This window comes from Rhipicephalus sanguineus, chromosome 2 (assembly GCF_013339695.2).
Source record: "Rhipicephalus sanguineus isolate Rsan-2018 chromosome 2, BIME_Rsan_1.4, whole genome shotgun sequence".
Taxonomy (NCBI): domain Eukaryota; kingdom Metazoa; phylum Arthropoda; class Arachnida; order Ixodida; family Ixodidae; genus Rhipicephalus; species Rhipicephalus sanguineus.
The window spans coordinates 136429810-136501898 of NC_051177.1; the positions used below are offsets into that span (position 1 = coordinate 136429810).

At 44.6% G+C, this 72089-nt stretch overlaps 1 protein-coding gene across 1 annotated transcript; it reads left to right on the forward strand.

The window, feature by feature from the left end:
• Positions 1-9265: 9265 nt before the first annotated feature.
• On the forward strand, positions 9266-43447 carry LOC119383690 (CRISP/Allergen/PR-1). The gene is made up of 8 exons (XM_049412622.1): positions 9266-9334; positions 20179-20289; positions 22855-23178; positions 27798-27885; positions 29665-29840; positions 31840-31955; positions 32347-32440; positions 42443-43447. The coding sequence occupies exons 3-8, from the start codon at positions 22891-22893 to the stop codon at positions 42623-42625; spliced, it is 945 nt and encodes a 314-aa protein (XP_049268579.1). The 5' UTR covers positions 9266-9334; positions 20179-20289; positions 22855-22890; the 3' UTR covers positions 42626-43447.
• The last annotated feature ends 28642 nt before the right edge of the window (positions 43448-72089 follow it).

A 72089-nucleotide genomic window follows, 5' to 3' on the forward strand; every position in this document is an offset into this window, starting at 1 on the left:
TGTCTAGAACTTGATGTAGTGCATGACTGAATGATATTAGCTGAGTTTCACGTAAGGAATATTTTTAAAACAGTGTTGTGCTGAATAAGTAAGAGTTAGAGGCTTGTGTGGTGGCACTAATTTATCGCGGAAGCGCGCATCAGCGTCTGTGGTATGCCTACACCCGTTTATATACGTAAATAAATTATTGCTTTCGTCAATATGAAACACCAACAAGCTAATGTTGATCAACCTTTGTTTCTCACGCACATGCAACTTCGGCCGTCTCTTTTAAAATGCATATATCGTAATATATTGTTCTTGCAAGTCAAGCTTATGTTGCAGGCGAGCAACTAAATTCCACGAAGAAATAACAACTGAAGTTCAAGAGCGCTTTTGCACGAGCTGGTCACTTCCGAACAAGAGCACAGTGCCGATCATGTTGACGATACAAGTTCGCACCGGCACATTTTTTTATTCGTTCAGGTGACTGATAAATTCGATTAAATATAGTTTTTGCATGTTCTCGGCATTCTGAGGACTCCCTCGTTTCCTGGACAGCACATGAAGCACTGCGATGCCATCGCAGAACGGCGATAAAAAATCAGTAACTAGCACCTGAAAGGCAGCAGTATGCGACTGGTTTCGTTTTCGCACCCAAGAAAAACATGGCGGATTGAGCTTATGAGATTGTCGACAGAAGGCGCTATACATTTTGAATGTACCCTATTAATACCAAATGGAAAAAGGAAATGGTCGCTAAGTCCCGGAAGGTACGTTATGAGCGATATTATATTGGGGCTCTTTGTTATGATTAAGTGCAATGTGATTGCAGCGTGAGCTGCTGTTGTGGTTGCATCTGTAAACATTTTTTGTAAAGAAAATACCACGCAAACATTTAGGAATTCACTAGCTTGGTATGAGAGTGGGAATATTCAAGGGAATTGGAAGTTCAAAGTTATGTCGCGAATTTTGAAATCGCCAAGTAAAACCACCGCAGACGTAGGAAAACGTGCCGTAACCACGTTAAAAGCATAGTTAAGGTCGCTACTGACTGTAGGTGCGGATGAGGGTGCGAGGTAGCATACTCGATTTACGACTTTGGTAATTAAGCGTTATCACAGCGCATACCATTTCTAGATTAGTCTGAACGTGTACAGATGATCATGTCATATAGTTGGATATGGCTTGAAGCACACCACCGCATCTCTGATGCCACGGTCACAGCACGTTTCGCTTAAATATGGTAGTCAGAAGGCACAATGGTAGGTTAAAACTTCCTAGAAGAACGGTTTAGCTATAATTGGTTTTCGCAGTGTATGTACCATGTCGGATGGATACAAGATCCCCCTTTGAGACGTTTGTACGTGTTGGCTGGAGTGCATTAAACTTGTGAATAAAGTGTGACTCTGTATAATATTTTCTCCGGGGGACCGGACGTTTGACTGAAGGATATGAAGTTTGAGATCGTCGAAGTTGTGACCTGCAACATTAGAATGCTGTGCCACTGCTTTCGGTAATTTCTTCGCTCCGTCTCCGCGATGCCCGTTTAATCTCACGTTAACAGTCTGTCTTGTTTTGCAAATGTACCGTTTGTGACAATATGAACATTCGATCATATAGATAACGTTTTCAACTAGTCCTGGTTAAACTAAATTTTATACGATGGACTTCCGCACGGCCATATCGACTTTTGGACCACGATGTACTTCCGGTGCTTTTAACTATAACGTCATCTTAAAGGTCCTTACCAGTCTTACATCTTGCTGGAGAACAAGGTGTTATGTGAGCAGTAGAATGAGGGTTTACTTTTGCATGCAATAAGATGCCTTTAATTTTTCCTTTACGGCAATAAAAAACCTCTGGTACTTCAGGAAACGCTTTTATAAGGCGCTCGTTGCTTGCTAATATTGGATAATACTTGCGGATGATAGTATTTATATTTGGTAGTGCATCTGAATGTTTGGTTGTAAATGCTAGCGGCTAGTTGCACTGCGCTAAAGGGGCTCCTTTAGCCTGTGTTAATTTCCTATTAACCTCGTTTAGAGCGTCGTGCGGGTAATGTTTTTCAACTAATGTTTGCTTTAGGTTGCTTAAGTGGTGAACGTAGTAACCGTCGTCGCTACAGATTCTTCTTATACGCCTCGCTTGTCCGACAAATATCCCTTGCTTGCAGTCTCGCGGGTGATGACTACTGTATTGTAGGTATTGATGGCTGTCTTGTGGTTGTCTGTAAAGCGTCATCTTTTATTTTCCTGCTTCAATAGATAACGTCCTGTCTAGGAAGTTAATTTCACTGAGAGAATGGTGCGTGGTAAATTTAATACTTGGGTGAAACTTGTTGCAACGCTCAATGAATGCGTTTAGTGCGTTTATGCAATGCTCCCATATAATAAATTTGTCGTCTATGTAGCGGAGTTAGGTGGAAGGCTAAGATGATTTCAACAGCTCTGATTCTAACTGTGCCATAAAAATGTTGGCTCAAAAGGGGTTTCCATAGTAGTGCGAAAAATAAATTTGTAGGTAGTAGGACCAATCAAATTCAAAATATTAGGCGTCAGGACTAACTTCAGTAATGAGAGTTTAAACTTGAGCGTTATGCGTTGGATTGCTTTGTGTGAGTGACTTTGAGGCCGCTTCAATCCATTCAGTGATGGGTATATTCGTATACAAGGGGCAGACATCTAATGTTACCAGAATGGCCTGATCCGAGAGTTTTTGTGAATCGTCAATGGAATCTATTATTCGAAGGAAATGAAGTGTATCTTTTACAAAGGACGGTAGGGTGGATGGTATAATAGGTAAATGATGATTAAAAAATTCTGATAGCGACTAACTATGCGTGCTGTTGTTGGATACTGTACATCTGCCTGGGATTTGAGCGATAAGTTTGTATGTGTCACATGTATTGCGTGCTTTGTTTTATAGGCTAAAGCTATAATTATGATGGCGCGACATTTAGCCTAGCTCAAGGCACCCAAACGATGCGCACGTGCAATGGCTTCGAAAGGAAGGGGAGCAGAATGGTGGCAGTTATGAGAGGAAATTACTTTTTCTTCACTAGTTTTGCAGGCTCCTTTAGAATCTGGAGTGCCGTAGAAAATTAAGTTGTTGCGTCGTAGGCTGTCACCGTGATTCTGTCCAGATTTAGTGTCACCGTGATTCTGTCCAGATTTAGTGGTTTTACCACCAGCTGCTATTCACTCAGCACCTTCGAACTTGCGAGTGAGCGGGTATGAACATCTTTGAGCATTTGGAAATGACCTTTATCTGTTCAGCGGCATCTGAGGGCAAAAACGATATAGCATATCCGAACGCTTGGAAAGAGGCCGGCGTTACTCTTTATGCGTGTTTGTATTGAGCAGACCTGCTCGGAAAGGTCATCTGTCCGAGTATGCATACTGATAACTTCCTGGTTGGCATGTACCTTTCTATCATTTTCCTCCAGTACCTTAAAGGCCAACTCCGGCGATTTTTCGGCTATGTCAAAGTAATGGTGCTTTTATGTTCCTGAGACGCTCCTGTTACGTGCCCGATAGCAGAAATACTCGGCAAATTGGAGAATAATTTTAAATAAGCAAAAAAGCGCAACACCGAAACCGAAACTCAACCGAGTCTACTGTCTACGTATGACGTAGACGTTGTTACGAACGAACCGGAAGTCGTGCAAGGCATTCCGGTCACGCCGGCGCGGAGTATGAAAACTGTGACAGCCGGGACGACCAGCGAAGCGCCGGCCAAACCAACGCTGTCTGTCGCCTTGTGCACAGCAGACGCTCGCTGTAGCGACCGAAACGCCGAAGTTAGCGGTGCCCTCGGCTGCGTCACTTCCGCCGCCTTCCCAATACTGACGTCACAGACGCAATGTTGCCAATAATTGTGGGAAGCCAGGAGGTAGTTTGCAGACAATCTTTAAAATTCATTTGCAAACAATCTGCGCATGTCTCAAGCCTGTAATTTGGCATAAATGACGGAAACGTGCAAAGGAACGTACCCAGCGAATTTCATTGAGATCCATCGACCTCGAAAAATCGCCGGAGTTGGCCTTTAAGGTGGTTCTCAATAGCAGTTATTTTGGATTCTATGAATTTCTGCCCAGATTTAGTGGTTTTACCACCAGCTACTATTCACTCAGCACCTTCGAACTTGTGAGTGAGCGGGTATGAACATCTTTGAGCATTTGGAAATGACCTTTATCTGTTCAGCGGGATCTGAGGGCGAAAAACGATATAGCATATCCGAACGCTTGGAAAGAGGCCGGCGTTACTCTCAACATCACGAGCCCATAACAGAAAATAGGGCATGAAAAAGCATTTCCAAAACAGCCCTGGACACGGGACCAGTATTAAGCAGACGTTGTTACTTTCCTTTAGATATAAAGAAATATTTGTACACAACTGCATTGGAAAAGGGAAGCGATTCACTGTTTGTAGAGAAGGACACTCTAAAAAAGGAGTCCTTCGACTCTTTTTGGAGACGCCTGACTTGCCACATATATCGCTGTCTTTATAAAGACATGTCAGCTTTTGCTTGACATCATTATACTCGCTTTGAACAGTCGTCTGACCCACAAGAGAGTTATCGTGGCTCTTTAAAGAGAGGCATATGCTTGGCAAGTCAGGACTCAGCGAAAGGAGTAGCACATACTCTTTTTATCTCTTAGAGTCAACTGCACCCGTGTCACGGTTTGTGTGGTTTGGCTACGCTGGTTTGTCAAACACTTCCTCGCGGATGACGCCGCTGTCCATCCGAGGGGTTGCTTGAGGTCGAGTTCATCAGGTCCCGGCTCGGTCAGCATGGGCGTGAAATCACGAGGCGAAAAGAGCACCCCGTGAAACGCGCCTACGTACGCTTGTTGATTTAGGCGTTCGTGCTTATATATATGGGAACATACATTCCAAAAATGGTCCAAATATATTCGGCTCTTCCTTGATGTGTTTCAGAAGGCTATTTTCCTGTTTGTCTGTTCATGCAGTCGCAATTTTTTCTGCGTTATTTCGTTTTTCTTTCTTGGCCGTGGGTATTGCACACCATGCTACTTGTATAGTTTTGGGGCCACATTTTTAATATGAGCTTTTCATATCTTCTAATGATAAGGCGTCACTTCTCTATGAGACGCAAGGAACCTATACTTCATTCGTGTATTGATTACATTGTACTCGCCGACTGTAGTTCAGATTTATTCTTATTGCTAACCACCGTGGTTGTAAAGTTCATTTTGGAAACGATGTTGCAATCTTACCCCTTGATCTGCAAAATAACGACATGCGAATGCAGTTACTTTACGTGCTCTGGTCACGGTGCTTTCGATCCTTTGTTGCGCACTGGTTTATCGCTGTGATGGGACCTTCTGCTCTGTTGAATGCAAAGATACCTCAGAAAGCGCTCTAGTGGATCTTGTGTTGTTTTACTGCCTAACAGAGAAAATACTTCTTCAGCATACTATTGATAAATGTGCAACGTTGCAAAGCAGGAACTACACGGAAAGTTTCAGCGTCGACAACATTGGAAGCAATATAACTGCTGTGTTTCACGTGGCAAGCAGCCAAAAGAAGAAAAATATGCGGTAGAACTTGGTTGTGAGATATTTCGCTTAAAAACCATGGCATTGGGATGGAAAGTTGCCGTGAAATACGCCAGGCAGACTCATGATTTCAATTTTAGATGATTATTCTGCCGTCTGTATTTTACGGCTTTTACGAATGCGGGAGTTAGATAAATTATGCTTTGCATTTTAAAACAAAGAGTTCATTTAATCTCCATATTCGGAAACTATCAAGGTATGTCTATGAATTTCGTGCTCCAGGCAACTTGTTTTTAAAACTTTAACAACGTAGACAAAGGCATCTGTAGTGGGGCTGGTGCGGCAACGTTTACATTTCTTCGATGACAACGACCATGGGCCATGTGCATGTGCGAAATATAAGAGGCAAGCAGAAAAACAAACTGTCAAGAATGATTTAGTACAGCAGACTTGTACTCATTCTTCCGGTAAGTTTCGATTGTTTGACTCAGCTGTTCGCTTCCTCTGAGCTGTCGCTTCTACTAATGACGCAGCTCCAGCTTCTCTTTTTATCAAGTCGCTTATAGGGTAACATTTAAACTATTCCCGACATGACAACCTGACTAATGTGTACAAGACCGCCTACGGTACGTTTACTTGAAATGCTTCTTTGAGCATTCGAAATTGCAAATCTAGGTTCGCACCTCGCGTTGTACACTGTTGGTGAATACACAGTAATCGTTTGCCCAGTATTTCACAAGCACGAAATAAATTATTGTACTTTTTCTTAAAAAAATTCAGAAAGAAAGCACTGAAGGCTTTTTTTTTACTGATTTAGCTTTATTCAGTCAGCATGAGCCATACTCAGAATATATCTGCATTACCTAACACTATTCGATATGTGCCCTAATTTAGCCAATACAAGCAGACATTAGCCAGTGCTGACGTGTTCTGGCTGCATGACCGTATGTACGGTAAGGCAGAGCACCAGCGCTTGCCGCTCTCGAAATGCACGGAGGGGAATGGCATGTACGAGAACTCGTTGCATATAACAGTTATCACAATACCGCTAATTTCGACAGCAATGTTCAATTACATGCGCTGCCTTTACCAGTGGCGTCGGCGCCATTGCGGCAGCCTGCTTATGCCTAATATAGTCCAAGTGGGGAGCGAACAACTGGTTCAAACGCCGAGACATGTAATGTATTTACATAACACAATATATTATAATATGGTATAATAAATTTCAAATTATAAAGTCATTTCTCCTCGTCTTTGCACACGTGAACGCGCGTAAATGCGGGCGGATGCTTAAGCAAGCTATGCTTAAGCACGTACTTCATAGAGTCCAGTGCTAAAATTGTCTTGCGCGTTGAATTGTACGACACGTGCAGACAATTACAAATTCTAGCTGGCCACCAAAGTCACAAGCAATCAGAAATGTTCCGTCGTTGCGACTGACCGTTGAGAGGTTCAGTCGAAATGACAACGCTCCTATATATGATCAATGGCTATTGTTCAAGCGCATTGTCCGCGACATGTGCGCGTGATACTCAGCTGCAACCTTTCCATAGCAGTGCTCCTGAAAGGAAGACAAAATGTTTTTAGATGCGAAGTATCTTAAGGCGGAGCTCAATTCGGTGGTGGCGGTGAGCGGCGTGACCACCCTTGCTGCGCATGCGCATACCCTCTCCACACACCTCCTCTCCCCTTCCCCTCTCCACTTTCCCTCTCCCCTCCTCCTATCTCATACCCCTTTCCACTTCCCCTCTCCCCTCCCCCTTTCCACTCTTCTTATGAAACGCGGGCTAGACATGCCGAAATTCTCTCCTGCGCAACGCCGCGATAAGCTCGAGCGCATGCGCGTCCCCTCCCCATCTCTCTCCACTCCTACGCTGCCCCCTCTCGCCCGCCTGTCGACCGCGTTCCCCGCTCGCCCTGCGAGAATAAACGGCCAGGCTAGATGGAAGATATAACGCGCGTAGCGTCCCTCTTCGCGTTCCACGACGCGAGGTCGGTAGCATGCCCAACGAACGCCAACGGAACGCGATCGTACAAGTGCTCCGGCTTCGCATCGCCTCATGGTCCCCTTTAGCGGGAGATGGTGTAATTTCTTTTCCTCTAAGACTTCTGAGTTATAGTAGTGACGGCATTTCCTCGCCAAGACCAGACTCGACCAGACAAATTTTGGTCTAACAACTGAGTTTAGTGCTCCCTAACGTCCGTCGGCGCAGCCATACTGTTCTCATGGATTCGATTTAACAATATGACATTGCAGCCCGGGATAAATGCAGGTGAATTTAACGAGCGGGGAAGACAAGATTCAGCAATTTCGAGCTTTGAGGCGAAAGCCTTAAATGGCTATGTTTCAAGATCGTGGTGCCGAAACTGTGGTCCATAAAAATAGCACGTGAGCCCACAACCTGCGCGTCTACTTCGTGCACTTCGTCGTCGCACCGTTCGCGTGAGCATAAGCGCTGTAGGGGAGTGAAGAAGAGTAAGACGCGTGCTCCACACCATTCCTGCGGCGATGGCCCTGCCAAGCATGCATGGTCTATATAGGGGGAGATGCGCGAGTCGCATTCACTTCTATCGGACGTGGGCCCAATTCGGCTGCTTCTGCTCGCTAGGCTTTGGGTTCTTGGGCTGTCCTCGCATTTCGAAAACTCCATAACACAGCGCCTATACGTCTCCACGTGGCCTCAGAACTTCATTCCAATCACAATGGGTCCAACTGGGGTGTCGCGTTCACATTCTTAGAATGTTCTAAGAAGACCACGCAATTTCTATATGTGCCATGTAATAAGTGCAACGCACAATTCCTTGACATCGCAGCTATATTCACATTTCATTTTGTATTAATACACATGAGAACAGAAGCAACAGTCCTTGTTTCTTTCGACTGATACAGCTTGTCGGCATAACCATAGCGTTATGCGCTCCACGTGTAATCAATACCACAAGACCACCGTACCAAAACTCCAGGTAATTTTTACATTTTCAGCCTCACGCGTACGGCGTTTTAGAAATCCAGCACTATTTTATTTTTATTTTTTTTAACATTGGAGTGATGACACGAGAACACTATAGCATTACTGTCTCTTAAAGGGACACTAAAGAGAAACAATGAATTGGTTTAGATTGATAAAGTGTGCTCGGAGAACTCTTATGTAGTTTATTTCACCACCGTAGATTTATTACTAGAAGAGCAAACAAAGTTCAAAGTTTCATTTTTAAATTTCGCGCCGCACTTTGTAATTCGTGAAGTAAAAGATTTTAAAGAGCATTTAACGTACTTTGGCGCCACTGGCTCGACGAAATTTCCACAAACTCGTTATGTCATGTCTCTGGCCCCCTCAGAGGACAACATACTTCGATTTAACCGATTAGGAACTACGTAGGCCCAAGCAGGCGCCGTCACAAATATGTGACGTCAAGGCAAAGGGTGCGGGAATTCCAAGGTGGCGTCGCCACCTGTATTTTCTTTTTCCTCATTGTCTCGCTTATTAAGCGTCTTCTCGCAGCAAGCGTGGTGTTTTTGGTATTATGGAAGACTACTTTACTAATGCGAGAAAAATCGTTTTGCTCTTTAGTGTCCCTTTAAAGCAGGCGAGGATTCATAGTATATTTTCCAATTTTGTTTACCTGATCTTTGGACCACGAAAGTTGCAGCTGTCAGAATTCCAAACAACTCTGCAGGTGTTCTAGATGGCACTTTATTAGTCAGATGGTGACATTTCCTGACTTCCCGTATCGGGATACAAGAAAGCAGCTGTGGAAATGACAACTGCTGTTGTTGGATACACGTAGTCACTTGATAAGCGTCTACGTTAGAAAAAATTTCTTCGATAGGTGAGTTATGGGCTTTCTTATATGCGGAAAACATTTGCAAATAGTGCTGGCGTCGTCCACCTTCAAGATAATTACTGTCCGGCCTTAGGTAATGGCATGCTTTAGGAAACTATTAGCGTAGTACTATTGTGGCATGAACGACCCACCCAGCAGTCTGCAAATCCTCGCATTGTAGCTTGTGATTGTGTTGACAGAATGACAAATCGAGAAATTGGCAACACAATTTCACAAGCCCTCACATTGGCAATAACAACAGTGTGAACAACAAACAAACACACAAGTTCGTAATTTAAGAATTCGGCTTGGTTGGTTTGTCGGTCCTTATGATAATTATTCGGGTTCGCCATACTGAGCGATATTGTTAATGACAGGGAATGAAAAGAGCAAATAGTACTTTTTAAGTGCACGTGACCTTTAGTCTCACGAGAAATGCAGACCCGCCTTGCAGATCATAACAACGATCAGTCGTCAATTGTGTAATCCTGGTCCTGTTTCAGAAGCGTGCTTGTTGGATTTTAGAAGTGTTCTTGGCGGCTTCACGTTGCAAGCGTTCGAAACGCATCAATTATATGCGCTTTGAGCGAAAAGCGCAAGTGGGAATTATTGCTTGAGTTTTATGGTGTAAACATGTAATCTGAGTAATAATGACCAATTTGGTGAGGAGAAGATTATACAGCGTGTTTCGAGAAAGTTGTTTGATAATCCTAAAATTGAGAAATGCCTCATTTGCTTCGTTCCTTTGTAAATACATTTTCTATCGTGGCGCACGTCCTGACATGAAAGATAGCATCATTTGGGCAGTAATTAAAGCAGTACATTAATTATATATGTAATTAGTTAAGACAGGTGCGTGGGTCAAACGAGAGAATTAGAGTTGCTTCTTCCCGACTAACACAAAAGAGGTATAGTTCCTCTTATTGGGGCATATATCGTCTAAACCGTCAGCACGCCAGATTAAGGAAGTCATCTTCAGGACGAATTTAATCAAGGCAGAAAATCTTACTTAATTCGGACTTTTAAAGACATTTACAAGCGCCTCCATTGTACTTTGTGTCGTTTGCAAATATGTTTTTTTAGGTGTCAGCCATACGGATTGAAGAAATCAACTTCAATAAGGATATAATTAGAACGTGAAATCTACCTATTCGGAAAGCCCACGATCTATATGTGGCGCGCTGTGCGATTCAAGATGGCGCCCGGTGGAGGGTCAACCGGTATGTTAGCATAGGAACAGATAGGACGTGGTGACGTACGGCCCGTGCCACTTTCACCGGATGAAGTCGTGAACTGCACGGAAGTGGATACCAGGCCAAAATACTTGGCCAGACCATGGAAAGTGCGAAATGCTCGCTACCTCATTATTTACCGCGGTGTGGGAGGTTATATTTCGGCTCCCTTACCGCGCATCAGCGATGCTTTACAAAGTCTTGTGCGTACTAGAGAAAACGTATGAACTGCACTGCACTCCAAGTATACGTACCGTGCCTGCCTGTCGGATTTGTCGTATTAATAGGCCGCTACGAGTAACGCCGTCGTCGCTGCACAGGACCGCATGTTTAGCGTGAGGATGGTTTATAAACTTGTTGCTCCGTCGTCATTACTTGTGTCGTGAGGAAGGCGGAGTGCACAGTTCACTTGTCTCGGATGTTACAGGTTTGATGAGCACCTTGAAACGAATGCACGCGCAAGCTTTTCCCAACGCCGAAGAATTCCTCAACGACGACGCCGTTCGGAATGGCCAAGTTAATTTGGCAACTAAGCGGCGCGGCTTGTGGACACGATTGCAAGTTTCGCTTCCGCTCGTCGAAGGTTGTTGGCAGCATGCGGCCACAAAAGTGGCGCTACAAGTGCATCGCATCAGAAGAATTATGCTTTAATTTTTATCTCAACACTATTCTACGTCAAGTACAGTCAAAATGACTTACGATTGTGAAAAGCTTGCCGTACAGATGATTAACCAGCAAAGTACGTTAAAGAGAATCGCTGCTGCAGCATATTGGTCGACGCTGTCGCTATCGGTGCTTTCAGAAAAGCCTTCAATGTTCAGTGAAAAATCCTCGTCATCAAGGTGCAGGGTCTCTTTGAGCGTCACTGTCAAAATCGATCTAAAGAGCTTCCTCCCCCGAGAGCTGCATCGCCTCCTCCCCGCGTTCGGCTCAGAGAACACTTTGCTTGCAGTGTGCTGCCACCTATCAACAAAGTAACAAACATGCACTGCATGCAGTGCAGTGCTGGTTATGTAATGCAACACACGGGTGAAGGACAATGTTGAGAGCCGGGTGAAGGACAACGTTGGGCTGCCGGTCAGATTTCTCCAGCTGGGGTCCACTAACGTGGATATACACATATCCCACCAATCAATCAATCACCTTTAATCTCCGTCGAAATGCGCCAGCTGATGGCAAGATTGAGCCCGTAACGCGGCCGGTACTCCGTCGTAGTTCACGATAGCCTTGGAGAGAGCGCAGCCTCGAAGGAATGAATGGTCGCTCGCAAGATTCATACAGCTATTTTCTGACAAAATGTACGGTGTTTTAGTTTAGTGTATCACCCATTTATTACAAAGGCCCTGATATTATTCAGTCGTAGAAGAGGACATCGCGAGCTCATACACTGCAAAAACAACGACGTATATATGACATATAGAGGCAAAATAGCGCGAGTTTCGACAGAAAAAGACAGACACTAACATTTCACTAACTTGTGCGGCTGGAGAAAACTTCGCGGGGCTGAAATGTATACGCTGTGTGCCATCAGTGACAGCATGACTCGCTCAGGGGGCTTCACCACGTATTTTCTCGAAAACTTCGCGTCTCGTAAGAAAGAATCAAATTTATCTTTTCACGGACGGCCCGGTTTGTTCACGGATTCACGAAACATCGTAGTGTCTCTTTCCAACCAACGCGTTGAACTTCGGGCTAGCACAGCCGAACTAGGCAGCGGCTTCCGGTTTGTCGTCTGCTAACCCTCTTCCTGACAACCGCTTAGTGGCGTGAGAGTCTATGGGCATTGCGAATAAGACGAATTTTACAGCGAAAGCTGTTACCAGATCATTTCAGCGGCCGTTTGTGGCGCCGTAGTTGTCAGCTGCCGCCGCGGCCGGTGTCCGTAACCACTATCGCCCGAAATAAAAAAAAAACGGAATAAGAAAAGAATTTCAGGATGGAACGAGGTTCCAACCTGGGCCCTCTGCGTGGGAGCCCAGTATTCAACCTCTGAGCCATGCCAGTGCTTGAAACTGCTTTGCAAAAAGGTCCTATGTAGGCGTCATGTCGGGAAGGAACCACATTAACATATGCAATATAGCGTGGTAGAAGAGTAAAAAAAAATCCACGCATATCCACGAAGTGAATGATGACGAGTGGGCGAAGCTCTGGGGATCGTTCGGTCACCGTGAATCTCCCGTTTTATCTTCAAAAGTGCGCTTAGTGAAGAACACAGACACAAACGACGAAAACGTACAGGACGTAAGGCAACGAGCGCTCGTTGCCTTACGTCCTGTACGTTTTCGTCGTTACAGAATTCACACAACGCGAATTCTGTAACCAGGCGTCAGACAATGCGAATTGCGCAACGAGCAGGTTCTTGAATGCTTCCAACCCATTACAAAGGGCTCCGCCATAATTCTTCATCGTTATCAGGCACAACGCGAATTCTGTAACCAGGCGTCAGATAATGCGAATTGCGCAACGAGCAGGTTCTTGAATGCTTCCAACCCATTACAAAGGGCTCCGCCATAATTCTTCATCGTTATCAGGCACAACGCGAATTCTGTAACCAGGCGTCAGATAATGCGAATTGCGCAACGAGCAGGTTCTTGAATGCTTCCAACCCATTACAAAGGGCTCCGCCATAATTCTTCATCGTTATCAGGCACAGCATCAACAAAGTGCGCATAATGCCTTACATGCGTTTAGCAGGTACCACGGCTCTCCGTAGAATGACGAAAAATGGCACAGTGCCTGCTGCCCTACTTCTCAAAAATACAATAGTTTATAGCATAGTGAGTTCCTCGCAAGTGCACTTGTATTGGTTGCTAAGGAAGCCCATAAGCGTATGATCCATTTCCTCGGGGTCTCAGTAAAATTACAATGATATATAGCGTTCAGGACGTCTTGAGGGGCTAGCTGGTTCATACTAAGCAGGAAAATTTGCGCTAAACTGGAAAAGGACAACACAGAGAAGGAACACTTCAACAGATCGAGCGATCTCTTGAAGTGTTCCTTCTTTGTGCTGTCCTTTTCTAGTTTAGCGCAAATTTTCCTGCATATATAGCGTAGTGGGTTCCTCGCAAGTGCACTTGTATTGGCTGCCAAGGAAGCCCATAAGCGCATGATCCATTTCCTCGGGATCTCAGTAAAGTTCTTCGCCCCAACCCCCGTCTCTCTCCCTCGTATACGTATGTTATACAGCATGACGGGAGAGCGAAATAGTGACCGGGCGTCACCCAATGCCAATTGCATAACCGGTGGGCCGTTTAAAGCTGCCAACTCATTACAAAGGACTCAGCCATAATTCTTCATCGTCATCAGTCGTCGCGTCAACAAAGTGCACATAATGCCTTACAGACGTGTAGCTGGTGCCTCCCTTTCCCACAGAATGGCTAATAATGGCTTAGTAGGTGCATCCCAAATTCAGAAAAAATGTGTTTTACGGCGTAGTGGGTACCTTGCTAGTGTACTTGTATTAGTAGCCTCCCAAGAGAGCTTACAACGGGCTCTAGAAACGCCGCTGTTCCAGCTTTCGCTGTGACTGTGCTGCGGTTTCAGCGCATGCCTGGCGTTTCTTTTTTTTTTTTTTTCAAGACCCGTTTTCTCGCCAAGCAGCAGATCGCACGTCATTTGGTGAGTGCATACACGAGAATGTATGCACCACCGCGAACTGAAATTTGAACTCGAGCCTGCGCACGCCATCTCTCATTGCGATAAACAAAGCAACGCACAAAAAAGAGAAACGCTTGCAACGTTCACATTGCGTCACCAACCATGAAGGCTTCCAAGGAAGTTCATTAATCAGCAAGCTTCACGTAATTTACTGGCAGCGATAACCGTTTGACACAATTCCTCACGAGCGTTGATATTATATCTATTGTCGCGGCGGGTTTCGCTTCTGCATTGTCAGTTAAGCCCGTCGATATAGCATGTGCGGTTGCGTGCGTTGGTCATGTCCTCTTTTGCTTTATTTTGTGTTTGTGGCTTGATTCATAGAGGGCGGAGTGGTTCTTAATAATAAAAAAACGTGGTGGATCCCTCCGTCATAGGAATAGGAATAACACGAAAGTAAAGCATGCCCTTACACAATTGACTGAATGTTTACTGTACATGTACATTGATATAAGAGAGTTTGCACAATGTATATAGATGTCTGGCAGCTATAGTACCGTTTAACGTGGATATACCCACTTTGATGATTGGTGGTACATCTCCACCCCGACGACTAACGTCCATGCTAAATGATTAAACAAACCCTTGTGGTAGCTTTAGTAGTTAACGGGGAAAGCGTAATCAGAGAACGAGGTGTGATAGCCAGAAGAGCGTAGCATATTGGACGCAGAACTTTGTCGCCATCCCGCGGCATGTTAAATTGTGATTGAACACCAAGCCCTGACTAGAGGGAAACGCAAAGCGCGTCGTGCCGTCCCCCGGCCGCGATTTTTCTCGGGGCGAGCGCGTGAGCGGGGAACGCGGTGTAACAGCCAGGTAAGGCAGGCGCGCGTCGCAGAGCTATTTTAGGGGCGAAGCTCCTTAAGGCGGCACCCGTTCGTCCCTCGTAGTCGTCGTGGTCGTAGTAGTGAGTAACAAGTCTTACGCTTTGACCTCCAAGGTGGTGCCGGTGGGAGATTTCTCCTGTGCGTTGTTGAACAATAAAAAATTCGCAGCGTGCGCGTTAACTAAAAGCCGAATTCTTCTGTCTCTCATTCCCCATTAGCAGCCATTGGCATGTTCCAGTAGGAAACGTTAGTAGAAGTAGAAGTGTAAGTGTTAGCTAAAAGCCGACTTCTTCTGTCTCTCATTGCCATTAGCAGCCATTGTTTACCTCCAAGGTAGTGCCTGGTGAGATTTCTCCTGTGCGTGATTAAACAATAAAAATTTTGTTCAAAACGCCGTTGATTGATGAAATAAACCAACGAAAGACGCCAGATGTTTTGTAAAAGCAGAACGAAAGAACGCTAGATGTTTTTCTTAAAGTGTAGTAGTAGTAGTTATATGTAGCCACCTCGCCCGATCGTCAACGGGCGAGGTGGACCGGCAACGGCGTGAGGACCCTGCCGTACGAGAGTTAAATCACACTAAAAGACATACTTTGCGGGCGATACACTCTAGTGAGCTTTCAACTTTTCGTCTTAATGTACATGATAAAGAAATTATTTCTACGAAAAACGCAAGGCACACCTTGAGCAATATGTTTGGTTTTGGGACGCTAAATGGAACCATGAGGCGATGCGAAGCCGGAGCACTTGCACGATCGCGTTCCGTTGGCTTTCGTTGGGCATGCTACCGACCTCGCGTCGTGGAACGCGCGTCCTGTCTTCCCTCTAGCCTTGCCTTTAATTCGCACAGGGCGAGCGGGGAATGCGGTCGCTCTTGGCGCTCTTTCGCTCGGGAGCGGACTTCTTCCTTGCATTTCACCGATCACAAGTGATAATGAAGGGACCACGTAAACCAACAGTACAATAGAAGTTTGATGTTTAATATATACACGATGTTTCACACTCTTTATATTATGTACTGGGCGCATTTCACGGAAGAGTTTCACGGTTTACAGATGATTCCCTCCGTAGCTTCGCCCCACTCATCATCATTCACCCCGTGGATATGCTGTGATTTTTTTTGGTTTGGATTAGCGTGATGCTATGAGCGAGGCCGATACTTTTACGACGCTTGCGCTAATCTCGCTCCCTCACGGTGCGTTAAAGCATTGACAAAATTGAACTTCTATTGAAAACGCGCTGAATGGGATGGACGTGTAACGCGTTGCAGGGGAGGCCACAGTAATGACGGAGTACTTTACTTTACCGCTCCCATAGGGCAACACCACCCCGGCGACCGGGAGCGTGGTAGTTTTAAAGGGCGCGTTGGTGAAGCCTCTAGAGTCTGTTACTGTGGCGCAGTGGATAGCGTGCCCGGCATCTGTTGTCGCGGACCGAGCGGTCGTGGGTTCGACGCCCGTTGACAGAACATTTTCTTTGCCATCTGATCGTCTACATTTTTTCGACGTCATTTCCGTGACGGAAATACGTCACTGACATCTTCGTGGACCCCGGCATCAAACAATTTCGTGTTAAAAAAACAGGAAGGTAAGAAAAACGAGAGGCCCTCAACTGTCTATCTCATGGATGACACCTCAGCAGTAGCTCTCTGGGGGAAGGGATAAGGAGGGGTTTAAAGAATAATAGGAAAGAGTAGGGGGATCCGGTTAGCAGAGTTCATGGACTGGGCAACGATCGGCAAGGGGCACGAGGACACCACGGAAAGGCGAATCTTGATCGGTCAGAGGTGCTCGGCTTGGCGGACGAAGCAACCGTCACGGCATGACGATCGGGGAGAGGCGGAGAAGATGGCATCGCGGACGACCCAACCGTTGCTCATGAAATCCCCGGAGCGAACCCTTGATCCATAGAGACTATGGATGCAGCTTTGAAGAAGCTGTAGTTCACTGCGTGTGCAACTTATGGTCCCGAATGCAAGTGTGTTTTTTTGGAGCGGTTGTTACGCTGACTGACGGTTAGGCCTAGCCCCGTATAAGATCCCCAACGGAGAAATGCGCGCCTCGTCTTGCGTGAGGAGTGTTCTCAGAGCTTCCTTTCTTCTATACTGGAGAGATGGGCACGGGCACCCTGATGTCCGACGACTTTTCCTTGGATTTATGGATTCTGTATAAACAACAGGCTTTTGTCATTTTTAAGGTAAGTTAATTTTCGTTGCGTTGTACGCTGTATTCGAGAACCACAAGAAATTGACTGTGTGCATCACGAATTACATGTGCGACATGTTTTAGCGGTTTAAATAAGCACCTGATTTTTAACCGTAATTGCCATTGTTATTTCATGCAATGCTTGAACATAGGTTTGCACTGCCACTATTTATAAGTTTGTTCATAGCGAAGTGTACCTGCGTCACAATTACTTCCTTTGCAGTGTATTTTGTTTCGTTACTCAGTTCTGTGATACTGTTCTGTCAACTTGCAATATATTATGGGAGCATCATTTCTGAAACTTGTTTTTTGTTGACTGTACACTGCTGCGCACTTAGTGCGTGTGAACAAACAGCTGTGCACGAACATTTGAGATAAACCTTTGCAGCCAGTGAGCCTAAATATAAGTTCATACTTCCTTACAGCTCGAGTCACCTCTCGAGTCACACAATAGCCTGCATACGAGCTTATTACAATATATATATAAATACAGGCAGCTCTTCCCTCCACACATCCGTTTCCTGCTGTGAACAGTGGCCCCCCGAGACTTGCGTGTTTTTCATGGTCGTTATTATAATTTCACTTGAGATATACTAAAAATATTGTCGCTGTACTTGTGCCTTCCGCATCATAACCTGCCGGCAGCTGCTCGTTTCCCTTCCCCCATTATGTGCAAGAAACAGTGTGCATATTCGGGGGAGGAAAAACAAAAAAAAACTAGAAGCATGGGAATGGAAAGCGAGGTTCGTAAAGAAGGGGGGGGGGGAGGGCATAAAGAAAGGAAACGGACATTAAAATACAGATTGTAGAAAGATTCTATTCCTACTTTTTAAAGCTTGCGTTGGTCGTTGAATAGCCCCTTTTGAAGAACAGATTTCAGGGACTTTTCTAAAGCAGGAATATAGAACCTCTTGAAATGTTATACTGGCCGGACATTAGCGGAGAAATGCGACTGATACAGCGGATGAACGGATTTTAAAAGCCTGTTGGAAGACGTTCGTTTCTTCTTGGCCAATCCGCTCCGTAGTAGATTTATACCGCTTTTGTGCTAGTTGTTGAAGAGCCCATTGCCGGTTTGGGAATTTTTAAAAGCGGACGCTAGTAACTTTAGCAAAGCAATGAAATCTGACCACATTCACCACGAAAGCGAAACCGAAACTCGGAAGAGCACTACTGCCATACTCTTCCCAGATGTGCTGAAGGACGAGAATCCTTATGTCAAGTATCGATCGACTTGGTTCTACTGGTTGCGAATGCCATTATAGTACACATAGCGCACATGCATTTACAAATGCAGAACTTAACTGCACTACAAGCGTTTTCGTGAAGAGTGACGTCATTTTGGTCGTTGGTTGGCTGTGCTCCTCTGCGCTTTGGTTTCAGTTTTGCCGAAGAATTTGGTAAAAGTTTATTAGACCGCAGTAATCACCAGAGTGTGCTTTTTGGAAATCTCAAAGCGGCAATGGGCTCTCCGTAGGAAGTACTTAATTGTACCGTTTGATACTAACGCCTCTCTTTACTAAATAAAAATATAACTGTTTGACTTCTTTAGCTAGTGCTGTAATAGATCTTTCTTGCCGTCTGATGATGTCTGCCGCGAGATGAAAACACAATTATGAAGGCCGCGAGCAAAAATTCTATTTGCTAGTTTTGTGGACTTTTCTACACCATTTTTCAAACATGCTGAAAGAAAAGTTAGAGCAATTCTGCATGTTCACGAAATGACAAAGCTCTCTCGATACTAATAAGAACATTATGGCATACGAAGCCCCAACTTTGTTTTGTGCGTAATGAAAGACGCATATTGTCGTTAAAATGCATTTAATTCATTCGAAAACTCAATTATCCCGTCATGGCTGGTATTGCCGCTCAGAATTATTCATTGGTCAAAACCTAGCACTTTGTAAAGGCACCGATGAATCGCACGTCATCATTCGTGAAAATGAGTGCGTTACGCAACTGTGTTGAGGAAGTCCAAGGTTCGAGGTTCATTTCCAGGCCTAATATGCCCCACCAACTGCAATGCTATGAAATGCAGAAGATAAGCATTCTGAGGGAGATATTTCCTCTATGCGGTCGCCTCACCACAATCGCAAAATCACAAGGTCACGCCACAGATATTCCTAAGTGCGTGCAAGGTGGCTACCGAGAATGGCTGCGGACCAACACCGATAAGATAGAATTTCAAATGCAGGACCGGTTGAGGTCCGTTCACAATAAAACACAGACGACTTGATTTCTCTGGCTGTTACAGATAACGATATGTCGAGATAGAGTTCTAACTCACATATAAAAAGAGGCAGTCAATGCAGTAGTTCCGTTATTCTTCCCTGAAGTCCCCCCAAAGTTTATTGAGGCCCTCGTTGGGGCAAATGCATTAATTCCCAGTCGGCGAGCATCAATGCAAGTGGATTAAAGGAGCTGGTGCAGCGTTAGAAAATGTGGTCATGAGTTACCGAAATAATGAGAAAATATCAAGAAGGTTTGTGGAAAACTAGTACAACCATACGATTACTTGCTGAAGAATATATTTTCCTTTGGAGCAAAAAGGCCTTTTATTTATAAATGCCCCTTGTGTTTTCTGCGATACATGCCGTACGCGTGTCCCGTCTGGGTTATATTTGCAAGTGACGGCTACATCGAAGCGCCTGTCAGCATCGACGATCATGTATTCCAAGGGCGAGTGTCTCGCTGGCAGCAGTGCGTTTCTTCTGCTTGAACGAACGCGTATATATATACACGCGCCGGTGCTTCCTCCCGCGCAGGAAGCAGCCGCCGTCACTGGTGGGGAGGCCGCGCCCCTTAGACTGGGCCCCGCGGTCGACGCCGGCGCGCTTCCTGTGTTTCCTCAACCCGAGCTCTCGTAACGCAGCGCCCGTCATTACTGCCTTCATCCGCATGCCTTTACACGATACGTCGCTTCCATGCAGGGCTGTAATGTCAAGAACGGTCCACTCTTCTTGGCTGCAGACACCCTCGGTCGGCGAACTTACGGCGAATGATGCTAAAGCACCTGCCTCGCGACAGCCCCTCCTGCTAAGGTATTTGCCATTTTCACCATTTAAAATATGTTTTAAATGTGGTCACTGAGAACCTATGTTTGTTCGGCATCAAAAAGATTATCGCTCTCTGGAAATTGCGTGTCTCGCTTATGCAAACCTCATGACAAGCATCGTAAGCATACAGGATGTTTTTTTATTTTCGCCCAAAACATTGATGTTTACGTACCTCAATATGTAAATGTAGCATGCCACCATAAAACACGAAGCGCAACTTTTCAATTCGTGACTTGTTGAGTGGAGGAAAACATCTCTTGAAGTGCATCAGCAGAACACATATTTTCCCGGAAGAAGCGAGGGCTGCCAATTACGTTACCTCTGCTGAGTGAATGTTATTCCATAGTGACATGCCTTAGAATTCGCTTATGCGCGAATGTGTTAGCATTGTCCAATTGTTTTTGAAGCATACAGAAACAGCTGTAGTGATTTACACAAATATAGCGTGCTGTCGCATGATGCAACCTAACGGATTTGTTTACATAGTAAATAAATATTCTTCATGTTTCTTAATTGGTTGTGGACGATTTGTAGTCGTCGCTTTCGTTCGATTCTTTCTCACTCTTACGTTTACCCGATGAAGACAAGTTGTTCCCTTTCCATAACGTAGAAGATGGTAAACCCTACTCACGAGTGCTAAACGAATGGCACGCTGAACAGCATTGCTGTGAAAATTTGGCGTGTATGAATAACGAGCTGAAAATAATTTAATATTTCGTTCTGAACGTCCAAACAGAAATTTGTACGAAAGCGTACGGATAACCACGAAAGTTCGTAATACGCTTCTCAAGAATAAAGAAATTAAGTATGTGCCACTGGCACTGATATCTGGAGACCGGATTTCAGGCAAATGCCTATTTTGTTCCTTGCGCTCCTATCGTGCCACTTTGATATAAGAGCATGAATTATTGGCTGAGAGGGACCTTTATGCTCTTTTTATAGTGCCTATAAATGCCTATTTTTGGCGTTTGTGCCTAAATGCTTTTAAATGCTTCGAAACGGCTATTTTAAAATTTGGCACTTCTATGAACACTATTTAGCCTCAATTTTCGCTCGCCGGTATATTTTTAGACCGTCATTCCTGTTACTAGGAACAACTGCTCGGATCTATGTGGGGTTCAACTCGTCCTCTAGAGAAACAATCACTAGCAGCAGTGAAATGTCATTCGCCGCCGCGCTGACATGGCGTGAACGGTTCGCCAATGAGAAACCGCGGAGAGCCGTCAGCAGAAAAGAGAGCGAACAGCAAAAAGAAAAAAGAAAAATATGATGTGCACGCGGCTTTTGTTTTGTTTGCAATTTACTTTTTAGGTTGTTCACTCTAAGGGGAGAAATTAGCTCTACGCGATTCTACCCGGCCGATAGGAGGAATCCCTCCCTTCTGGTATTTTAGCGATCCGACTATCTGCTTTTGCTCTGCCCTTCTCAGTCATGCCGAGAAGACACCCAAGAGTGTGCAGATTGGACAGTGTACAGACATCCCCCATCCACTCTATGGGGTATGGGTAACCCCATAAATTAAACGGGAGGATCGCCGCCGCCATAGCTCAGTGGTAGAGCGTCGGACGCGTTATTCCAAGGTCGCAGGTTCGGTACTTGGCGGCGGCAAGTTGTCTTTTCGTCCACTTTATTTTCTTCACATTTATATCATAATTACTACAAATAACATCCCCTATACTTTGCTTTCCTATCCTGTCTGTTATATCTTATAAATGCTGTGTCTAGCAAAGGAAAACGAGCCCTTAAAAAGCCCTTCTTTTGTTTGATTGGGAGTGGACACTTGATGCACCGTGCGGAACACGGGAGAGACCATGTTCTGCAAACCATGCGGGATAAAGCACAATTGCGCGGCTATGTTCAACTGCTGGTGTCTTTGTGCCGCCTTAAACAATAACATTTTCGTTTTAATGTCGTATATGGAGGTCGCGCACATTTTGGTTCCAAATTACTTGCATTTATGTAAAAATTTAATGTGCCTATATTTACGATATTGAAGGCCTAGAACGTCGTTTTGCCGGCCTATTTCTGGCGCCTAAAACAAGCTTTTTTATAGCCTAAAAATATGGCCTCTACTAAAAACGGTGTTAGAAAACGCCGCTTATAGGATTCTAATTGTCAAATATTCTTCTAAAAGTGGCTCGCATGACCTATGGGCTGTCTGACCACACGCATGACCTATCAAGCTGTCTGTCCAGACAGCCGAACATTCCGACGTGCTTGTCATTGGCAGTGGATGGATAGCTACTAGGCCATTCGGTCTGTCTTCCTCCTTTCTGTCGCGGCAATCGCGCGTCTGTTAGTGTGCACACTGGATATCTCAAGTCGCGACACGCGAATAGTCATACGCCGTGAAAATAGCAAGCTGTTGCATGAATAATTTAAAAACAAAATGCACGCAACAAGACATCTGATGATATATTTACATAGGCATTGTAAAAAGTGAGAAACGCCGCCCCCAATAAACACAGCTAAACACTTTTAAAACAAAGAAAACCTTTATTTGCGCTTATTAAAAACAAATCCCCCACATCTGTCTGTGAATTCCTACAGGAAATACACGCTGACCCTCCGCTCAGAAACAAGGCCATGGCGATAAGGAATGCTAGAAGGTTATTATTACTGGCCCTGTTCTTGTCTACCACGTCATGTCCGGCCGATTCTCTTCCTTCGACGTGCCGCCCCGAGTACCAGAAACTGCCAGGTGGCCTGGTACACACCGCCTGCAAACCACCCAACGACAACTGCATCTTCGTCACTACTGGACTCAGCATGGCAGAAAAGGCCGAGGTGCTGAAGGCCCACAATGACCTTCGGTCCCAGGTGGCGCAAGGGCGACTTCCGGGGTTCCCCACCGCTAGAAACATGTACCGCATGGTAGGTTCCACCAGCGCGAAGCATTCTTTGTGGGATACCTCTGCTTAATTATTAATTAATTAATTTATTTATTTATGAATTTAATAATTAGTTTTATTTATTTATTTATTTATTCAAGACGGATTACAGGGCCCAACATGGCCTGGAGTAAGGCGGACAAACACAAAACAAACACAGTAAAAGCTCGTTAATTCGAACTCGGTTAATTCGAAATTACAGTTAATTCCAGCAGACGCCCTAGTCCCGGCGCAGCCTTGTGCATTTCTATGGCAGAAAACTCCTAATAATTCGAACGCGTCGGCAGGCCCAACGGTTAATTCCAAGTGGGAGCCCCTGGTTTTCATCGCTCCTCGTTAGCCCAGCGTGATCACAACGTTTTGCAAAACCAAACGAAACCAAATTCAATGGAGATGCAAAACAACAAAACAGCAGCATTTCTCAGCAGATGAGCATTCGGACGCAGCGCAGGATCTCTTGGGCAAGCTGCAAACAGAGTCACGACTGAATAAACGCGCAGCAAATGCAAATACTGATTACTTTTAATTTTGATTGCGTTAACTCGGCCGGTTAACTCGGATTGCGTTAACTGACGCAGTGTGGCGTGATGTCCGTTCATTGTAGCACCCGCCCGCTAATTTGAACTCCTCTTATTTTGAGCAATTTTATAGTCCCCTTTGATTTCAATTTACCGAGCTTTTACTGTATCAGGAAAGCGATAGATCAATAAATGCAGGACCATAAATTGCGAAGTATTGTACAGGGCACTAAATGAGAAATTATGCAGGGAAAATATTTCAAACAAAGAAACAGCATGAATTCTTCATTCTAAAAAGACAGGGCGTGCAAACACGGGCAAAAGAAAGAAGTCAGGACACCACAAACGCCGACTAACAACTAAGCGAGTAAAAGACAAGAAGCGGACCGATATTTGTTTCGCAAAACACACCAACAAATTCACTGATTGCCGTACGAGTGTGGTGTATAAGGTCCCTTTCAGCTGCGGCCGCTTCTACGTAGGACAAACGGTCCGATGCATTAACCAGAGATTGTTGGAACATAAGAGATCGCTAACAGGAGGCTCACCTTCTAATCTATCTTTACATTGTCGAGATTGTAAGTGCACGCCAAAATTCGATGAATGCGCAGCGTTGCACCGTCATAGATATGAAAAACGCGCCTGATGATTGAAGCATGGCATATCGAGAATAGTGGTGGCGCATGCGTGAGCCAACCGTCGATTAACTCGCGTAAAGATGAAATCAAATGCCTTAATAGTTATCATCCACGTAGACCGCCACGCGTGCTGGATTGATAGGTTCGCCTGTTGCATGGGCATGCGCAGATAAGTTGTCGTGCCTTCTTTCTTTTCAGCCGCTGTGCGTCTCTTCAGTTGTTAGTCGGCGTTTGTGGTGTCCTGACTTCTTCCTTGTGTCCGTGTTTGCACGCCCTGTCTTTTTAGAATGAATACTTACCAAGTAGCACAGCTCTCTGTTATTCTATGAATTCTTCAAAGGTATACCACACTAGTGATAGCAACCTAATCAATATTATCATCAGCATCGTTTATTTCACCTTCGAAGGCCCAAAGATTGTAAGAGGGGCAATTGGTTGATTAGTGGTCTTGAGAGACACTAGTAGCGTGCAGTGGGCTCCTCCCCCGTTGGGGCATTGGCAGAGCATGTGCTCTAAATTGGCTACTTCCCCGCGACGGGAGCACGAGCTGCTAGTGTATTTATCCGAATAAGTTTTGTGAAAAACATCCAAATTTGGGTACGAACCCGTCTATGGAAGTCCAAGTGTCATATCCTGGGCCCTGTGTTTTTTCTGTGAGGAGGGGGGTAGGCCCTCCGTCCTAGGTATAAGTGCTGTGACACCTTATTGTGTGTGGTGGGCTGTTCTCTGATATCCAACGCCATGGGCAGGGGAGAATCTCTGTGGACGTGGAACGTTAGACCTCGCGCCTTGGTGTGGGTGGGCGAAAATTGTAAAGGAAAAGTTCAGCAGCGGAGCTCTTTACGCTCGCAGAAAGTCCGTAGGCCGTGTACAAAAATTATCATCATAAACCGGCACGGGCTGTCTTTGTCTTCTTCATTTTCTTCTTCTTCGCCCGCAACACCTGAGCGATGTGTCCGGCGTGGGATGCAATGCTCTGAGGGGCGAGAGAACGAGCACAAAGAGAGAAAGAGAGAGAGAGAGACGGAGAGGAAGAAAGTGATAGGAAGAACGAGGAAGAGAAAGGGAACAAAGACTGAAAAATAGAGAGAAAGCGATAGAAAGGAACCGAAACAAAGATCAAGACAGAAAGAAAAATAAAGAAAGAAAGAGAAAGTAATAGAGCGAGAGCAAGATATAGAAGGAAAGGAAAAGAAAGAGAGAAAATGCAAGAAAGCGAGAGCAATACATAGATAAGGAAAAAAAATAGATGGAATCATACAAATAAAATCTATTGAATAAACAGATAAAAAAAGAGAAAGCGAAGGAAAGAAAAAAAAGAGAACAAATAAAGAGCGACAAAGAAGGCCGCCAAGAACCGCTCATCGTTTAGGCGAACCACTAGTTCAAAGCTGCCTTAATTTTTTAGATGCGTCAGTGAACACAATTACTGCATATGAAAATATAGACAGAAAACAGCGTACTGTAACGCAGTAAACTAATGAGCAATTAAATACAAACAAAAATATCCTAACACTATTGCATGAGCAGCCGTCACTGCTAGAACTAATAGGAAGTTCAAATTTTATATTATATGTAACTGGTGTATGGTAATCATTTGTTTAACACAACGGGTAAACTTATTCCTATTTGTTTAGAAGCGCTAATTACCATATAATTTGCATCTTATTGCTAGTTGACATGAAAAGGGCAGTGGTCAAACTACAACAGTGTACGCTTTCATAAGTGTCGGCAAATTTCTATAAGCGCGAGTTACCGTGTCCATCGTTGCAAAGCATGGTAGCTAGAAATGCGAATAAAGTTGGTAATTAGGACAAATAATATTCAGCTGTTAACATCGTCCGAGTAACGTCGTCGCTTCACTTGTTTGCATTACGTGTTATAGCGCAATTACCCGTACGCTCGCGCTTTTTACGTTACGTTTAAGTGGCAATAATTTACAGCGATAGGTAGCGAGGTACTGGAGGTAGTAAAAAAATATGTCCATTTAGGACAGGTAGTTAGCGCAGTGTCGAACAGTCAGACTGCTGTAACTAGAAGAATAAGAACGAGGTGGAGCACATTCGGCAGGCATTCTCAAATTACGAATGGTAGTTTACCACTATACCTGAAGAGGAAGGTATATAACAGCTGCAGCTTACCGCTACTAATCTATGGAGCAGAAACCTAGAGACTTACAAGGAGGCTTGAACTTAAATTGAGGACGACACAGCGATCAATGGAAATGAAGATGACAGCTGTCGCCGTAAGGGGCAAGAAGAAAGCAGAGTGGCTCATGGAGCGAACAGACGTTGAGGGCATCTTAGTTGAAATCAAGAAGAAATGAACATAGGCAGGGCATGTAGTACGTAAACAAGATAACTGTTGGTCATTAAGAGTAATAGAGTCGATTCTAAGGGAAGACAAACGCGCGAGGGGAAGACAGCAGTTAGGTGGGTAGATGACATTAAGAGGTTCGAGGGTATAACGTGGTCGCAGCAAGCACCGGACCGGGTTGACTGGCGAACATGAGAGACATTTGCCCTACAGTAGGCGTAATCAGGCTGATGATGGTTATGAATATACTGAATCACTTCATGATGTTTTCACGTTTGGTAGGCTTTAACTGCAGGAATGCGTCAGTTGGCGCCACCAACGAGGCAGTGTATGCAACGCCCGAATGCTCCTTGCTTCTCTGGTACACTACCACTTTCGACAGTCGAGCTTCTGGCGCCACACATGCAACTCTTTTAAATGAACACATAGGACAATATTCAGAGCCATTCACAAAGAGAATTCACATAGGGAATTTGCGCACAAAGTGACAACAGCTCCTTAAAGACAACGCCACGATCAACTTAGCTAACTTAAGTAGATTGATTCGCTATATATTCAGAAGCGGAAATATTTCGCAGTTGGCAGCTTCAGTCTCAGTTCGTGAACTGGCCGTATCAGTGTTCTTTGCAGCTTTTGACCGAAGCATTTTAAAACGAAGCAGAAACATTGGCACTAACACGAATTTCAATACTGCTTTTGCCTTGTACCTATTGAGTACAGGCCAGGACACAGCACAGAAAAGCGCAAACAGGATGCCGAGCCTTTCCTGCTTTTCTTTGTGCCCTGCAAACAGCGTAACGCAAGAGCAATATGCATTTCTAACTAAGCCAAGAAACAACAGTTTTTCAAGCAATTAGATGCACGTATATTAACGCTTGTATATGTGTCTTGTCCCATCAAACGTATTTTATGCACATACCAATGTTGCATTACGGCATCGGCGAAGACGACGCTAAGAATGCCCAAGCTGACATACAGTTTTAAACTACTGCGCTTCTCTTTGCACAATGTCACTGCGTGATTTTGTATTGCACTTCTTATTCTGTCACCAGCAAGAATGAACACTTTTATTGTATTTAGAATTGGGTGGTTGGACACAATATACAGGAGAACACTTTTTTTCAGCGCAGAAATGGGATGACGACCTAGCACAGGTGGCCCAGGCGTTCACCAATTTGTGCGATGACAGGCACGACAAAGAAGCGCAGCGAAAAACATGTAAGTTGCAAAATCTTGACGTACTTCGAGTGACTATTAAAAAATGTGGAGTGCAGGTCTTTTGTTTATGCTCGTTAACACACTGAAGTACTTCTTCGGCAGCGACGAGCAGGGAAAGCTTCACAAAAAAATAGTTAATGAATAGCCAAATTGCGATTAGATGCAGTAGTTCTCAGGAATGTGCTAATTATTACATTTTTAACTAAGTGACGGGAAGCCCTCAAGCCTAAATCATGTAGCCTATATAAAATTTCAAATCGTGTGTTTTGATGATTATGTACCTTCAGTAACTTATTGGAATTAATATGAGACGGTAGACGACATCAAAGTTGGCTATTCCAGAGTCCAAATATCAAAACAGAAGAGAACTACCTACCAAACACAGTTACGCAAGGAATGTATCCGCGTGTAAAAACACCAAAATATCTGTTCAGTACGTACAGAAAGGTAAAAAAAAAACAAGAAAGTAAACATTTGACATTTCCTAGTCTCCTGTATGATATTTCGGCGAAATCAAAGCACATATAAATCCGAGAATCACCGCCGTAAATGACGGATAAGAAAATGGTAGGTGTGGCAGGAAAACAGATATACTACGACGCAATGTGGATAATTTTCAGCGCGCACAAAACAAAGACGTAATGGAAGGATACATACGAGCGCTCGTATACATGTCCTCTCTTAAATATATGTTGTGTACACGCTGAAATGTATGCATAATCAATTCTTACCAACTCGCCCAGTTTTCATCACTTTTATTACGATGACATAGATATAAAAGTTGACTACATAGGCAAGTGTATGATTTCTTTATGTATTCACAGATCACAGAAACGCGATGAAACGCCAACATCTACAATGGACACACTAGCCTCCACTTGCTAAATTTGGCAAGTGAAGCTCACGTATTCGATTTAAAAGCGAAGCAAAAAACATGCAAATTGTGGAGAGAGGTTCCTTCGCACTTCGGCTTGCTACTGAAAAGCAAAGGTTGCTTTTAGTCGACAGGGCCACGTTTTCTTTTCTTTTTTTATGCCAAATTGCTATTTTCATTCATGCGTCTTCTTCCCCACATTTATTTCGCTGCTGTTCTTACAAGTATGAACCTATCATCACGGCCAAATCAAGCTCTTCAGTAACACATCTCTACTTCCGAATAACAAAATTACATTTCTCAGCTGGTTAGGGTTTCAAATTTCGCGGTCCAAATTCCCATTATCTCATAATTCTTAGCTGCTGCGCTCTGTTTTTAGAGCTGCAAATTGTTTCGCGGGAGAGATGAATAGGCTTGTGACAACAGAGAAGTTTACATTCTGACTCTGTGAAGCCTACGTTGATATAATAAATGTTTATTTAAATTCTAAACTGCGTTACCTTAGCTGAAAGCCGAACAGATGAATCGACAAAAGTTTAAATATCTTTGAAAACAGTATGAAATACGCAAGAGGGAGTTTCTTGGAGAAATAATAAGCAAACTGGAAAACAGAGTACTACTACGGCATAGATTTTATGTTTGATGGTGATATGGACGTGCTTGGCAACGACGCTAGTTCTATCTTTGAAACCTTTCAATGTGACAACTCTACTCGTTTATTCGTGGTCGTTTCTTTTTATGAATCGATCACGTATTCTGACGTGGAAGGTTCCTGACAAGAACATTATATGCGTTCATGTGGTGTTTTTTTGTTTTTTGTATGTGAGTACGGTACACGAAACTCATATTGATTACCTGATTATTTCGCCGTATCCAACTCGAATGTTCTTCTGCGACAAATGCAGCAAAGTTCCCGAAAGTGGGTCAGAACATCGCCTGGAATTACGAGCCGACGCAGACGCAAGTCGTCGACAGCGCCGGCCGCGTGAAGGACTGGTTCTCGGAATACAAGGACTTCAGTGCGGCCTACGTCGATCCTTTCCACGTTAATCCTGGCCCCGTGGTGACTCACTTCACGCAGGTGAGAGATGTGATTTCTGCATTTGCGATCAATTTACGCCGTTTCATATGTCTAAACCAAAGTAGTGGCTGAACGGTCAACATTTCACTCGGATGGTAGTTTGGTCGCTGTACATTTTGTGTACCCCGTGTACTTGTCATTCAGTAAAGTTCACAAGTGCCTTAAGCTGGAAGTGCGTTGAATAACAAAATAATTTACCTTGTTGCAAGAAATTACAAAGATACAAAACGAATCAGGAAGTTTTCAAGTAAATAAGGTACAGCCAGATAGAATCGTGGTCCTTGGAAATGAATGGGTAATACCTTTCTCCTGCAAGGAATAAAAGGAAGCTCATTGTCACGAAGAAAAATGATGACGCCGATTATGTTCGTGTTCTTTAAATCAGTTGAAACTGCAAATGTTTTGTCGGAGGATAACCATCCGGCCGAATTTGCAGATAATTGTTATATTTCAGGATCGCAAGATATGAACGTTATTAAAACAACAAATATTTCGACTGGCTTTCGTCTCTCTTAGCTTGATATAATGAGATGCCTATAACTCCGAGCCATAAGTTAACCGCTGGGCTCACAGGGCGCCCTGTGTTCGTATACCTCTCATTGTCCGTAGTCGTCTTCGCGCCTTTCGCGTCGGAACATGCTAGACCAACACGTACAGTAGTCCACTCTAACGTACACGGGCATAGGGTTCCCACATACATGCCTGCAATAGGCTACCCAGCAAGGTCATTGACACCTGGCCATCCCCCCTTGCTGCGTAGCAGAACTCATCTATTTACGTCTGTGATAAAACCAAGTGCACGTACTCTGCTGCACAGACGAAAGATCTCTCACTTCCGCTTAAAATAAAGTAAGACGTCATTTCTAAAGCTGCCTTCGCCATCGAAGAAGCCATTTTTCTTTGGTCAGAGAAGTCACAAAGTCGGAGGAGTCACTCTCAGGCATAACCAAAGATTTCTCCGTGGCGACATCGCATAGGGCACGAACGTGTTACTTAATACAGTAGCAACACATACAAGTGCCTCAAAAAGTACGCTCGCACAACGTGCTAGCTCTCTGCAAAATTTTGCGCTCTCGAGGCAGTGTTTTACGATAGGGCGTCAAGAATGCATTACACTCTATTTTTTCCAATCCTCCATACAAGCAATGAACACTAAGAAATAAAACGCGTAGCAAATCTTTTCTCTTCACTTCCAGCCACACAGCAAATCCAAACAGCAATTCGAAACAGCAATGTTCAAGCTAAGGCAACGAATTCTTTAAAATACACAGGTATTCACCACTGCCACGCGCAATGACCTCCAACAATATATTTTTCTACAGTGTGCACGTGTTTGCTTCTTACATAATCGGTGCTGAAAATCGTGTGCATTACCTTGTCGAAAAGTTTGGAATTTCAGTATACAACACCTATGGTTGCTATGCGAAAATGGCTTGTAATGTCTGTGTAATGTATTGTGTAGTGTTACATGCATGCATCTAGATTCAACTCAGTTTGATATGTCACTTGGGAAGCGCGGTAGCCTTCAAGTATAGCCATTTCGGCATGTGAGCATTACCAATGACGAGTTCCAGGTTCAATGAGTAGCGTCTTGAATTCGCCACTGCCGCAGAAGCAGCTTTCGATATTTTATGCGTTTGAAAGCCATGGCCCACGGAAAAATTATCAATAATAAATACTGATATTATACATAAAAACTATGCTCCATATTTAGTATTTATATTCGGTGTTTGGCATTGGCTAGACCAGTGCAGGGCATGTCAGTAACATTTCTCTATATAGAAATGTGGAGTCTTGAAAATTGCTGAACAGAATGAACGTGATAAACCTAAATGGGCTTGCAGTTTACGGTGTAGAGAATGCAAATATTCTACACAAGTTACTTTGTTCGTTATTGAAGCTGGCCATTCGGGACAGCTTCCACTGTCTAGACGTCACCAATCGCTTAAAAATGTTTCTCTAACACGACGAAAAGAATTTGCTTTTTTTGTGTTTTCAGGTAGCATGGGCAGACACAGGTTACATTGGATGTGGTTATACGCATTACAAGCTTCGAAACGACGATAACACCAGGCTCCCCTATAAGAAGCTCTTCGTATGCAACTACGCCCCAGGGTAAGTGACGATCCTGTCGGCATAATTAGTGAGTTATACCAGTGATTTATAAATATAATGTCATTTTCAATATGTCACTCAGTAATCTTCAATGTAGTACGCGTTTTGGGAGCGCCATTGGAGAGAATTATTCAATTTTTTCGGCTACGAGTCTCTATGAGAATGCCTGGTGTGTTAGGCCATAAAATCACGCCTGAAGGAAAAGCTCATTTTTGTTCAAAACGTATAATGACCAGCGATTGACACGTGAGGCTAAGGTCACATTGTTAGCACAAAAAATATTTTTTTTTTTAAATTAAGATAATGATCTCGTTGCCACTTTGCCCATTCTACTGCACTGACACGGCCGCTTTGTTATGAACGAATCGCTTGCTCGACCATTTGTTTGCAGTGGTAATGTCATCGGCAGATCTATGTACAAGCTAGGAGCAGTTTGCAGTGCGTGTCCAGCGGGAACAGTGTGCGACGCAGCCGCCGGTCTTTGCGTAAGTCATTTTTTACTCACGCGGTATTAATTTGATGCAATCGTCAGCCGTCTAAGGCCTCTTGATAGAAAAATGAGCCTGCTCTCAATAATCCAACAAAGTCATGTTATTTATTCCTATGACAGTGTGGTCGGACACTCATTTTACATGTCTGATATTGTCCAGTGAGCGCGGAGCCTGTTCCATAAATTAGGTGCTACTAACACGAAATATATTAAGTTATTATGAACTTGTTCTGAAGACGTGTCTCCTTATTTATGCATTGCGCAAGCAAAAAAATACAGGACGGGTCGTCGCGTTATTACTTAGCAGCAGTTCTTTGGTTGTTCACAAGCAAGTTACTGCGTTAGTTCGTGCGAATCAGTACTCTGTTAATTAGGGCGCATTATTTCCCTGTCGTTATTATTTCTGTACTTTATGGCGCTCGTAATACGGTAGTCTCTTTATCACGATGTCCATGTGTATCCAAACGTGCTATTTTATGGTGATGTTTGCATTTCTTAGCGCAATAAGCAGCAGTCCTAAGTGCTGCATAATGACAGATCCACGTCCGCGTATCACCTGGCGACGGACTGCCTATCTATCTATCTATCTATCTATCTATCTATCTATCTATCTATCTATCTATCTATCTATCTATCTATCTATCTATCTATCTATCTATCTATCTATCTATCTATCTATCTATCTATCTATCTATCTATCTATCTATCTATCTATCTATCTATCTATCTATCTATCTATCTATCTATCTATCTATCTATCTATCTATCTATCTATCTATCTATCTAGCAGCCTACGTCTGGGTGATCTCGTGATCACCTCCTTAATTTGGTTGTGACCGAAATTGGCATGGGGGTTAAGAGAATTTGACGAATATGACTGTCTGGCCATCACATGAATAACGCGAAAATATTGTGTCCTGCGTCGTGAAAACCTTTCCTCCAGAAACGTGTGGCACATACCCGTTTAACGCGGGCCGCGGTGTACGGTTATGCAACACAGGTGATTGGCAGTTTATATCTACCCAGGAACGGCGAGAAGACACATTGGTAATTTAATTGCGATAGCGTTAAGAAAAACCGGCATCGGCAGCGTTGGCCCGACGAATGCACGGATTAAAAATAAGGATCCCAGCAGGAATTGAACCAAAGCATTCTGCGTGGTAGTCAGGTATTCTATCACAGACCCAGGCCTGCAGATCTAGAAACTGCTTTGGAAAAAGACCCCATGGAGGCGTAATGTCTGTGCAGTGTCAATTGTTGTTGTGGTGCTCGCTATCTGATCTCATAACAAAGCAATGCACACTAGATGTGTACTCCTATCATCCTATGATACAGGTGTGATGTCCGGTTAACGTCAGTTGTGGTTCCATGGTTGGCTCCCCTTTTATAGCAGTATAATAAACATTACATTTGTATTCTCCTGACTCAGCAAGCTAAATTGAAGCGTCACTTGACCCCGAATGAATACGCTAACGAACGTTACGCATGATATTCACATCATCGCACCGTAAAGTGCACTTTGTCTCGACAATATTGACGCATGTGCTCTATGTGAATGCTGATGTTACGTCACACCATTAATTACTCTTTAAACGCCAGTGTTGTCGACATGCCTCGTAAGCTCTAGATGTGCACACAACTACTACACAGTGACAAGAAACACGTCGATCTACCTGGTAATGCTTGGGTAAAGGCAATAAATGCAGCATAGAACTACTCGCTGACTGCGTCGCGTGATACCGATTCCCACAAGGCATGGGATCTGCCAAATTATTTTTTCATCGATTGTTCGGCACTCCTTATTTTCCGCCAAGCATACTCTAAATATAGAAAAACATGAACGTACACAATGATTGTGTCAATACGCGCTACTTAATGGTCATATTTTAGCCTTCTTACTTGAGTGTTCCGATGAACCGCTCCTGAGCACGCACGCAGAGTGAGCTTAAAAATCCATCATTTTGGGACACGTGAATGCGGCACATCTTGATGGGTTGGCTGACTGCTGCATCTAAAATTATGTGGGATTGCGGAGCAGCCATTCATTTTCCCGTGATATATTCGGTGGTTTCAGGAAAGTGCTGTGTTTACGTTCGGCCTGTATCTCCTTCATTGAGAATGCGTAAAACATCAACTATAGAGAAGCGTCACGAGGCGTGCGTTACTTTTACCAGCTCGAAAAGCACCGTGAACATTTGTACATGCTTCCCGAGTTGGCACCTATACCACTCATTTACTTTCATCGTGATCTGTCTTCCTGCGAGTAATCATTTTGTTTATTACACTATCAAGCTCGGCTAGTCGTTCAACGTTTCGCATTTAAGAATCCACGCCAAAAACTATAATTCTTGCTTCATTAGAGTAGATAAAACCTGTCAGAAAATCGGCGCCAGTGTATTTCGCCTTTGATTTTTTTATTTATGTATATAATTGAAGATGATTGCTAGAAAATAATATATTTAAATTAAACTCTAACTTCGAATAACTCCTGAGAACTGCACAAATCAACATATCACCACTTTCTCTTTTCTTGCAATGGAAAATTGAGTGCCTTGGAATAAAGTTTTGCAAGTTTGACCCATTTACAGACAGTGCATCATCATTTGCGCCTAAAGGGGCTATATGAGATTAAAACAGGGGTAACTACTACAAAAACACCGCGTCTTCTGTTAAAACCCTATTGTTATTCGGTGATATGACATGTCAGTAACGTCATGGGTCAGTCATACGTTTTGCTTTACAATACTTTATACAGAGATTTGATGAATACAAATTCATTTGGCAAAGCCTTTCTCTCGCACAGTCAATTGCCCCTTTCAGTCATGCGGAATGTATTGCTGCTAAATATGCTTCGAGGTTTTATATTAAAGATTGTCAGTCCTTTTGTACGCTCAGTACCTACAAGATGAATAACATTACAGACGGAAGACGAAGCCAGCTATAAGAAAACACTGGTAAAACGACCACATGAAAATATCACCACAGCGACAGCTATAACCAAGGTACGTTGTAACACACACAGAAAAAGCAAAATACTTCATGAATCACTCATTGCACCGCTGTAAAGAAAAGCTGCTGCCTTTTCACTTATGTATTGAAAGACGTAGTGTAGTTTAGGCAGGTAAACATAAAGGAATACGTGTAGTCAACTGAGTGCTAAGAGACAGTAAACAACCAATTGCAATAGAAGCTTCCGAAAAATAATTTGCTGTTTGCAAAAGACAATTCCTGTATTTGTTTGGTGCAGGCATTCAGATAAAGACGCGTAAGAGTGTACTATCATTTTTAAATCCGTGGATGGGGATCTACAGTGACAGAGGAACTGCACACGTGCGCTTTTGTTCAGTCCTATGATTCATAAAAAAAGACGTACTGAGACCAGTTTCTCGAAAAAGTGCTAGATTGAAAGAAGCACCGAGACCACCTACTGCAATGCATATGTAAAATTTCGAAATACTGTTATGGGAAAACCTCTGGAGCAATTAGACACAAGGTTGTTACATTTTATAAAGTTATATTGCAGTTATATTAGTAAGCATTTGCCTTGAGGAACTGACCATTTTTATCTTAAAATCCCCGAATATCGGTGCCTTGAGTGCATAGAAACGCTAACCACACGTACTGATAACATTACAAAAACTGTATCTGTTAGAGCACCCAGAAACTACAATTTCACTACAATCTCATATCCTCAGTGTGCACCAGTGGCGTGGCCAGGGGGTAGCACACCGGTCCGTTGCCCCCGCCCCCCCTTCCCGCAATTTTTTGCCATGGCATACAGAGCAAAAAATGACCACATGTGCCTGCCGGCCCACACTTCAGATCAAGGAGCCCCCCCCCCCAAAAAAAAAAGCAAAAAAAAATTCTGCCTACGCCCATGGTGTGATTCCGCGCGAAATTATGACATTCTTATCAGGATGCTGCGAAGGCCTGATTGGCAATGTTTTCCGCTCTGCGCGTTCAGTCGAATGAAGTTCACCAATTTTGTGCGTAGCTAGAACACTGTTTATTTCGTAAGTTGATTTTAGTAACATTTGTAGTTTCAAATTTTTCTAAAGCCAGCAGCTCATTTAAGGTACCCGCTTTCTACAGCCACTGTATTATCACTCTTTGTGCAAGAAACGCCCTCCTAGATTACAGGTCACGCGTATTGAGTGGCACTGGGCTGCCTAGGCAGGCAAATCTGCCCATAAATGACTTTCACGATACAGTCAGCATGTTCACGATTAATGTTATTACAGACGGAAAATATCACGTACAAAGAAACACAAGAGCCACGCCAACATACAAATATGACCACAGTGGAGCCAATAACCAAGGTACGTTGAAAGAAAAATACAAAAACAAGAAAAAGCAAAAACAAAATAATATGTAATGAGATCGTTCCTCGTAATACTTATTCTAGTAGCTAGTACCTGCGCGTGGTGAATTTGAGCAGCCCAATTTTTTGTTTCTAGTTCTATTTGGAAATTGGAAATACACAGCGCCTCAGATTTTAAAGTTGACAAAACAGAGAAAGGGTTTTGGGCGGAATGGTATCCCACATTTATCTGAGCAGTGCGGCAGAAACAATCTCTTAAAAAGCCACGTGGCAATAGATTACAGAGGAAAAATATGTGACGCTACAAAACACTATCCGATGAACAGAAAGGAAAGAAACAGAACTTTGCAACAAAATATGAAACTAAGTGCTTTGATTAGCCGAGCGCGGTCGCGCGCCCTTTCTTTCCAAGGATTAGACGACGGCCCATAGGGAATACAAGCTCAAGTTTGGGGGCAATGCTTGCGCGGCTGAGTTATGCGTTACTGGGGGCAGACGCTGCCTGCGAAGGCGGTTTATCGCTGGAGTTGCGAGCGGCGGCGGCAAGGACACGTGCGCGCATGCGCTCCTCATTCGGCCCAGAGCAGTCCTAGTCAGCAATAGTTCCATTGTGACGCACCACAGATGCAATCCGAGAGCTCTGCGCGTGCGCGAAAGCAGCGGGGGCGGCAGTGTTGTGGCCGTGGATGCCCCCAGTTACGTTAAAAGCAGTGGCGCCGCTCGACGTTGCTTTGCAAGCCTATACATTCGTACGTTCAGTGTCCTCACGGCACAATTTGAATTGAAGCGATCGACAGCATAATGGTGCTTCGCTCGCTGCAGCGCCTGAGTTGTGATGAGTTTGTCCGGCTTATGCGGTGAAGGAGTTAGCTGCTATCCTTAGTTCGTACAGCATGCAACGTGTTGCTACCGCATTCACTGCTTCGCCCTTTCGATGAAAGTGCAACATATCCACATTTTCGCCATTCACTAAGCGCTGGATGCGCACGGCGGGACATTGGCTTCTCACTCCGGCGCCTTTCAGCTCCGCAATGTGCAGAAGAGCGGAGTTTCTTGGAAGCCGTTGTTTTACAAAGCCAGTTTCTTAACCACAGTGACCCCAATTGACGGTGTTCGTTAGTCCTCGTGACCAAGTACTTCGCCGTATCGCGCTTAGACGACGCCACTAATCCTATGAATATAACGAAGAGTATATGGTCATTATCAGCGCCCCTCACCGTCGTCATCATAATTTTGCCACCACTGCACCGCGCCTCTCGTGAAGCTGATGCCGAGAGCTCGACGCACCAGGCAAGCGCTCACGGTCTCGGCCAAGCCGATAATATGTGGGAATTGTGACCCGATTTGTGGGAAATGTGACGCGATTTAATCAGCAGGCACTCTACTCACGTAGGCAATTTATTTTTCATATATATAGGCTATGTAGTGTTTTTTTATTTTAGTATGCTTGCGGAATAAGAATTTCGTAATGCGAATGAATTAGATTTACTCACTGTTTATACATTTGGAAAAGCTGTTTGGTGTGCTGCGAGTGCTAGCGAAAAATAAAAAGAACAGAGTAGTTTAGAAGACATTAGCAATATACACAAGAACAGTCGGTACCTATGTAGAAAAACACAACCACATCACTTTCATTCTTTGTCTTCCGATTATTCAATAAATTTCAAAATGCCTCGAATTTGTTCTGAAAGGTATCAATGTATGTGCACGTCATGGTATTTTTTACTCGAAGCCTGCCCTTCTGGTTCGTTAAACAATTAAGTCAAGCGAAGAAAGTGAGCTGATACCAAGGCGTTGAACTGGGCTAGTTGGTACATAGTCACAAAGGATGAAAACCAGCGGAAACCACACGACACAGCGAATAGAAGTCGACTTCTTTTCGCCGTGTCCTGTGTTTTCCGCTGGTTTTTATCCTCTGTGAAAGTGAGCTGAGGTTGGAGATAGAAATGAAACATCAGGTTTTACACACCACAACGCTGAAAGAACCTATAATCTATGCTAGACATAAATAAGGTCCTTACGGAAGGACAGAAATGATGGTAAATAATAATCACAAGTGTGTTCTTCTCTAGTTTTCTCAGTTTCTGCGAGCCAAACGTTGCATTGTTTTCGTTCTGCAGCTGTAACCACCTATTAGTAAGCATCGAAAGCCACCCTCCCTATCCCTGCCTGAACTCCGCATTCGTGTAGTTATGCGCAGAAATCTCCTTAGTCCTCAAATTTTCCCTCGTTATCTGAACTCGCCGCCCTTCCTTGTTCCCACTATAAGTCATCCGCATGGTAATGCAGAAAGGTTGGTCAATGTGACAAGGGCACCAGTGTTTTCAAAAAGTTGCAGTTTATTTACAAATATACTACAGACCGACGGCTTTCCTGCTGGCTGACATTAACTACTCGCGAAAATAACAGTAATAATTGATGGCGCCCTACGTCCCAAAACCGCGATATGATGATGAGGGACTCCGCAGTGGAGGGCTCCGGAAATTCTTACCCCGCGGGGTTCTTTAACGCGCCACAATACCAAAGTACGCGGGCCTCTAGCATTTTCGCCTTATTCGAAAATGGGGCTGCCGTGGTCGGGATTCGATTGCGCGACCTTCCGGTCAGTGGAGAACCATAACCACTAGATCACCATGGCGGGTTTGTAGCGAAAATGAAGCGCACTTGTAGATTACGGTCAGTTACTAATTCAAACAAGCGCAAGCGCTCTTATGTTTGTCATGTTTATGGCTTCGTTTAAAGAAGCGTTTAGGTCAATGATTATTAGTAACTTCGATCACAAATGTCACTTCAGCGAGTTAATATTTGTCGCTTTTATACATTTTTAGGTAACCAAAGTGGTGAGTATCTTATAAATTTTCTGGCCTTTAGTTCTGCTTCATGTACGGGTGTTCCGGCTTTTTGATCATTTATGTTTGCCCTCGTTACTGACAGCCGGACCAATCTGTCTATCGTAAAGCTATTTCTGAAGTGTGTGGCACTACGTCGTTCGATGCAAATATTCTACTATAGTTTGTCTATGCAAATAAAGATAACAGGACATTCCCATCGCCTAAATGGCGCCACGAAATATAACGCTGAAATTGTCGATCTCACCAATACAGCTACTCCAGATATTGACGTGAGACATAGGGAAACAGTATAGCATGTGTTTACTGGTGTCTTTTTTTGGCTTTCCTCAACGAGTATCTTCAATTACTTTTCTGATACAGCAGTTGCTCAGTAGGTGCGCTGACTGCTAACTGCGTGTTCAGTACTTTGCCGCGAGCATTCATGGTGCTCACGATGCTTGGGATCTTCTTATGCATTTTTCATGCTTGACCCCAGTAAAATAGAAGAATCAATTAGGCGACAACTTTTAGGCACCTTGTGGGAAATCGTGTGCATTCTGCGTGAAAAATGTCGCGTCCGCGCTGACAGAAGTTTGAAGGATGTTTCAGGAACTCGATGATGTAGCTCACCGACAACATACTCTGAACAATGCGATGCAGTCTGTCATTATGGAAAATAGAGATGTTGTCTTAAGAAATGCGCCCGAAAATCTTCTAGAATAAGGGAAAAACGATTTTTGCTCGCTGCCTTCATAGTTACTTCTGCTGTGGCGGTGGACACCTTAAGACGACTAGATACATCGACATCGGCAGTAATTACCGAAATGAAATACTTAACTTTTTAAGTACTGGAGACTGGCTGTTGTACCGAAAGGGAAAATTGAAATTATTCCTTCGAAGAGCCCATTGCTGCTTTCAGATTTCAAAGAAGAGCGGCGTCTGATAGTTGTTGCAGAGTAACGAAATTCGACGAAATTTACCGAGAAAACCGAAACGGAAGTGTTGATGTGCGCAACTAGTAGAGTACCAGAATGATGTGCCTGTTCACGAAAATTTTTGTAGTGGTGCTACTTCTGCATTCGTTAACGTGTACGTGCCCCATGCGTGCTGTAATGGCAAGCGCAGCCCGTACACTCCAGTGACGTCGATTGATGATTAAACATAACGACTTTCGCCCTATCTGGGCATCTCGGAGGAAGGTGCAGGCCGTGCTCATCAGCGCGTCGGTTTCGGTTTCGCCGGCGAAATCGGTAACACTTCATCACTCCGCTAAATCTACCAGCGTTTCTACCAAGTTTTGGAAACCTCAAAGCAATAATGGCTTCTTCGTAGGAGGGGCTATAATTAGCTCATTTGATACGCCCACCTGTCAGCACTAATCAAGAAAAATAATTTTCCTATTTGTTTAACTAACGCATGATTAATTACTTTAGTTATCTGAAGATGCCTGCCACCAAGCAAAAGTAACTATGTAGCAGGCGAGCAAAAATCGCATTTTCCTTATTTTTCAGCTTTTTCGGATATATTTCTTGAGACACCCTGCATATTGAAACGAGATTCTTGGGATGCTGACTGCTGGTATACTTTGCTATAAGGTATGGTGGTGGATGCTGGGAAGCACTCTTAACCAATGCGACTGTTGTACAACGCTATATCGGCGGTATCGGTGGGGAAGTGGCTGTAGATCATAATATTAAAATATACCACCAGGTGACTGGTTTCCCGGGTTGAAAGCCAATGTAGCGAATAAAAAAGGAGGTTCCGATTCGTATGACCAATTGAAACTTACACGTCAGTCTTGTCGCCCAGGGTCTGGTTCACGTGGTGAGTGAGGCCATCAGTGGCATTCTTTGGTGCTAGATTAATAACTTCGTGTAGGGCGACCTCTAGCGAGGAGCACTGGGACCACCTCATACAAAAAGACACGCCTTCTTTTGATGTTATATTCCCAAGGAGTGCCATCACATAACTACATTGCCGCCATACTTTAGCTTCACCTTCTTGGCTACCGGTGTTCTTATTGATCACCTAAAAATGGGCACTGTCGGACAACACAAGTACAAACCAGTGTGGTTAAGCCTAACTGCTATTATCCCTAGGGCACTTAAATTGCGAACTACGAATCGACGCATGCTATATCACTCTTTCAAGTTCAATTGCGCACACTAGTGGTACTATCACCACAATGTTTAAAACGTTGCTCGCGATAACATTTACGAGGTGACAATAAGTATTATGAATCAAAGAAAAGCATTTTGAGGGCTCGTTCCTTTGTTTAACACAACGTTTATATATCCAGCGTACATGAAGCCAAGGAATTGGGACGTTAATTGTACTCTTTTAATTGTACGGTAGTAACTGTGATGCAGATGCGAAGAAAGTAAAATGGTGGAAAAGACAACTTGCCGCCGGCAGGGGCCGAGCCTGCAACTTTCAGATTACGGGCCCGATACTCTACCACTTGAGCTACGGCGCCGGTCGTCCCCTCGGCTGTATTATTGGATATTTATGTGCACGCACATCTGGGAGTGTTAATCAGCGCCGCTCGTAGCCTGACGGCGAGTCAGGCTACGACTGGCAGCTGGTTTTCTGGCAGCTGGTTTCACATAGCACGTGAGCCTTTACCTAGCGGACAGCTGAGCAATTACCTCTCGCAAACTACCTCAAGGCACGAAGTTTCCCTTCCTTGGTTAAATTGTCTGTGGGTTTTCATTATTACGTATTATTGTCAGTTATTTATATTTCTATCCTTTTTTGTATTCCTTAAAATATTACGATAAGCTGGGGGCTCAGTAACATTTCCTGAGGATGCAATGCATAAAAAAGCACCAATTTCTTTCTGCAGTATACACCTGGAGAATCGGACGGCTTGGACGACAGTGCTGGCAGCACCGGTTCACAGTGGGGTATCCTGGCGTTCTTCCTCCTGGGAATTTTCGCCACAGCTGCTGTTGCTGTTGGATTACTTTACGTGCGGTCGACGATTCTTCGTCCTCCTCACCCGGCCCAACAGCAGTGCGCAATGTAGGGGCCGTCGCCTGAGTTAGAGAAGAGAACGATGAAATGACTCCTTCGCTTTTGTGCCTACTCATTTCGTGCACTGACTTTCACGATCATTTCCATGCTCATAAAAAAGCATCTGGTGACCTCTCATTAGCATTACGAAATAATGGTTTCAACTCTACAAACACGGCATTGTCAAGGTCAAATTACATCGGTCGCGAAACTTCGAAGGAAAATTTGTCGAAAACCTATTGCCACAGATATCAATGCACGCCGTTTTATTCAAGCGCGATTAGGTGAGGAGGGGACGAATAACTAAAGCCAAAAATTCAATGGAATTCTTTTTCGAATACTCCCATTTTATATAGGTCAAAGCAAACCAGAATTTTATTTCACGGGTTATCTGGCACTTAACTAAATAGTAGAATGCCTCATTGTTTTGGTCGAGCGCCATAAATGGGGGGCGTATGCAGGCAGTCTGCTAATGTGCACGTGTGGTTACTTCGGCGCATTGTCGGGTCAAAGATGCATCGCTCACTCCTGCGCGGTTGTTCCATGCGTATCATCCGTGGGTTATTTATTTGCGCATGTGTAGGTTACTGGCGTGACACTCCAGAGAAGCGAGACTATATCTCACCATATGTGTAGATAACCGCTCCTGTGACTGTAGACTGCTTTCGCTGGCGCACGACCGGCGGGTCCTCGCCTTTCGGGACGGTAACTGCGGCAAGTTCAGCGGCGGAATGCTGTTCTGTAAGCTTGCCAAAGTGATACTTTCAGGGCCGCTGTCTCGCTCCAGTGGTTTTCCTTGACAGCGCAATGTGAGTTTTCGAACTATTAGGCTATTCTGTTCGTCAGCCGTTGTGCCATAATTTCTTCATCTGCAAAGTATTTAGTTGTATATTGCAGGTGCAATTTTTGGCTAATAAAACAAGCTTGCTTCCGCAATCTTTCTTGTTTTATTCTTCCTTTTCTCTCACACACGCAAGTGGAGAGTCATAAAGGCGCAATAAGATTGCGTGGTTATCAAAAGCTTGTAAAAAGTCAGCAATTCAAAACAATTTCAACTTCCCGCGTGTAGTGAAATTGCGCGACGTAACTACCGCTTCCGGTTGCGACGTCATATTTTGTTTCTTACTTTTTGCTTGATGTTAACTGTACGCCCCCCCCCCCTCCCTCTCCCCCAATACGTAGATGGCGAAGGCGGCAAGGAGCCGCCAACTATTTGACACGTGGGCTTCTACGGAAGTTTCGCTGCCAATTTACATATATACCTCGGTATTGTACTGAACGTCTGGTTATGCAATTGCATTCGGTGACATATGCTTCAAGATAGGTGCTCAATAAGCAGCCATATATCAATGTCGGCGTACTTCATTGGCAAAGTTCGTGAGCGTTTACCTGAATTCTTAAAGGGACCATGCCACTAATGATTCAAGGTCGAAGTATGCGCTAATTATTAGCTGCACATTTTGTACTGAGGAAGAAATGCCTGATGTCTTCTAAAAGAATTCTTATTCTTAGACACGTTGAAAACGTATCACGCACTGTTCTAATTTGTCACGAAAGAAGACTGCTACTTGTTTCACTAATATTGACTAACTATATCAAATCACAAGTCTGTTGACAATCACAAGCCTCTTCATCTAGCGACACGAAAAACGACACGAACTGCTGTCCAGACGCATAAAACTACAGATCACATAGAACAGATTCAAAGATACACCAACTATGTTTACGAATATTGCTTTCTAAATCTACACCGTGTGGCACCGGTTTCTAGCGCACGGCGATTCACATGCGAGCCTAGAATATCTCCAGCTTAGCTGGAATCGCTAGGACAATTATTTTAGGCAGCTGTTCAAGACTAACAACGATGTCTATCAGCAACCATAAGTACTAAAAAGTCACAGTTTCGCCGCAAGGGCGAAGCAATGAATGCGATAGCAACAAATTGTGTTACACGAAGTGAGGCTGGCAGTTAACTGCTTTTTATCCGATCTCGCGTAACTACGAAGCGCTGGTGTAAGAGAATACGACCGCTACAGGGAGAGATCAGTAGTGTCGAAAGTTGGGCGAGTTGGTGATAGTTCATGATTACATATGAAGCAGCGCACGACGACAGGCACAAAAGGCACAAAAGCAGCGGTGTCCCTATCGTTCCTTTTGTGCCTGTCGTCGTGCGCTGCTTCATATGTAATCATGAACAGGGAGAGATGCTTTCCGCATAGTCACTTCGCGTTGAGAGCGCAGCACATAGAAGGGTAGAAGAGCCGCTCGCTGTGATGGATTTCGAGATAGCGCGCGCGCCAGCGATCGCGACCGCGCCCTTAGATTCAAAGTTCAAAGTGGCTGCTCAAAACAAAACACAAAGAATTGAGTAATTGTCTCAAGAAATATTTCTAAGCAAGAGTGAACAAAGAAAAAATATACAACGCATTTTCAAGTGAGGTTAAGCCATTCAATTTGCGTATTTCTCAGAGAATTCAGCAGCCTTCCTGAAGCATAAGCGCATGGGTTAGAAATTGAAAGTGGAATGTTGAGAGTGTTAGTCTAATCCTTGTTCTGTTTGCATGTTTGCGTTTCGTTGTTCCAAACCAATTTTTACCGACCGGTTCTCTTAAACATCAAAGATCAGCATTTATTGAAGAGCACATTTCCCGCATTTAGACAGTGACTCATATTCTCATTGATGTAAGAGGCCAGTTGGTGTTTGCGAATTGTTTCTGTGCGAAAACAACCTTGTTCATTATAGACAACCTCGCGTCTCGATTCTTTCTTACATTGTGTACATCACTAGCTGGCATATCGCGCTTTTTTCAAAGTTGTGCTCACGTATATAGTTCGCTGATTAATCGGTTGTTTATCTCGTTGCTGCTTATTCCGTTCTACAATCAATACAATCAATATTATGACACGATAATCCAGAAGACTTGTTTTCAGCCTACGACGAAGATTCAATAGCCTCTCCCTCTAGTGAAGACGAAATCCACGACGCAAAACAAGGTGCCAAGAATGATGGATTGTGGCAAGTTTGATTTTGGTAGTTCAGACAAGCTTGTTTGGTATGGAACAGACTTCCGCTTTCGTATCATTCTTTCTACAGTCGTTGCAACCGTAACAGCTGTTATACTTTTGTGCAGCACACGTGGTGCGTCGGGATCTTTTACGAAAGGAATAACAAAGGAAAATCGAGCTGCAGCGTGACAGCTTTGGGTTCTGTAAAATGAATTGGGCATTTTCACGAATAACAATCTCTTCGTAAGCGAGAAAATAAGAGCATGGAATATCAAGGCGGCACCAGCTGTTGTTGACTGCAAGAGCTCTTATATGACGCCACCAGATGGAAGGTTCCCAGAAAGCGGCATCACGGGAGGTCGCGTGAAAATTGCTTTAATCGTCTGTTTTGGAGCGGATCTCAGAAATAGGATGCGAACAATGCGAGGCATTTCGGGGCAATATTTTTAGCGAAAAGTATATGTCCGCACAGAAAAAAATTCAAAACTGAGTTGAAGAAAACTGTGTAGATTTGTCCAAAATTGATATTTACTTTCGTGTTAAAGCATCACTCATTTTATTTACAGAAAAAGTTTGTGTTAATGGTACGCTGTTTCATTATACAAAAACAGCTCCACAAATGTTAAACCTGTGCTCCGAGAATACCATAATGGGCCCGTATCAACTGCTGCGCTATGTTGTGCTTTTTCTCTATAACGTGGTCATGAAGCAGTCTTACGTCAGCGACTAATTGTTCATTTGGTCCATGACGATATGGCGACATAATGCACTGGAGGGATACTTTTGAGTTGGAGAAGATTGACCATGCATGCCTGTGACGGTCCTTCAACTACGAACTCTAGAGCAGCATGGACGCCGGCGAGTTCTGCAGCCGTCAAGGATGTCAAACGCGATGTCTTAAATTTTATGCTGACGGACTTCGTGGAAATGACCACTGCCCCTGCTAAACCGTACAGTATCAAGTTGAAGCATCGCTTGTACAGATGCATTCCATAATTTTCATGCAAGAAACCTTAGGACGTGGGTGAATATGGAGAGCTTCTTTTTTTCGTGTAGGCAATCAGAGGTCTCCAGGACAAGTCGCAATCTATTATTACTTCCAGGAAACAGTGGGTTTTATCATAGGTGATAGCGCGGCCATTAATTGTGATGACGTATGGTGTCATTACCTTGCGCGTAAACGCCACCAGTGAGCATTCTCAGACGACAGCTGAAGTCCCCGTCCTTGAAGGTAGTTTGACATCAGTGCAGCTGCTCTCTGAAGCCTGGCTCGTACATATCGACGCGTGACCCCTGATGCCGAGATGCAGACGTCGTCTTCGTAAATTGACAGATGCACAGACCGCGCAACAACGTCAAGGTCGATGAGCCCGAGGGTAAATAATATGGGGCTCAGGACTGCAACTTGAGGTACACCATCTGTACTATCTTCTCTCTGAACAAAGAACGTTCTGCCTTTCAAATAGCAGTAGATCCATTTATAGACACGGTCTCCCAATATAATGTTTCCTAAGGCATCCACAATGGCTTCATGTTGTACATTGTCATATGCGCCTTTCACGTACACAAGGCCCCGCCACGGTGGCTAGTGGTTATGGGGCGCGACTGCTGACCGAAGGTCGCAGAATCGAATCCCGGCCGCGGCGGCTGCATTTTCGATGGAGGCAAAAATGTTTGAGACCCGTGTATTTGGATTTAGGTGCACGTTAAAGAACCCCAGATGGTCGAAATTTCCGTAGCCCTCCTCTACGGCGTCCCTCATACTCATATCTTTGATTTGGGACGTTAAACCCCAGATATTATTATTATTTCACGTACAAGAACACTGCAGCAGATAATGTTCACCATAAGATGGATACAGCCCCTACAAGGTTTCTTAGCACAACTCCTGCGTTTGCGTTATTTTTATTTAAAAAGTTATGATTTTATCAATATATTTTGGCGAACATTGTATATTTAAAATACGAGCGCATGAACGACGGAGACACACACAGAAAAAGAAGGACACATGACGAGTCTGCCCTTCTTTCTTTTCCTGTGTGTTTTGTGACTTTCGCGCTGGTGTTTTAAGCGTGCATAGTTTCCAACTCGCCACATTTCTGCCTTACTACAACGTTACATGTATATAGGTCCTCAAGTGGCAACTAATCCGATCTGTTTCATACGCAAAAATTCTCGAATGTTCGAGTCGTATTTTAGTAAACTGGACACGTCGTGAGAATAAACGAAGCCTGGGAAGTCGGGTGATATTCTACACGAAGCTTACTGTTAAACAGCCCATATTCTATAGCACACTTACTAATAAAATTACAATAATTAGTTAGACCGATTTAAGCATTTCTTAGGCCAGGTTGCCATAGTGGGTGCAACCCACATGCTCAATGCGAACAACTGGTGTAACAACCGCAATACTTGAAAGTACAACTTCCATAACCGGTTAATCTTTTGCGTATGTATCTCCTACTATGAGATACAAACATGTGGATCTTTGTTTCGATATTGAGTAACTTCTCATCCAATAGAATGCATTGGTAAATCATATCTGCTATAAATAAGGTGAAAGCTTTAGAGCCTCATCAAACGCAAATATTGGCCTTCGGCGGCATCAACACGTGTGATAAAAAAGATCATCACGTGATGACGCCAGCACACGACGTCATCATGAAGCCACAGACAGCCAGAATTTGTGACGTCGACATGACGTCGCTATGATGCCATGATGACGTCACATAACGTGCCGTCAGAGGATGATGTAATCGCATGACATTGTCGCTTTACACGACCTTGGATCGGTGGGCCGATCACGGAGGTAGTTTAAAACCAGAGGCGGTGTTGAAAGCTTGCAATGGGTCCACTTCTGGAGGCTGTGCAAAACTATGTTACGTCCAGAAGCTTTCGGAGCGGGGTGGGGGACGACTAAAACATCGACTGAAGAAAAAGAAAAAGAAGATGGCTTTCGCCTACGCGTCGCCTTATGCAAATGCACCCAGGGACCACCTGAGTTTTTTCATTAGCGATCGTTCGAAATTCAAATTTCTATATAATATATAACTATAGCAGCCCAGCAACGTCCACCACTAGGAAGTAATGGAATGATCCACCTATTCTTGGCCAATCCCCACCGTTCGGTATGAGCCACACTTACTGAAGTAATGAAGAAGAAGAAGGTGGGTGAGTTGGACAAGCAAGGTGAGGATTCTTGGGCATTACATTCTATGCGACTCAGAAAAAAGAGGACATGTTTCGTCGCTATCTCTCATAGGAATGCCAGCTATGCAGGACCGTTTGAGCCAACTCCTTTGCATGTTTCATTGACATAAACCTGTGAAACAAGTAATTAGTAACGACTCGATGTACTGCATTCAGTTGTACGATGTCATGCCGCCTTGAACTTTCCTGGGAATTCTTGAGCAATCTCTCGCGGAAAAATATGGCATGAAACAAACACAGGAGTTTTGGCTGTCGCAGCATCGTACTAGTCCCCATTTTCTCTCGTCAACAAGTACGTGTTTCTGGTGTTCTCGTCGTTATGCTATTCGCTTCTTGCGGCGAGAGTTGCTGTAATTCTATTCAAATGCAAAACCAAGCACTTGAACTCCGCGCATAATGATGTTCTAAAACTGCGTGCAAGCATTTTTTTTTTTGTTATTGTGGAGAATTTGGGATTAGCAGTTTGTTCGAAGCCTAATTTCTTCATGAATGGCCGCAGTCACATCTAATATTCGTACGAACGTTATTGTTTAACTGATTTTGTCATCACGTAAATAATTTGTTCTATTAGCAAGTATAAAACAGTTACTCGTACTACACGTTTTTCTCGCGTTCGGCCTGTTTTGAAAATACCGGCGATGGGCGCTAGCGAAGAGTGTGTCGTCACCAACATCAAGACCCAGGCGGAAAGGTATTGACTTGGAGCTTTTGTTTAATCTACGGAAACGGATGTGCTCTTGCCCAATGCTTTGGTTCTGGGAAGCAACGGGCGTTGCCGACAGATATACCGCACGATTATACTATTCCTCTTAGTTAACTCCCTGACACTTCCTGCGTTTCTGCAACCAAATCTTTTTTTTTCGGTATGACTGTTTCACTGCATTCTCCTGCAACACTCTAAGCCAAGAGGCACGTCTGGCTTATAGTGTTATACCGCAAGAAGACGTGCCGTATGGCTCGTCTTCTCGCGGTATAAAATAAACATGTATATCGCCTGCTTTGCGTGCATTATCGCCATGCGCCTTGCACGTGGTCAGTAACGGCGTGCGTCTGTCACCGTGATATAGCACTTTTAAATACGATAGTCTTTCTTGGAGAACTTAAACGCAGAAATTTTAGTTTGTCGGTCTGCCTGCCTTTCTTTCTATTTGTTTATCTGTCACCCGATTCAGCCACAGGCCAATGTTTAACCACTTGCTGAACACCCAGCCATCTGAACTGGTAGCGCCGTTCATACTTGTTAAAATTGTCGATCAAAGAGCAAATGTTACGCATATCTGAGGCGCAACATCAATACATAAAGATTAGATGGTGTGTTCCTTTACTAGAAAATACATAGAGACGTAATTCGAAATACCGTAGTGTTTCTTAGGCTGCGTTGAAAATGCTAGTGTTTTTGGGCTGCGCTGCAAATGCGACGCTATGAGTCAGATGTGGCAATTCAACATAGAGAAGGAGGACTGATGTAGTACGGCCTGCAAAAAACTATCGTCTTTCGAACGAAATTTGCAGCGAAGCACGCAGATACGCAGCCATTTTTTTATGGGAACGTTTTGGGTGTCTTTAAAGAAAAGCACGCAAAATGTGTGTCTTTTCGACCCACGACAATTATCATCATCTGGCTTGCTTGCCTCTTCTTTCTTGAAAACTGGGCACTTGTCACTTCCCTGTCAGGAATGTCATACAACGCTGATCACACGCATGCCGTTTGTGACCTGCAATACCCGGCGCGCGGCGATAGCGCAAGGACATGCATGCGAGACACGCGAGGATTATCGTTTTGCGACGAAAAGGCACCCATTTTACTAACTTTTATATTTAAAGTATAGACTGAATAGTGTATGCGCCATCCATTTTCACAGGGGACACCAACCTCCATTGGAAAAGCGTCCCCCTATTATCTGCTTGTAATATATTTATCAGAAAGGTTGTTAACTTGTGCAAGGTAGCTGTACTATTCATAAAATTGATTGTGTGACGGCACTTTTCAATTTCTGCCAAACAGCGGCATCACCAAGCCAGCCGCTTTCGATTTATCAAGCCTTCAATCTTCATTGTTTTGTTTCCACCCAGTGCTGGGCAGTATCGAAGATACATGTATCTTAGATACTATCTTAGATACTCCTTCCGTATCTTGTATCTGTATCGCGATACGTCTCGCAAGACGAGTATCTGTATCTGTATTTCCGATACTTTCAACAATGTATCGTGTATCTTAAGATACAAGATATTGCTATAGAAACAACGCCAAGCGAAACAATTAACGGTGGCTTAACTCGCTTCTCAAGCTGATACTGCTGCTACTATGCTACTTGAATAAAACTAACGACAGTGACATTGTTTATATATCTGCCAGAGTTCTGCAGCGAGGGCAGGCGATGAGGTCAGCGCGTCCCCATTGGTAGAGCACAATCACGTGTGGCGCTCGCGCGATCTCAACAAAAACAAGCCCGCGAACGTCTACGAGCAGTCGAACTTCGTTTTCTCGCTATTTTTTCTTTGTTTTTGCTTTTGTCGGTGCCATGACGCTTCCTCGTAAACCCTGTACTTCTCTACGCACTCCAACGCGTACGGCACCTTTCGCGAAAATTTGCTCCTATAGTGTCGTTATTGAAGTTTCCCTTGCGTGATGCTTCGTTACGAAGTCTGAAGAATGCAATAATGGGGCTTCTTTGCGCCTTGCGGATTTCACACGACAGCGATTTAAAAGGTCTCGTGGATGTAAGTTTGACTTACATGTGATAGATTGACTTATATTCAAATGAGATTCTAAAAACGGTCGCTCAACCGGTGCTGATGCCGTAGAACAAGCACTTACGTAACATAAGATATCTTGGCGTAGTGTATCTTTGTTCTTCGTACTCAATTATTCAAAGGGTTATTTGGTCATAGTTTGATTGTCAGCATGAGTATTATTTTTGCTGTCCTCCATTCGCATCCCATTTAAAGAAAGCCCGCGACACATGACCATTTGACTGCCCTCGTTTGCTGCCGTACTGCAGCGCTCTCAAACGCGCTTCGAGCGAAACAACCGGCACGTGGACCATGGCGAAATGACCAGCCGCGGCTTTATGCATCGGCTTCACAGTGCGTAAACAACTCTGACGACCACACGGCAAGGAACAACGTCGTCCTTGATATGCTGACAGTTCGCGCGCCTGTTTTTTGCTCGAAGCACGTTTGAGAGCGCTGCAGTACGGTGGTGCACGAGCGGCGCAGTCAAGTGGTTTAATTTGATATTTCGTGCGCTTTCTTTAAAAAAAAAACGGGAAAAGAAATCACCAGGCAGCATGTAGTACGTCACCACCAAAAATTGGACCGGTCGTTTTGGAATGCCCTCTACGACGTGATGGCGCCCACTTGGTCATAAATGAATATTGAAAATGCTGCATAATTGACTTCAGTTAACCAACCAATTAAGCGCAATATAAAACATGTTATAATGAGCGCCACATGACGGTAAATCATACTCCATTAGTTTCATTCAGTCGCGGTTAACCACTTTTTAGATATTTGGTTCTATAGTTACGTAAAACAATCTGTAAACGTATTCACTCTGATGATAGGGAACCGCCTTGCTATTTGACTAAGATATACTGGTTTTCTTTTTTTAGGTCACCGTAAAGCTTTTCGCTGTTGTAAATCACGTGATAGTCGGAGCTTTAAGTGGCAATAGTGTGAATAGCAATGGTATCCTGCAACGCTTTTTCCCAGTACAATATGCCTGAGAAAATTCTCGACGGCACGATAGTTCTCTCGGAGAAGAAATTTCAAAAGATAGCACGTTAGTGAATATGTTGCTAACGAAAGCTCTACGCCAGCAGAAAAGTAGAATATAAAAATCATTGCAGTTTAAGGCCCTCAATGTAAACATGATGAGTCACGAAAAAAATGTTGCTACCAGCGTTGTTGCTGCATTTCGGGTGATCCGGTATTGCGAAAACGGTAAGACGCTTACGGACAAGGCAGAACTACACAGCGGTATTTGCGCCATCGTGCGGAGGCTTCTTATTGACGTTCTTGTATTCAGATGGCAACCCGCTAGCTGGTCGGCAAGTAGACAAGCGGCACCCATTAATTACAAAAGTGTCAAATAAGAACTATTGACAGCGCCGCCTATAAAGAGCTCTCATGTTGAGGTGAGTTGTTTCGGAACGAAACTAATATATCTTGAGCAAGTAAGAAATCTGGGTACAGAAAGAGATAATTTGTCAACATTAAACAAAGTTGGCCTCAGTTACGAAAATTCCGAGTAAAGATTTTTTCATGAGCGTTTCCTGCTTCATTATATCGATATATAGAGCAAATGTGCAAATGTATCTAGGTATCTTAAGATACAATTGGGTAGTATCGTATCGGATACAACTATTCCGAAAGTATCTTGTATCTGCATCTCAAATACTTCTTGCCTGGGTATCTTGTATCGTATCGCGATACAATTTCAAGGTATCTTTGCCCCCATATTTCCACCATATAGTGGCATTCGATATGGACTTGAGTGAGGATGCTTCGGCAGCAAAATGTTAGCAATTGGCAGCCTTTCCATGATAACTTCCTTGTTTCTTGGGTTGTAAGACTCAAGCAAAACGCCCCATTAACTTGACAAGGATACTGTTCCAGCTCATGTCATACATTATGATTCTTTGCTGGTGAACCTGATGGCGCAACAACCAAAGAGGGGTGGCTATAGAAGCTGGAGCTTTCACTTCACTTGGCATCCGATTTCTTATAACTTTTATTACTAATTACACAATTGTCAAGTAACACTTCTCCTATAGTCGGTGACAAGCTAAGAATAAAAAGTAAACTGTACCGCTCTCCATTTGTATTATGCGCGTCCAACTACGGCTGCTCTTTACCATGACGTAACGGTTAAGACGAACCAATGAAAAATGCAACATGGCGCCGTTCGCGACGGGAGGCGAGGTACCGCTGCACCGATACCGAGATCCGTCAATTCGAATTTCCTGCGGTGTTTGTTTCTTCGAGAAGAAGCTATTTCCCACTGTTAACCGCACTTACCCAGCATCATCCTCGCCGGTCGCCATCCGATGCAGTTGAAGCTGTGTGTGTGTCGCGTTGAAGTGCACCGACGCGGCAGCAGCTAGGAGTGTTTTGCAACGCTTTGGCGCGTTCCGTCGTTTCGGCAGCGTCAAGTTGCAACACGGCGTGTGTTCCCTCCATCGCTCGGATACATCCAGAATATCGCCTGAGGGACACCACATCGGCGATTGTCGTCGCGTTCATTCGTGTGCAGTGAGGTGAAAGTAAGTCGAAATGTGCGCGTCTGTGTACGATTTACCGCCCGCAAATGCCATGGCATTAGCCTTTCTACATGTGCGCGTGTGTTTGTGTTACTTGGAGCTCGCAACGTGGGAATCTTGGTGATCTATCGTGATATACGCCGTGCTGTTCGCCTATATAAGTGACGTATGTGCGGACAAAGCGTGATAGAAAGAAAGCGACCAACATAGCCCGTTAGCGCAACACATTGCGAAAGTAAACAAACCAGGTGTGGAGAATAAGCAGTGGTGTGTGCATTATAAGAAGATAATTGTGGTCATCTGGTGCGTGTGTGATTATGTGACGTGTGCCTATTGACGCAGTTGCGTCGTCTTAACGGAATTCAGTTCCACTGGCCCAGAATGATGTGCTAGCTTGAAGTGCCCGTCGCGTAAGTATCGCGCTCGATGCGCGAACGCCTTGCAATGAGAAACGCCGTGCGAGGTAATCGTTGTCTACAATGATGTACTCGCTGTGACACGTCGATTGCATGGATTGTGATTGTGACTGAAGTGACGCCGCTAAAATTATTGCGTGAAAAAAAAGAAAAAAAAAAGCCTTTGTTTTTAATGGCGTTGCATCATACTTCACGATATCACATTTGGAATTCTTGTTCTTGTCTAACGTGCGTTTTTTAGCATTCGTGTGTATTGTGTGCATGTATTACGCAGTGATAATTTGTTTGTATTAAACTGGTGAAGCTTATAGTGCATAGAACCTTTTTTTAAGCGCTTATCCCTTCTTGTGAAGCCTCACCCCCTCACTATGCTTCACGAACAAATGAGGAGGGGGGATCCGGAGAGGTGGGGCTGACAATGTACGAAAGGAATGTACTTACTGATTGTGTTCACCGTGGTTATCTATATAGACATCTATATGATTTCCTTTTTTTTATTTGAGGACGCACGTGTTTTTTCAATGTCCGAGTGTATACGTGTGATCTTTTGGCTACTGATTTTTTATTTCAACATTTTTATTTATTTTTTTCTCTCGCTCTACCTGCATGGAGGACGATGCTTAGAAGTGCATCAAAATCTCGTAAATTTTGCCTTGATAAAGATCGGTCTCCGATCGAAACGTTGACAAATAAACTGTCTATTGAGAAGCGTGTATCCTTTTCTGTTAGTCTTACGGCAACCGATGAGAGCCTCGTCACAATCTACGTAAATATATATCTACCTTGCACAGACACACACTATAGAAGGTAGGGGCCCCTCTTCTAGCAAAAGTGGGTCCCCCTGCTGTAATTCCCACTGGGGCGACACAGGTATGTATTAAATAAATAATTAAAAACTTGAACGTTCAAGGGCTTAAGGGGTAATGGCAGTGCCAGCGCAAATTGTCGAAGCGAGAAAACATCCTACGTAAAGCTTTTAGTCAATGCCAATTTAGCCGCGTACATCTTCCTTGGCGTGAACGTACGGCAGCGCATGCAATGGCCCCCACAGTTAAACGCCATGTGTGCTACACGCTTTTATTTCGTTGAAACAAGACGTCAAATCAAGCCTTGGCATTTCCTTAAACACGATACAAGCACAAGCACGGCGAATAGGGACACGAATGCGGTATTTATGGCAACACAAGAGTCGAAATTCACAAAGGCAATCTCAGACCATTTCGCCATACTTCGCTTTGAGTCACAGTTGCCATAGTTACGGCAGACAGTGAAGAAACGGCGGCGAGAGTTTCGCAAAGAAATTTACAAACGACCTTATTAAATGGATTAATCTGCCTGTTTTGTTCTGTGAAAACGTAAAAATACGATTCCTTTATTTAAGTTTTATGTTAAATATAGCTTTTTTTGTTTTAATGCCATATAGGTACTGCTCACAAACATCACCTTTGAGATTACATCACTTCTTCGTATAGACTCCGAGATGAACGCGGCGGGGGTGCGATTTAAACAAAACTATAATGTTTGCTGACGCTGAACTCCGTGCCTTCACAATTTATTTTATCTAGATTTGCTTTCTTTATTTCAATTTAGTGCAGTATCGCAAATAAGGTTTTAATGCGTGAAAAGTATTGCCATTGTTATAGGAGCTACTTCGTTGTCGCGCGGAGGCATGCCACATATGAGCATGCGGCCTCGTGGGCGGAGCTTATATTTATTCTTAGTGTCACACCGACTATAGTTGTTTATTCGTTCTTCCGTGCAACGCACTCACAAAATCAAGATAGTCTCTGCATATAGATTGGCGCATGTCTGGCTTGTGAGTTTTACTTGCATGTGGAACCTTACCGGCACGTTTTGGTGTTTCATGTTCCCAAATTAGTTTGGCGTGTCCACGATATAAGAAGTTTGCGTACAAAATTGCAGGATTGAGATGTGAAGCTTCTAGCACCAAAACGCCATCACGTGTAGCACGCGCTCTGCCAAAAACGGGCGCACAGTGATGCACTGTCGCACCAGTCGGCGAGCCGGCGACCTTCGGCCTAACAAGCAAGCCTCTAGGCAAGCATGCGGCGCTCCGGAAAGCATGCGGAAGGAGCGCGTCGTCTCACCAGTTATGTCGATTCGCCTGACAATGCATCCAGATTAAACAGTCCGATCGAAACTTTAATAATGATGACATACCTTGCGTCAAAAGTACTGCAGTATCCTACCTAGTAAATCTATAGATCAGCGCAGCTGCAATACCGTAACTGATATACAAAGTATTACCTTTTCGCAAACGGATTAATCTGCTGAACCATCGATATAACGTACACTTGCGAATATGTCTACGCCTTATTGCCTAAGGGCAAGGATATGTTCCTTGCATAAATATAAAATAGATGAGTGTTTAATAGTATAACGTATCAGTACAACATTCAATTCTAACGTAGGTGTCGATAGATGGGTAAGAATCCCAGCTGACACCGAAGAGACAACTCCGTGGTCATGAAAAAAGATGGCCATTGCTTCATCAGTCAACCTCCTTCTGTCACCGCTTTTGTTCCTGTCACTATTGTGGGCGCCACCTGTCGGCCCGAGTACCAGAATCTCCCGAGTGGTCTTGCACACGGCCTGCAAGCCTCCCAACCCAAACTGCACCTCATAGCGACTGGACTCAGCGCGGTTGAGAAGGTAGAAATGCTTAAGGCCCACAACGACCTCAGATCCCAAGTGGCACAAGGGCGGCTGTCCGGATTTCCCACGGCTACAAACATGTACCGCTTGGTACGAACACAGAAGCGCGGAGCGTGGGCTATGATATACCGCGCATTAGTATGTAATGATCATTTTAATTTTCTCTGATCAGCAGTACGAGTTATGGCAGCATGGTAGTTTACGTTTGCTGTAGGGAATATATTGGTTTTATAATTGGTTGATGAATAAGCAAATGAAGTTTTCTTGTGGAATGCTACTTGGGGGGAAACTTACTGTATGATCAACACTGTAATTCGACTTTCTATTCGGCATAAAAACGGTGTTTGCGACGCGTACTAATGAAATCAACTACTCACATACATGAACTCTCGAATGAAGTCCTAATGAGTGTTGGTAGTTTCCGAACCAGGTACATCATATTATAGTGTATGCATGGAAGCATGCACAATTTTCAATATTACCTTTCTGCGAAAGACGCAGGGTGTTTCTAGCCAATTCAGCTTTGTATATATGTTAATGGCGACTGGAGAAAATGCAGGAAAGGCCGAAGTGGGTAATCATCAGGGGCATAGGCAGAATTTTTTTGGGGGGGGGGGGGCACCTCCTTGATTTGAAGTGGGGCCGGGCAGACACATGTGGTCAAGTGCCATTTTGTCCTCTGTATGCCATAGCACCAAAAAATTTCAGGTGGGGGGTGGCCAGGGCCGGTGTACTACCCCTGGCTACGCCACTGGCAATTATAACCTGTTTTTCGTCGGAGTACATTCGTATCACTGATACATGACGCCACATGGATGAATAAAACTGCACTGCGTTTTACTTCGATCAAAACGTTCAGGTGATGTACGCAACAGTGACTGGCATTTTGGCATTTGCACACATGCAAGCACATGCCACTTTTGAAAATTTTCCATGCTGCAAATGTATTAGCGTACCCCAAGAATTAATTAATATGTGGGGTTTAACGTCCCAAAACCAAGATATGATTAGAGACGCCGTAGTGGAGGACTCCGGAAATTTCGACCACCTGGGGTTCTTTAACGTGCACCTAAATCTAAGTACACGGGCCTCAGACATTTTCGCCTCCACAGAAAATGCAGCCGCCGCGGCCGGGATTCGATCCCGCGACCTTCGGGTCAGCAGCCGAGCGCCATAACCACTAGACCACCGTTGCGGGGCTACCCCAAGAATTAAAAGCAACTATGGAAAGTAGCTTATCGACGCTTGGTCAATGTAATCCTGGCACTTTTGTACTACAGAAGTGGGACGACGAATTAGCAGACGTGGCCCAGGCCTTCACCAACCAGTGCGACCACCACCACGATAAACCGGAGCAACGAATCACTAGTAAGTTTTCAAACGTGGTCATACTCTTGAGTAACAAGAAATAGTTATGCCAACCAGGCATTGTGGCGTTCCTCAGATACAAAGGATGGGATAACAATAGGGTGCGATGCGCTGTGTTCGCTGTAACCTATACAGGGCCTTAATTGTAAAGTTAAAGAACAGGGGAATTTATTGGAAACCAATCAAATCAGCAGGAATCCGTTAAATATTATGCGCAGCCTCCCGGGATCAGTGTGGTTGTTTGCAATGATGTATAACGGCCTACATAGTACATGAGTATTAGAAAGCAATACAGGCACGGCACTAGAGGTGCGAGAAACGATGGAGAGGCAGGCAGTTTAGCGAGTTCTTAGACCGACTGGCTACTCTTCACTAAAGATTGCTCGGAAAGGGACGAGCGTTTGTCCATTGTACGACATCCTCTCACGACATGTCATTTGGCGGAGTAATATTTGTGTACCTACTTACGTTTACTTCAGGAATGAGCGCCACATGTACGCATATATTGTAGAGAAACAAAGTAACTTGGTCATTTCTGTGTACTGAGTCGAAATTTTGCACTGAGCAGTTTACTAACTTAGACAGGGGGTGACACATCAATACTTGCAATGAGTGAGGAATGTTTTTGCGTAGAAGTGAAAGGAGCGAATTAGGATGCCTCCTTCGACTGTTGCTCTGATGTACATGGAGCGAAAAAAATGCACAGCTATCCCGTGTGTGATCAGATATCAGATCCTCGAAAGGGTTTACAAATAGAGGTAGAATAAAAAGTCGATGGAGATGCAGCCGAAGACGAAAATTCAGAACTTGGTAAATGAAAATGGGTTGGGTACCTACCGGGGAGTAATTTTGTTTTGTTTCTTTGATGGGACAGCTCGTAACATTGGCCATCGTTCGGTTGAGTTTTTACTGCAGTTCATTTCAATTGTTCCTAAAGGAACTCGATGTCATGGTAGTTTTGTTGGGTTTTGTGTACGCTGAAATACTTGCCGCACAATGCTTCGCAACGACGCAATATCTAGCAGCAATCGAGAGTTCTATTCCTAAGAGGACCATTAAGAGGGACGACAAAGTCAACAGAAAATTGCAGTAATTGCTCATAATGCTTTATATCGCTTCATTCATTTTGTGATCAAATTTGCAGTGGCAGAATGGCAACTTTGCGGAAATTTGTCATTAATCTCCGAACGGCGCATCTTATAGCGTAAGGTATATATGTGGTGCGCGTTGAATGAGCCAGCGAAGAATCGCAACTTTGCCCTGGACATGGTGAACATGCACATGCGCAGAACATGCACATGCAGAGGGATTGGTAAGGCAGCTCAGTTCTGCAAAGATAATAAAATTAACAAGTTCATAGAAATGAAATTGATCAGTTTGCGCAACTACCGTCAGTTGCAGACCACTGGGAATTACTTCTTCCTGTTTCACTTTTTGAGCGCACAAATGACCGATTAACGTGAGAGTTTGGCCGAGTTGGTAGTTCGTCGTAAAGGAAATTGCAACAGCACGGGAATAAGCACGAGTGCACTAAAAGAGAGCTGAGATGGCAAGCGCTGTCCGTGTCAGCTCTCTTTTCGTGCATTCGTGTTTATTCCCGCTATTGAAATTTCATTCACGCACAAATGAACAAGGACGAAAACACGGACACAGCGATGTCCTTGTTCGTCTGTGCTCATTTGTGCGCTCAAAAAGTGAAACATGAATTACCAACATGCCCAAGCATACGCTCTTTCAAGTTATACTTCTTCCTGCTATGGGCAAGAGCAGGCCGCTGCCTCTGACGATGATAATGTAGAATTTAAACGGAAGTTAATAATATCGAGTCATTTTAATCAGTAATTTGGCTTTTCATAAGCAGACCTAATGAAAACAACAGGTAATGAAGCCCAGGAACGTATAGTGCACGTTAATTGTACTAGTTTAGGTGTATTGTACTAATAAGTTAGTATTGTACTAAAGAAAACTAAACTGGACGGAAAGTCTTCCCGCCGGCAGGGACCGAACATGCAGCGTTCAGATAACGCGCCCGATGCTCTACCATTTGAGCTACGGCAGCGTTGCTACATATCGGGTATTAGTGTGCACGCAAACGTTGGACTGTTAGTCAGCACAAATACCCGATGAAGTGTATGAGCGCACGACGGCAACCGTAGCTGAATTGGTAGAGCATCGAACGCATTCGGTCCCTGCCGGCGGCAAGTTGTCTTTTCGTACACTTTGTTCACATCTGTGTCATAATTACAATACGGTACGGTACGAAGAACTTTATTTAAAGATCCGGAGAAGTGCCACCCCTTAGGGTGACACCGCGGGCCGCTCCCACGTGGGGACAGTTAGACCTAGCCTAACCGCCGCATCGCAGGCTCTCTGGACAGCCCAAAGTTGTTGCTGATATTCCGAGCTCTTGAGGGCCGAGCTCCATTTCTGCTCTGTGAGGTCCTTATCCCCACGTAACGAGGGGCACCGCCAAATGTGCTCTAAATCGCACGTTCCCCCGCAGCCAGGGCATTGTGAGCTGAAGTCACTTGGGAATAGACAGTGCATGAAAGCCAGATTCGGATAAGAATTAGTTTGAAGCATCCTAAAGGTCATCGCCTGTGGTCTCGTGAGCTTTTTGTGTGGTGGAGGAAATACTCTTCTTTCCAGATAAAAATGCTTCGTGAATTCATTAAATGTGAATAAAGTGTCTCGGAACTCTTGAACCCTGCTCTGTGACAAGGCTTCTCCTCCCACGCGGAGAGTTAGTACGCGCGCTTGGGAGTGGGCGATGTCGTTGAGGTTGGTGAGGGAGTCCAAAGTTTGACCTAGGTGTGCCGGGAACCAAATGATTGTGTGCATAGTTATGGTCCGGTTCTTAAGAACGTCATGTGCCTCTTTCGCTATGGAGCCCGAGGCAAACGCCCTGACTGCCGATCTAGAATCCGAGTAGATTTGCGTCCTGTTATCATCCAAGAGTGCCAAAGCAATAGCAACCTGCTCCGCTTTAGAAGAAGTGGTCCCAGTCAGGGAGGCCGACGAGATTATTTCAGCTCTGTTATCTATTGCGACCACGGCATAGTGAGATGAGCGACCATATTGTGCCGCATCTACGAAGCAGACCGATTGAGGATCATCCTTGATCTTCTTCAGGATCGCAATCGCTCTTGCTCTACGCCTTCCCTCATTGTGCTGCGGATGCATATTGCGAGGGATCGGTGCGACAAGAATATTTTCTCTTTGCTCCTCGATGATTGGATGGCTTCTCTCCTCTGCCAGCACTGGATTGAGGCCCAGAATGGCTAAATTCTTCTCCCTGCCAAAGAGCAGGATAGTCGAGCAAGCTGGGCTGATTCTTGTGCTTCGATGATTTCATCCAGCGTATTGTGCACACCTAATTGAGAAAGGCGTTCTGTGCTAGCCGTCATCGGAATGCCTAGCACCCTTTTGATGCTTTTCCTAATGAGGGTGTTAAGCTTCTTTTTCTCGAAGTTGTGCCAGGTGTGCATGGCCGCTACGTAGATGATGTGGCTCATGAGAAAGGCATGGAAAATCCGGAGTAAATTGTCTTCTTTCAGGCCTCCTCTTCTATTAGACACTCTAGTAATGAGTCTGATGACCATTTCCGTTTTCTTTGTAATCCTATCTAACGTAAGCCTATTGGATCCATTGGATTCGATAACCATGCCCATGCGTATGGACTCGACTCTAGGAATGAGGTTTCATCACGTGTGGTTAGCCTGATATCGACATCTGCGAGTGGCTTCCATCCCCTGGGCTTGGGACCTCGTCTGATTGGTCTATAAAGGAGTAACTCGGACTTACTGGGGAACATTTTAGTCCCGTGTTTTCCAGGTATGATTCAACCTCATTGACTGCCGATTGGAGACTCGCCTCAACATCTCCTTCACATCCCTTGGTGCACCATATTTATGTCATCTGCATAGATTGTGTGACTAACACCGTCTATAGCAGAGAGCTTTTCCGAGAGACCTCTCATTGCTATGTTAAACAATAGCGGTGAAACGACCGCTCCCTGCGGTGTTCCTCTAGGGCCAAGCTCGAAAGCCTCTGTTGTTAGGTCTCCAATTTTAAGTGTCGCTTTCCGCCCCTTGAGAAAGGAGCTGATGTAACCGTGAAAGGATGCGCCCAAATTGAGATCCGATATGGCATTCAGAATGTGTGCGTGAGACACGTTGTCAAAAGCTTTTTCCAAATCTAAACCCAGAATAGCCCGGACGTCTCTGGTTGGATTGTCGATTATTTGACACTTGATGAGCTTCATCGCATCCTGCGTCGACAAAGCCGGACGGAAGCCAACCATGTTGTATGGAAATAAATTGCTCTTCTCGACATGGTCCGAAATGCGTTTGTGAATGACGTGCTCTGCAACCTTCCCCACGCATGACGTGAGGGAGATGGGTCGAAGGTTTGCGAGGCCTGGGGGTTTTCCCGGCTTCGGAATGAGTATCACCGATGCGGACTTCCAGGTCTCTGGAACCAAGCCCTGCTTCCAGACCCGATTTATCTCTTCAGTGAGATACTCGATGGAGTCGTCATCCAGGTTCCTGAGAGCCCTGTTGGAAATTCCGTCCGGACCAGAGGCAGACCTTCCATTTAGGCTATGTAATACTGCCCTGACTTCGCTGGTGCTGAATGGTTCGTCAAGTGTTGGATTCGGCTCGCCCTTGTACGTAGGATAGTCCGTCGGACGCACGCTACCAACCGGAAGATATCTGTTTGCCAACTTATCCGCAATGACGCCCATGGGTTCCGACCGCTCGCTTCATGAAGGACCTTTTCTATCGCGTGCCTCTGATTAGACTTAGAATTCGTGTCATCTAGGAGGTGTTTTAGCAAGTTCCATTTTCCTCCGACTCTCATCTGACCATCCACAGAGTTACAGAGTTCGTCCCATTGCTGCTTAGCTAGTACCTGACAATGCTCTTCAATGGTCCCGTTCAGTTCTGAAATCTTTTTTCGAAGCTTCCGATTGAGCCTCTGCCCTTTCCATCGGTCGAGGAGTGACTTTTTAGCCTCCAGAAGATGCGCCAACCGGCTGTCCATCCTGTCGACTTCGAGGTCGGTCTGGATTGACTTCGTGGCTGCCTTGACGTCCTCTTTTAATTGTTCAGACCATCGGTCCAAATCAGGAGGTGAGTGTTGGGATTGCCCACGCTTTTCTCGGAGTGTTCGAAACAGGTCCCAGTCTGTGACGGTAAAGCTTCTCAGTCTTTTCGTCTCCACAAACATGCTAGTGGCTAAGATATGGTGATCGCTGCCAAGATCTGTCAATAAGTTTGACCAGGTCATCGAATCGACATTTTTGACAAATGTAAGATCCGGCACAGAGTCTCTAGAGCACGAATTGCCAATTCTAGTTGGGAAAGCAGGATCAGTGATTAAAGTGAGGTTATGATTGGCTGCACTTTGCCATAGGTCGATGCCTTTGTGGGTATTCTGCGGATATCCCCACGCCCGATGCGGCGCATTGAAGTCCCCAGCTATGATTAGAGGGAATTCCTTGCTTTACTAGCCGCTCTGGCAATGATCGCTGCGAATCTCTGCCTGAGATCCGAAGGCGTACTGTATATATTGAGTACGAAATGCTGTCCTTGTTTAGATTACCGGGTATAATTTCTATTAGGGAGTACTCTACTTTCCTTACGGGATCGTTAATGCTGTGAGAGATAAAAGTGCTTCTATTGGTTACAAGGGTGCTGATGCCCCTTTTCTCTTTATCGTGAATCGTGTACGCCTTGTAGCCCGGTAGTGAGACCGAGTCTGTGAGCGTTTCTTGTAGAAGAATGACATGCGGTTTTTCCTGATGCGAGCGGATGAACTGCTGAAGGACATTCCTCTTGCGCTGGAATCCCCTACAGTTCCACTGCCAAATTCTAATCGGCTTGTGGTTTGCTGCCATGATTATGGTTGAAGGCTAGCTGGTCGTAGAAGATGCCGCGAGATGCAGCCGCTGTCTGTTCGGCCGAGGCGGAACTAGTCTTTTTTCCTTTAGTAGGATCTGGGGTTTGACTCATAGAGAATACATGCTTCTCAAGCTCGTCATGTCGGAGACTCAGTGAACTGAAACCTTCCACGAGGCCATCAAGCGTAGCCTTGATTGCTCCAACCGTGATGCTGAGTGACTCAATGGCGTCTTTGATTTCCGATTTGGCCTTCATAGCTGAGCTGCTACACGCTGAATCTACAATGGCTCGCTTTTTGGCGGGGCGTTCGCTAGATGCTTCTTCAACTGGGACTTCCATGGGAGCCTCATCCTCTACGTACTGAAGGGGCGCGGGAGGTTGTACCGGATTATGTTTTGTCGCGTTCCTAAGTTCAGCGATCTCGGCTCTGAGTTGCTGCATCTCTCTTTTCAGCAGTGCATTTTCTTTCTCGAGCTGCGCTACTCTAGTATTGCTATGCTCTGGCGGTGTGCCCCCCGTTACCTTTTTGGTTTGTCCCTTGACTCGATCGGCCCAAGTGGGACCAGTGCCTTGCTCTGCCGGTTCCTGGATGCTGACGCTGAGCTTGCGGGACCGAGAACTGGAACGGCCGATGGACCTGGATCTGCTCCTGGATGGCGATCGTCCATTCGAACGAGAGTCTGGTTTGTAGCCCTTCCGGCCCCGGGAGACGGATCGCCCCTTGTCCTTAGAGGAAGCCCTGCCCGGGCTCGGGCTGTTATCTTCCGCCAGCACCCGGTAGCGGTTGCCTCTGGTCTCCGAACTTCGGGACCTCCTGCTGGTGGCCGACTTGGGTGGGAGAGGTTCTGCTCCAGTGGAGTCGTGGGCTTCTTGGGATTTCTGGTAGCGCCGAGCTCTTCTTCTTTGCCGTACGACGTATGGAACTTGAAATCTTCGCTTGCAATCCCTGCTCGCAGTGAGGTGATTACCCCCGCAAAGCGCACATTTCGGGGAGTTGTGCTGATCGTCCGGGTTGCTGGTGCCACAACCTCGGCATATCCCGTCCTCCGGAGATGGGCAAACATCGGCTCGGTGGCCCAATCTGCCGCATGCATAGCAAATGTCAGTCTGCCTCCGGTATAGCGAGCACTTCACTAGGCTAGGCCCACTTTACATATTCCGGCACCTTAAGTCCGTCAAAAAGCACTATCACAGAGCTTGTACTCTTTATTCTTCTAGCTCCTATGACAGTAGGGTTCCTGGTTGGACGATGAGTCTCGTGAGTTCATCTTGGTCGAGGGTAGGATCGATATCTCGAATCACTCCCTTGCTCGTGTTGTTTGGAGCTGCCATGTAGGCATTAACCTCATAAGTCACATTGTCAATGATCAAAGAAGCCACTGTGTTGTAGGCCTTAGCATTCCTCTCAGAAGGTGTACTAGCTACCATGATGTTCTGAATCATATTCGGGCAGATGACATCCTCCACCTCTCCGGATGTTAGTCCTGCCGCCGCAATGAGGGCCTGTGCGATCTTGAAATGGCCAGTCTTCTTGATATCCAGGCCACCCCGTGGACGAACGATGACCCTAAAGTGCTCCGTCGGTAGCCTAGGGAGCCTAGAGGCCGCGGTGAGTCGTTTCCTGACACTGGCCGGAGCCGCTCCCTTGTTTGCGCCCCGTGGAACATTGCAGGGCTGTAATGTCTGGCGTGACGATGTCGATTTTCTCCTTGAAAATGCTGTAATCCATCCCGCACTTTCGCTGATCTCCGCGGGCCCGATATCCTCCCCTTCAACAGTGACTTGCATAGCCGTAGCCATCTTCTAATAGCTGAGAAATGCCGCGAAGGCACCACCGCCAAACCTCCGTCGAGAGGCTAGGCCGGTGTAGCGTTAGGCCTAGCAGCGCGGCGGCGCAGTCAGACCTCTCAAATTCTGAAAAGGCCACCCACCATAAAAATCAGGCGTCGATGGATTTCGCTTGATGTTAGGCGACGAATGGACCAGTTCTGTCAGGGATTAAAGGTGACTTGCGGGCCGAAAACATTTAAGAAAACAGAAGCCGATGTGTCGATGTGTGCACTCGTCAGCTTCTTCTTCTTTCACACCTTCAGACGTGTCATAATTACAATACCTAAACAATACAAGTAGCATCCCCTATACCTCCATTTGCTTCATATCTGTTGGTTTTCATTAAGGTTGTAGCAAAGAAAGAAACGAGCTCTCCAGTTCCCTTCTGTCATTTTCATAGGGGGAAATTTAAGATCGTTCTTACATTGTGTAATTTGCCTAAAGAAACCTGCTATTGAACTATTGCTGTTATGTTTTCTGACACATGTAATCATCAGAATAAATATAAGATGCATTTACGTGGACAGGGGTTGGTCCCCCCGGGTTGTCTTCTTCCGGACTTGTCGGCGTACTCTTGGTACTTGTTCGGCCCCAGCTGGCAGCGTGTTCTTCGTTTTGTTTTTTTTAATTTACCTTCCAAGTAATTGATAATTGCTGCACTTTAGTTGAATACCAAAGGAGACGCCCCGTAAGCTTTCCTTGATATGAATGTCTGCTGGTTGCGTGTGACTGTGTGTATCAGAGGGCGGGCCCTAGGTTCATTTCCTTTGTTTTGTTTTATTTTCTCTTATAATTGCACGTATTTCTTGAAATATCTTTGTTCTCCCTCTGAACATTGCAGCTAAGTTCCCGAAGTGGGTCAGAACCTCGCCTGGAACTTCGAGTCGGCGAACACACCAGTTGTAGACAGCGCCGGCCGCGTAAGGATTGGATCGACGAGTACAAGGACTTCCATCCTCGGCAATATCGATCCTTTAGCGTTAATCGTGGACCCGTCGTGACTCATTTCACGCAGGTAGGCGTTTTGTTCTCCTTTGACGACGGAGCTCCATTTTAGAATGTGAGAGAATACGAATTTACTGTAACAAAAAGCACACTTCCGCTAGTGCAGTCGCCCATTTTAGTGTGAAAAAAAATATTTTGCTTTCGGTGCGAAGTCTCTGAACATTCGACATAACAACGGCAACTGAGCAAACCAAATGTTTCTGAGATCAAAAGTCTTAGCTCAGAAACTCTTGTTGTTCTACTATGGGTTATCACACTGCACGAAGACACCTTTGATCATCGCAGACGCTATTGGCCTGTTATGATTCCCCCTCTATAGACATTAGCTAGCTGAGGCTCAGCTTCATTATGAGCAAGCTCCGGGCCCTAACGATTATAAATACATATGCATGGCGACTGCGAGTTGTATCCACCATGCTGACAGAACTTTCCAGTTATGCGCACTCTATTTTCAGCCTCACGACCTTATCTGTACAATAAACAGCCACACCAGTGACCGTCGTTTTGGGCCACGACCATTTACTTTCTCATGGTACACAGAAGGCCGCGTTGTGACAAGATATCACGGACGCGGTATAACTGCACATAGATACACGACAATGGCATCACATGTCAGTGTCATCGATCGACGTGCAAACGGAATACCCGCCAAAGAGCCATTGCAAGGCACGTACTGGAGCACTACGCATTTTGTGCAGAGATATGAGCCCTTGGAAGACGGTGCAGTTGAAGCCGAAAGGGCTGTACATATTTCGTAACGCGAACTCGTGGTGCTGCTGCGAATGTAACGCGTTTTCTGGGTCCTAACGTTGCTGCTGCTGGCTTGAATTTGCGCGCAACATACTATTGACAAGAGGCGCTCCACCAATGTGTAATCCGTTATGGCGTTCGGGCTCCGTTTGCGGCTTGGAAGTGCACTTGTTAGCTATTACCGCCTGAAGAAAGGCGTAATGTTCAGCTTCGTTTGCGATAGGCACCGTTCGTAGCCAACATAAGGTTCGTTCAGCTGGCGAAACGGATGCGCACTGGTGTCCCTCACCATGAGTGTACGTGCATTCAATTTGTATCGGGCACTGAAACGTGAGTCGCCAAAGCCAATTACTCTTTCGGCACAAGGCCTTGACTAACTGAAATGTATTTGTGCACGAAAAAGGAACTGTAAATGCGTACATTCTTTGTGTAGCGTAACTTCGGTTTTGATGCAATATTGTTTTGTTCTTTCTGCGAATTCTTCTGCAGTCGACCTTCCAGCCACCCTTTACTGGTAGATATCTTCTAAATGTTTACCTTTCTCATGCTGTCCCTGACACCCAGAGATACATGTAGGCTTCCCAATTCTCAAGTAGATACTCAGGTCACGCAAGAAATGAATCGGTACGCTTAAGTGTTACAAGAGGATTTGTCAACTGCATGCAGATATCTCGGCGGGCAGATGTGAATTGTGGTGGGCTGGACAAAAGCGAGTGGATAATCGAATTATGGTAACAGAGTTCATAAAACGTGAAATGCGAGCTAGTAATAGGACGTTAGAAACGGATTTCATTTCCGTTACACGTGCTGTACGATGATAGCTTGCTGATGTTAGACGGACAGAGCGATTTCGTACTGGTTCAACTGCGTAAATTATTATGGGTTCAAGTAGATTAGCAACCGACGATGCATACTCTAGGCGAGGACCAACGTATGATGTGTACAGAAGTGAAATTAGTGAAGACGGTGCAAGAACATATTTTTCCTTAATTATCCAAGATTACGCTAGCCTTTAAGCAAGATGTGTTCGACGTTTCCATGACGCGTTTTTAATAATATGAACTTGAATGCCTGAGTTCAACTTTAACGTTTCGGTTGTTACTCAATTTCGATTTCTTGCGTCGCAGCGATGCAATAATTCTTCTCTGGCTCTCTGACGTTTGTGTTTAGCGCTTTTTGTTGCCACATCAGTTACACTGTCGGTTGCATACTTGCTTCTGAGCTTTCTGTTAACTTTCTTTACTGTGAGCCACATTCAGTCCCGATTGTACTAATGACTTGAAGCAGACTAACAGCTATCCAAACCTGTGTCCTGGAACAATCAGTGTTTCCAGAGGCCACAAAACAGGTCGTGCATATTGTTACCCCTGGTGCTCTGTGTTTTGTTATTCCTGCATTCTTTTTCACATCTGCTGTAATGTCTTTTTTTCTGTACTTCCGCGTACCTACAGCCGTCGTTCACTCATATGTCGAGGTATTTGTATTTCCTTAATCTAGGTATTTCCTGGCCCTTTATCATCACCAGATGTCTACTGCTGGTATTGAAGACCGTCAATCCGTATTGATCCCAATATATGCAAATCTTAAAGCTAAACCGTCTTGGCCGTATACCGGGTGTCCCAGCCAACTAGGACCACCAACAAAAAATTAAAACAGATTAAAAAATAAAACATTTGCTCTATGAAAGTTCTACCTGTTGTATATGGAGCTAGTCATGTGCACTTACAACCTGTATTTTTTCATTAGTAAGCACTAATTCGTTATTAAGGCGAAAGCCTCATATGCCTCTCTAAACACGAAATTTGACCGTCTGCGTCTTTGCGTCCTGCGGAGTCGGGGATGAGTGGTGCAAAGATCACCATCACGTGATGACGTCACCATATGACGTCATCATGACGTCAGAAATCACAAAAATTTGGGACGTCAACATGACGTCAAGTGACGTTACGCCACATAATGCCGTTCTAGCGCCCTCCTTTGGGCGGCGAAAATAACCGGACAGCGTGCGACCTCAATAGAAGAAATAAAGACCGCGCTTCGCAGTTGCACGTGAAGCCACGTCTCGTGTTCCCTGCTGCCGTCGATTCTGGTTCAGCCTTCTCGTTCCTTCGCTCCTGTGGCATAAGCCTACACCGTCATCACATGACATCGTAGCTTGGTCAAAGGTGGGCTGATCACGGAGGCAGTACAAAACAAGGTGAGGCGCCTCCGTTCCTGGAGGCAATGCGAAGCCAGGCTAGGTACACAAAGATTTCGGAGGATGGCGGGGCAGGATAAATACATCTACGGAGCCTACATGGCCGGCCGTTCACGTAGGCTCCCTAATACATCGACTGAGCAGAAAGAGAAGATGGCTTTTGCCTTCGAGTCCTCTTAGGTGAATGCAGAAGGGACCGTGTGATTTTTTAGCGTCAGTTGAGCAACTTTTTATTCTTGCTCGAATCGGTAAATACTAGCTTAAAGATGTAGGCCGCCTCAAATAACCCTGGAATCAACCGTTTACTTTGTGCTGAAACCTGCGCGGCTGTTTCCACAGATAAAAGGGAAGAGCGCATGAAACACGCCAAATATGAAATGGGCGCACGCTCGCGCGCCTCTACTCAAGCTCTTCCAAGCGTTCTCTGGTTGATACCCGGCTGCGTTAGTTAATAAATTTAATTAATTAGTGCTTAGTGATGAAAAGATGCAGGTTGTATGTACATACGACCAGCACTAATATAGAGCAGGTAGAATGTTCATAGAATGCATGTTTTTTGTTTTGTTTTTTAAATCTTGGTCCGAGTTAGATGGGACACCCGGTATATATTAGCCAGGCTTTGTATATCACCTTGCGTGACATGCTACTTCGCCGTACACTGTGAATGAGCGCCATATCATAAAAATGTATATGCATGATGATGATTGCGTGAAGAACAGAAAGCGGGGATCACTTTAGTCGAGCTCAGTATGAAACAATTTCGGTTGTAAATTACGACATAATTTGTGAGTTTCTCAAAACTACACTGGGCATATATTATGAGACGACTAGAATAATTAAAGAAGTCGATCAGCCACGGGCACTTCAAACTGATCAAACGACGCAGATAGCGTGAAAAGCAACGTACCCTCCTTTAGAAGATCTATATCAATGTTCTTGTTTTTATTACATAACTGCAGGTGGCATGGGCAGAAACACGCTACCTAGGCTGTGGTTACACACACTTCAAACTTCAACAGAACCCCAACCCGGGCCTGCCTTTTACGAAGCTCTTCGCGTGCCACTATGCGCCAGCGTATGTCCGGATAATTTCAGTATATATCCTCATTTATTTACTTTCGTGCGGCTGTTGCTTTAAGTGGGCATTTCTGTGATGAACGCTGTATGTAGCATTTTTAGCGTGAACCAAAAAAGCGTCCAATTAGCAGAGGACGAAAACCAGCAGTCCTGCTGCTCAGGTATAGCAAATGATGCTTGGGCCTAACTGGTTCGTGTAGTTCAGTCTTCTAGACCTTTAATTAAGCCCCATAAATTGGCGTCCTTTAGCAGAGTTTATAAAAGCTGTAGGAAGCAAGACTGCGTCAAACAGGTTATGCCTAATAGTGTCATTCGCTGTCTCGCGCCCGCACGGTTGCTGGTTTTCGTTTTGACTGATCTTCGTAAACTAGCGCTGTATTTCGAATTGCACATTGAATAATTTCTCACCCTCACTATAAAATGAAATAAGTTTGTTAGATACTAAAATAAATTACCGTAATGCAAGTAGTTGCAGTAACCTTCAAAGAGGAATGCCGTTTTTGAACTGTAACAAAAGTAATCTAGAGCACCGCGTAGAACGAAGGAAACACGGTAGAGAAGTCTATCACTGAACACCAGATCGAAGCGCCGAGCTCCATTATCATAACTGCCTCTAAGCAGCTGAGAAATCTTATTGCTTTCCAGTCAATTTACCCCCCCCCCCCCCATCTTTCCTTTCGTTTCAACTGCGAAGGAGTTCATGGCTCTGCAGTAGGCTATCAGCTATGATTGTCGCCAGCTTGAACGTGTCCGCGATGCTGGAAATTTCCTT

Bases quoted from the DNA above. Each gene is read 5' to 3' on its own strand.
- LOC119383690 (XM_049412622.1), top strand. From the start codon at position 22,891: ATGGCGATAAGGAATGCTAGAAGGTTATTATTACTGGCCCTGTTCTTG. The intron at 31,956-32,346 runs GTAAGTGACGAT...ATTTGTTTGCAG, and splicing joins GTATGCAACTACGCCCCAGG to TGGTAATGTCATCGGCAGAT. The intron at 32,441-42,442 runs GTAAGTCATTTT...TTCTTTCTGCAG, and splicing joins ACGCAGCCGCCGGTCTTTGC to TATACACCTGGAGAATCGGA.